The following is a 72089-nucleotide window of genomic DNA, read 5'->3' on the forward strand; positions in this document are numbered from 1 at the left end:
CGAGGTGGGTGGATCACCTGAGGTCAGGAGTTTGAGACCAGCCTGACCAACATGGTGAATCCCTGTCTCTACTAAAAATACAAAATTAGCTGGGTATGGTGGCGCATGTCTGTAATCCCAGCTACTCAGGAGGCTGAGGCAGGAGAATCGCTTGAACCTGGGAGGCAGAGGTTGTGGTGAGCCGAGATCACACCATTGCACTCCAGCCTGGGCAACAAAAGTGAAACTCTGTCTCAAAAAGTGAAAAAATAAAATGAATCCGTCTGGCACAGTGGCTCACCCCTGTAATCCTAGCGCTTTAGGAGGCCGAGGCGGGCAGATCACTTGAGGTCAGGAGTTTGAAACCAGCCTGGCCAACATGTTAAAATCCCATCTCTACTAAAAATACAAAAATATTAGCTGGGCGTGATGGCGGGTGCCTTAATCCCAGCTACTTGGGTGGCTGAGGCAGGAGAATTGCTTGAACCCAGGAGGCGGAGGTTGCAGTGAGCCAAGATTGCACCATTGCACTCCAGCCTGGGTGACAGAGTGAGACTCCATGTCCAAAAAAAAAAACAAATCTATCCATAACACCTCATTTTTACTATCCAGTACCAAGGCGTTTTGGTGGTTTTCCTATGTGAGCCTGCAAATTAATTATGGGTCAGCATGCACTAGAACACTATCCTGGTTCCTGCAATATGCGAAAGTGAAACCTCCCCTATGTGGGAATTTAAGTCGATCTTTGCTTGCTGAAAGGGTAGCAGTGACTTTAATAAACACCAACTCTTTTTTTTTTTTAAGAGATGGGGTCTCGCTCTGTTGTCCAGGCTGGAATGCTCATTGCCAGCCTCAAATTCGTGGGCTCAGGTGATCCCCCCACTCAGTACCTGTGACTACGGGCATGTGCCACCATGCCTGGCTAATTAAAAAAATTTTTTTTTGTAAACACAGGTCTGGCTTTGTTGCCCAGGCTGTCTTGAACTCCTGGTTTCACGTGATCCTCCTGCCTCGGCCTCCCAAAGTACTGGGATTGCAGGGGTGAGCCACCATGTCTGGCCCAAACTTTTTTAGACCAATGAATATCTTGCCAAAACGTGTAAATATTAAATAACATGAATTAATGAACGTGATCCTTTAATTTCCCAGTCTTACACAAAGCCTGGTGTCTTTAGCTATGACATTTAAGTAGCTGAAATCAAATATATAATTAAATTCTGCAAGAAAATAAAACGGAAACTCAGATACCTTGGAATAATTACACTGAAGATGTTAGCAATTCTCTGTCTCGTTATTATTGGAGTTGGCCCTTAGGAATGCTTTCCTCTGGCTGGGAATACCAGCTGCAAACATAAAATCTCACTTGGGACTACTCCTTCCCTTAAGGGTAATTTGTCCCAGCTGTAATGTGGGTAGCATTAGAGAAGTCAGGTTAAATTTTGCACAGAGGAGATTAAAGGCTCAGGATAGTGATATATAGGATATATATTTTGATGGAGGGTTGGAAGATGTGGTATAAGTGCACTTGGAGTTGCTGCAATACCATCCTGAGTGCCTGGGGAGAGTACCAAAATGGGGAGGTGATTGGACGCTGGTGGCAAGAATAACGCTTTGAAGACATTCTGTCTCATAAGCGCCACCTCTGCACCAAACACTAGCAGATGCTGCCCTGCGGGGCTCTTGGTTATAACAGGCAGAGCTAGTCTGGGGTTCAGTTCCTGGGGAACTGCAGGGATTGAGAATGCTATGAGAGGCTGGGTATAGTGGCTCACACCTGTAACCCCAGCACTTTGGGAGGCCGAGGTAGGCAGATCAGTTGAGGTCAGGAGTTTGAGACCAGCCTGGCCAACATGGCGAAAAGCTGTCTCTACTAAAAGTACAAAAATTAGCCAGGCATGGTGGTGTGCACCTGTAATCCCAGCTACTCAGGAGGCTGAGGCAGAAGAGTCACTTGAACCGGGAGGTGGAGGTTGCAGTGAGCCGAGATGGTGCTACTGCTCTTTAGCCTGGGCGAGAGAGTGAGTGAGAGTCTGTCTCAAAAAATACAAAAATAAAAAATAAAAAGAAGAATGCTATGAGATAGGGAAATGGAACCAGGGTCTTGGACTGAATGCAAAGCAGGAGTAAGCTTCCCCCATGTGAATAAAAAGGCTGGAAAAAGCTGTAGCAAGAGTTGATTAAGGTTCTGTTTTTTTTCATAGCTGCATGCCCAAAAAGGAAGGTAGGAGGACATTAACACATCCTTTCTCACAGGACCTTAGCTACGCTGCTACCTGATTCTGTGTCTGGCTTTGCAGTATCTCAAGGCTTTTATAAAAGCTGGTTCTGGACTGTTTACTATGGGGACGTGGAGAGTCGGTGGGGACAGCAGCAAAGCCACCAGAGAGAGAAGCCTCCTAGAAAAGATGAAACTACAACCCAAAATTTGGAACTTGAACGGGAAAATAAATACCAGGAAGATCAATTTAATTAACTGACTCCCTTGGAAATTAAAACATTAATTAAAGGTTTAAAGGATTTTAAGTCATTATGTTAAAGATTGTTAAAGGCAAATGAAGGAAAACCAACTATAAAAATCAACATTAAGTAGGCACAAATGGATGAAAAACAGGAGTGTATGAAAAACAAGGAATTTGAAATCTAGGAAATAAAAGTATGCTGATGATAATTAAAGACTCAAGGGATAGGATATACTAGACTATATACAGGTGAAGAGATAACTAATACATTCAAGGTAACACTATGTAATGCTCCTGAGTGCAGGCCAGAGAAACGAAGAGACACAGAAAGAAAAAACAAGAAATAGGTAGACACAGAAGCTAGAGTGAGAGACTACAACATGCACCAATAAAGAGTCAAGAAAGTACAAAAGAGGAAATTCCAGAGAAGCATTATTTGAAGATCTTATTCCAGAATACTCCAGAACTGAATAAAGTCATGAACCCTCGCCATAAAAATATTCTGTATGTACTGAGAAAAGTAAATAAAATTAAATCTTTACCTAGACATATCTGTGAAACTGAAGAACATCAATGATAGAAAAATCTTTGGAGTCATCAGGGAGAAATGACTTGTTACCTACAAAGTGGCATTTAGGTTAAAAGACGACTTCTTGGCCAGACACGGTGGCTCACGCCTGTAATCCCAGCACTTTGGGAGGCCGAGGCGGGTGGATTACGAGGTCGGGAGTTCGAGACCAGCATGGCCAACATGGTGAAACCCTATCTCTACCAAAAATACAAAAATTAGCTGGACATGGTGGCACGTGCCTGTAATTCCAGCTACTCAGGAGGCTGAGGCAGGAGAATCGCTTGAACCTGGGAGGCGGAGGTTGCTGTGAGCTGAGATCGTGCCACTGCACTCCAGCCTGAGCAAAAAGGGTGCAACTCCAACTAAAAAAAAAAAAAAGACTTATCCACAACAGTCTATTCTAGAAGTTTGTGAAGTGAAATTTTTAAGGGCTGGAAAAATATCTGTTAGGGCTAGGGCCAGACATGGTGGCTCACACCTGTAATCCCAGCACTTTGGGAGGCCAAGGTGGGTGGATCAAAAGGTCAGGAGTTCAAGACCAGCCTGGCCAATATGGTGAAACCCCCCCGTCTCTACTAAAAATACAAAAATTAGCTGGGCGTGGTGGCGTGCACCTGTAGTCCCAGCTACTGTGGAGGCTGAGGCAGGAGAATTGCTTGAACCCAGGAGGCGGAGGTTGCAGTGAGCTGAGATCGTGCCGTTGCATTCCAGCCTGGGTGACAGAGTGAGATTCCTCTCAAAAAAAGAAAAAAAATATATCTGTTAATACGGAATTCTACCTAGCTTTACTATCACACATGAGTAGGGACACACTGATGAGCTTTGTAGACAGAGGACGACTAAGGGCATTTTAATTAATTATTGAGTACTAAAAGATAAAAAATAATGAGCACAGTTTTGTGCATTTTATTTTCTTTAAAGATGAAGCTCTGGACAATAACAAGAAGAAACAGGCATGCATATGTCAGTTCCCCATTGAGTATAAGCTCCCTAAGAGACAGGAGTTTTGCTGTTCTCTGCTATCCCTTCACCTTCAATCCTTAGCACAGCCCCTATCACATAGGAGGTGTTTGGAAAGTATTTGTTGAATGAGTAAACGAATGAAGTAGGGTAGCAGCAGAGATTTAATGGGCAAGTATACCCAAGTATTTGTGTTGTTCTAGAAAGAACTAGAGATACTGATAAGCTTGACCCATTGTTAGAAATAAATAAGGTTAATGCTACAAGAATGAAATATCAATAAGAGCTTCTGAAACAGGAGAGGAAAACAAAGAGAACATTAAAAACTTTATTAGCCCAACAGAAAGCAGAGAAGAAAGAGAAGTAAAAAGTTGGTAAAGAGAAACCAGATGGTAGAAATAATTCAAATGCAACAGTAATCACAGTAGATATAAATTGAATCAGCCTACCTATTAAAGGACAGGGACCATCCAATTAGATAAACACAAGAGAGCAATGATGATAATTATAATGAACCAAGTCCAGAGAATTTCTAAAACAAAGTTACCAGTGAAAGATTAAAAAGAAAAGTTTTGGAAATGATATCCAAGGCACATATTTGTCAAAGGAAACTTTTACAATATTAGTATCAAATAAATAGAATTTAATTTAAAAAGGTTACTAAGGATAAAGAAAGACACTACATCATACTACAAAACAATGCATGCAGCCAACATAATCTTGTATGTATCTAACACACAACCCTGAAATATATCAAGTAAAAACTAAAAGAATTATGAGTAACAAAACCAGAGTGGAAAATTTTAACAGCCTTTATCAGAGATTGCTAGATGGGCCAGGCACAGTGGCTCATGGCTGTAATCCCAGCATTTTGGGAGGCCAAGGCGGGTGGATCACCTGAGTTCAGGAATTTGAGACCAGCCTGGTCAACACGGTGAAACCCCAACTCTACTAAAAATACAAAAAAAAAAAAAAAAAAAGAATTAGCCCGGTGTGGTGGTGCATGCCTGTGATCCCAACTACTACTACTACTTGGGAGGCTGAGGCAAGAGAATCGTTTGAACCCGGGAGGCAGAGGTTGCAGTGAGCTGAGATCATGCCACTGCACTCCAGCCTGCACCACAGAGTGAGACTCCATGTCAAAAAAAGAAAAAAAATTAAAACGTCTATGGAAGATCTGTTCAAAGTGATGCATAATTAGAGAGATCTGCATCCAAAAAAAACCAAAAAACAAAAAGAAAGAAAACATATACTCTTTTAAAGAACACCTGAAACATTAAGAAAAGGATTACATATCAGGACTCAATTTTCAAACAAGTTTCTATTATTACTATTGTTAAAGGAAATTAACTGGAAAATCAAGTAAAGATGTCCACATATTTAGAAACTGAAGCATGCACTCCTAAAGAACTCATGGCTTAAACATCATTCCATGATGGACAGGAAAAGATCATTAGAACTGATAGCAGTAGCAGACTCACATATGGTGAGCTACAATTGCAATATATACTGATGATACCTAGAGGAGAATTTATAGCCTTATACTTAATTTTTTAAAATTTTACTGTAAGTTCTGGGATACATGTGCTGAACGTGCAGGTTTAGTATATACGTATATATGTGCCATGGTGGTTTGCTGCACCTATAAACCTGCCATCTAGTTTTTAAGCTCCGCATGCATTAGGTATTTGTCCTAATAGCCTCATACTTACATTAAGAAAATAAAGATGAAAAACATATGAATTGTTAAATTTAAGAATCTAGGAAAAGGACAGAAGAGAAGACCCAAAGAACATTGAAGAAACATAATAATAAAATTAAGAGAGAAAATTAATAAAATAGAAAACAAACAGTAGAGAAGGTCAAACAAAATCCAAGTGGTTCTTTAAAAAGACACATAAAATAGAAAATATTTGGCAAGATTGAACAAAATTAACTGTATGACCAAAACAAAACTAGTAAGGGATGAAAACAGGTACAGCAGATTTTTGAAATCATTAGTAAATACCTGGATAATTTTAGGTAAAAAAGTGAATATACAGGGAAGAATGATAATTTCCTAGAAATATACAAATTATCAAAATTAACTTAAGAATAAATAGAAAGTCTAAGTAAATAACAACAAAAATCATTTTAAAAATTAAATAACCAGACAAATACCTCTGCCCCCATAGATGCAGATCGTTTTATAAGTGCATTTTACATCATAGTCAGGAACCGATAATTTTTATATTCTACAAACTTTTTCAGAAAATAGAAAAAGAGAATGAATTATTAGGTATAATAGTGAGAGAAGTCACTTCCACTCCTATCCCTTGATCCCTGGGCCCAAGAGTTCTGGATGTGGGAGAGACAGACCTAATATTAGTCTCTGATTCAAAGTTTATACATATCCTTTAAGATAGAACACCATACTTTCAGGTGCCATATTCCAATTGGTGCTGTAACTTAGTCTTCAAGAAAACATTCAGGCTTTCCATCAGACCAGTCATCTCTAAGTGGTAGGGTATATAGCAAGAGTAGTTGGTTCCACAGGCATGAGCCCATTGCTCTGAAATGGGTTCCTCCATCAGAAGCAATGCTGTTCCATAATAGTGAATAAGGCATCTGTGAGCATGGTGTGACAGAAACACAACAGGCCGAGAAGGCACATCCATATTCAGAACACTTGTTTGTTCAAGTTAGACAAATCCCTGCCCTCCCCATGATAGGAGAGGTCCAGTGTACCAATGAATGGCACGATATTGAGTCAATGTAGTCTCTGCTGTTGGAAGATGAAGCACTCATCAGGAGCATTAGCCAGATCAGCCTTGGCAGAGGGAAGTCCGTATCATGAGCCTATGCAGAGCCTCCATACCTATTACCACAGCCACTTTGTTCATGGTCCCACTGAGTAAGCACTGGGGCGGCTAGGGAAAGAGGCAGACTGATATCCTCAGAGCCCATCACTTTGCAGATTATTTTGCAGAGGCTCCTCTGCAGTAGATGCCTGTATTAGCCTGTTCTCACACTGCTAATAAAGACATACCTGAGACTGGGTAATTTATAAAGGAAAGAGGTTTAAATGACTCACAGTTTCACATGGCTGGGGAGTCCTCACAATCATGGATGAAGGCAAAGGAGGAGCAAAGTCATGTCTTGCATGGTGGCAGACGAGAGAGCGTGTGCAGGGGAACAGCCCTTTATTAAACCATCAGATCTCATGAGACTTATTCACTATTATGAGAACAGCACAGGAAAGACCTGACCCCATGATTCAATTACCTCCCACTGGGTCCCTCCCATGACACGTGGGAATTACGGGAGCTACAATTCAAGATAAGATTTGGGTGGGGACGCAGCCTAACCATATCAATGCCGTTTGGTCAACATTCACGTGGTACACAAATATCTTCAGAATTTGTATCCACATATCTATTCTCCCAATTTCCTTGTCACCAATCGTTCAATGTTATTTCCTAGTGATGCAGAACTTTTGCTCCTTAGTTCAGCTCAATCCAGGTTCTTATCTCACGACCAGGAAGAATTAGGCATGCGGACACATTGAAGGATGAGGAGGGCAGAATTTATTAAGTGAAAGGAAAGCTCCCAGCTAAGAGAGAGGTCCTGCAAGCAGGTTTCCACCTCACCAGGGCCACCACACACTAGCTGAAGAGGCCAGGCTCTGCCCCTGCATAAGGTGTGAATTCCTGGTGGCTCCACCCCATTACCCCAGTGCACATGTGGGCATGCCCAGGCAAGCCATAGATAGTATTGAAAAAGGCAACATTCAAGAGGCTAAAGGCATTATTCAGAAAGAATCAATCAGGAAAGGGCGGGCAAACAGGGGCAGAAGTCCTCCCTCTGGGTCATGGGTTTCATCTGGGACCAGCAGTCCAGTCTTTCAGCCTTCAGGCGGTTTTGGCTTGAAGGTGAGGTTTCATCGGGGACCCTTCCCTATCTGCCTAGGCATTTGTCTGCCTCTTGCCTCTATCACAAGTCCCTTACTATCCAGCCAGACTATTAGCAACTCCCCATGCATTAGTATATGTCTGGCCATCTCTTGTTCCAAATCTACTGGGCAACCAAATGTACTGCAAAATTGTTTTCCACTGGGAGGGTTTTCCTTACTGCTATCCTTCACAGTTGTCCCTGAGTGAGCCTGCAGTGCCTAAGCTGTCTGCTGTTGGGTGGTACCAGCCCACCATACAGACCCATCTGTAAATGGGCTTGAGGGTTTTTTTTTCTCTTTGCTTAATTCATTATATGTCACCTTCCAGGAGACAACAGATGTAGATTGATGGAGAGGAGGAAATACAACAAGAGTAAGTGTTGAAGGAATCACAGGTACCACCTCATGCCACTTACTTGTACTTTTCAGACCTGTTTGCACTTGGTCCCTCATATACCATTTCCACTACATGACTGATTGCTGTTGCACATGCTAACCGTTAAAGCTGATGAATCAGACAATATGTAGTTCATTACAGGAAGCTCAGGCCTAACCATGATTAAGTATTCAGTCTCTATCAAAGCAAAGCCAATAACAGGGCAAAACCTTGCTACTGAGAATGGTAGCTGCAGAAGAGGGCATAGATTTGCTTCTAAATCATTGAGGTCTGCACCGTAATTGTCCTATTGGAGCCTGCCAGGTACTTTATATTATATATCCATTTGCCATGGACACTTCTAGCATCATCAGATTTGCAGGATCATAAGACTCAAATGGTAGGGAAGATTGCACTGCAACCAGAACATGCTGCAATGACTTTATTTTTTCTGGTCTCCACTCAAAACAAGCATCTTTGTGGGAGACTCTGTAGATTGGTCAAAGCAGCACACTCAAATGTGGTATGTGTTGCTTCTGAAACCCGAAAAGGATAATCAAGCATTATGCCTCTTTTTTTCATGGTAGATGGTGCAAAGTGCAGCAACTTATCTTTCATCTTGAAGGGAATAGCTTGACATGGCTCAAACCATTGAGCCCCCAGAATCATCACTAAGGTGGTGGTCCCTTGAAATGTGTGGGGTTTATTTCCCACCCTCTAGGTTCTATATGACTTACTAGGGCATCTAAAGTAACTGTCTACTTCCTGCTCATCAGATTCAATCAGAATAATGTTGACATAGTGTATGGGTGTGATGTTTTGTGGACTGTAGAGATGACCACGCTGTCTATGGACTGTATTAGGGCAGAGGGCAGTAGAGTTGAAAAAGCCCTCAGGCAAGACTGTGAGGGTGAATTTTTGGCCCTGTCAGGTCAAAGCAAATTGCTTCTGGAGATTCTCATAATTTTGAATAGAGAAAAAGATTTCATCTAGGTCAATAGCTGCACACCACATGTGTTAATTTTCTCAAGTAAAATTATTAGGATGCATCTGGGATGGCAGGTGCAATTCGAGCTGCCACCTGATTAAGTTTATGGCAGTACCTAGTCATTCTCTAAGATCCATTCAGCTTCTACAGGCCAAACAGGTAACCTAACTGGGGATGTGATGGATATAATTACCTCTGCATCTTTCAAGTCTTTGATGGTGTAATTTTGTAGTTTTCTCAGGGATGTAATGTCGTTTCTGGTTTACTACCTGTGTCAGGAAGGGAAGTTCCAGGGCTTCCACTTAGCTTTTCCTGACATATTGGTTCTCATTCCATATGTCAGAGGGCCAATATGGGGATTCTCCCTGTTTCCAAGATGTCTTTTCTAATTTTACATTCAATAACTGGAGAAGTAACCACAGAATGGTCTGTAGACTAACTAGGCCACTGTAAGTTGAACTTAAGCTAAGGCTACAAATATCTCTTGATTTCTGAAGGCTCCCGCTCTTGTTTGTGGGACACAGTGGCATTTTCTGTCTCTAAGAATTAGAATTAATTCAGAGCCAGTTTCTAGCAATTCCCAAAAAAGTCCAGGTAGTTCCCTTTACCCAATGCACTGTTCGTCTAATAAATGGTCCCAAGTCTCTAGAGGGGGAAATTTGAGGAAGATTTATAATACATGCATCAAACATTTGTATATGTATTATATGTAATTTTATGTATGTTTGTACATATGTACTTCCTCAAAGAGCCCCAAGCTAGCTTCAATTAACGGATTGTGGGTCTGTTAATTGACTTATGTCTGGAAATTCAGTGAATAATCATGACTCTCCACTGTGGTGACTTAAGTCAGTTTTGGGGCTACCAGACTTAGAGTCTTCCTGTTACATACACCAAGAAGCACTCTAGTAGGCTGTTTTCTTCCCATGGACACTATGATCAATTAACCACCACTGAACATCTTTGAAAGTCTAGGAATTCTTATTACCAGTGCATCTCTGCATCCCTTTATAGTAGATGCACCCACCATGACTTTGGTGGTTAAATGTAGCCACTTTCTTATCCTGCTTCTCTTATCCCCTTTGAAATCATGGAGCCTATCTCAATGGTGGTCTCCACCACTGTCATAACTGCTCTACAAAGAAGAGCAACCATGAAGCTCTTCAAGGATTCAGGTTCTCGCTTCACTTATGGATTTCTCAATGCTTTAGTTGAGGGAGTGTCTTCTGGGCCTTTTTGTGCAAGGTAGATGGTGGTGATTAGGATGCAAATTGCCTATGATAAATCCAGTCCAACATTCCTAACTACAAAGTGACAGACACTCATCCCACCAAGAGCTCAGGTCTATGTTTCCTCCCTTGAATCTGAGTGAGCAGTTGGAACCACACTGACCAACAGGGTAGAGAGGAAGTAATGCTATGTCTCTCTCTCTTTCTCTCTCTGCCTGTCTCTCTCTCTCTCTCTCTCCTCTCTCTGTTGGACTGCCTGCTCTGGGAGAAGCCAGTTACCATGCCACGAGGACACTCAAACAGCCCTGTGGAGAGGTCCATGTGAAAAGAAACTAAAACTTACTGCCAACAGCTAATACCAGCTTTCCAGCCCTGTGAGTGAGCTGCCTGGGAAATGGCTCCTGTAGCCCATGTGAAGCCTTCAAATGGCTGCAGCCCCAGCCAGCATCTGATTACAACTTTACAGAGACCTCAAGCCACAGTGGCTCACTCAAGATGCTCTTGAATTCCCAACCCACAGAAATCAGGTGAAAAAACTATTATTATTATTAAACTACTATTTTAAGCCATTATGTTTTAGGGTGATCTTTTACACAGCAATAGATAACTAATACATATACCTTACTTATGAATACATACGCGTACAATAAAAATAGAGAAAAACATGCCTGGATGTTTTTATATCAGGATAGTTATTACTTGTAGACATAGAAAGGTGGGGTGGGATTGGGGAAGGGTCCAAAATAAGCTTCAGAGGCAACAGCAATATATTTTTTTAAAGACCTAAAGCAAATATGACACAAAGTAAGATTTGTTAAGTCTGTATAGTATGTGCATGATATATAATCATATACAATATTATTCTGTGCTTTTCTGTATGTTTAAAAAACTAAATTAAAACAGTAGTGGGGGTGGGGGGACTAAAAAGGACTTTTGTATAGATCACAATTTTGCCTAAGGTTAAGTCTGCCCCAAGTTCTCAATGGCCATTGACACCACACTTAATCTGTCTAGGCTTTAGCTTTTCAGTGGAAATCTCAGGAGACCTCAAGCTTTCTATTTTTGCTATAGAGAATGTGGCAGAAGAATGTCCCCAAATTGCTTGGCAATCCTCCTAGAAGCAGAGCTGTGGAGGTTATTTTCTAGAGCCATGTATACACTGAAGACACTGTTCATAGCCCTCTACAGGACTGCTTTTGTAGGTTTTATCTTTGTGAGTGAAAACATATATGAGGGACTTAAAGGAACATCATATTATGGATCATAGAGGGTTTTGTTGTTGTTGTTGTTTGTTTTTGAGACGGAGTCACTGTGTTGCCCAGGCTGGAGTGCAGTGGTGCGATCTTGGCTCACTGCAACCTCTACACCCTAGGTTCAAGCAATTCTCCTGACTCAGCCTCCCGAGTACCTGGGATTACAGGCATGTGCCACTATGCCCAGCTAATTTTTGCATTTTTAGTAGAGATGGGGTTTCGCCATGTTGGCCAGGCTGGTCTCGAACCGATGACCTCAGGTGATCCCCCACCCCCACCTCAGCCTCCCAAAGTGCTAGGATTACAGGTGTGAGCCACCGCGCCCAGCCACAGAGCTTTAAAGTGGAACTCCTGTTCATCCTTTCTCTCATGACAGGGATGTCTTTTACAATGTCCCTGACGGGTGGTGAATCAAGCCCCGCTTTAACACCTGATGGTGACCCGTGCTCATTCCATGGGGCAGTGTGTTCTGCAGATGGGCATGGAAGGTGCTCAGCTCCTGCTGAGAGAAGCCCTGGTGGCTCTCACTCACTGCTTTTAGCTTCTAAAGCAACACATTAGAAGTCTACTCACTTCTACATGACAGCCCTTCAAATCAATGTTTGGAAACAACAATCTGGTCCTTCTTCAGACATCCCTGCTCCTGGTAAAACATCCTCAGCTCTTTCAAAAAGAAAAGACTCTGGCAATTCTTGAATACCTGTTATACATGGCCTGGTGCTTACACAGGGTTTTATATAATCTTCAAATTTTCTGTGATTATCTACAGAACAGATAGAGAAACGGAGGCCCAGGGCATGTGAGTGACTTCACCTAAGGTTAGAAGGCTGGAAAAGCAGCAAAGCCACATAACGAAGACTGACTGAGCCCACGGACCTTCTGCTACTCTGTGGGGCTTTTGAAACATGGAGGCTCATGGGACACCGAAGCCCTCCCTGCCTTCTTCACCTCCTCCATGTTCTGCCACACACCTTCCTAAGATGTGATGCTGAGAAATGGACATGATATGACGCTTTTTAACATTACTTTAAAGGCAAAAACTGCAATTACTATTGCACCAATTTAATATTTTAGTTTATTTGTTCTTCTTTCCAACCCTTTGAGATATGCAGCAAAGGCATTAGAGGACTGGGCGCGGTGGTTCACGCCTGTAATCTCAGCACTTTGGGAGGCTGAGGCGGGTGGGTCACCCGGGGTCAGGAGTTCAAGACCAGGCTGGCCAACATGGTGAAACCCCATCTCTACTAAAAAAATACAAAAATTAGCTGGGTGTGGTGGTGCGTGCCTGTAATCCCAGCTACTTGGGAGGCTGAGGCAGGAGAATCACTCAAACCTGGGAGGCAGAAGTTGCAGTGAGCCGAGATCACGCCACTGCACTCCAGCTGGGAGACAGAGCGAGGCTCTGTCTCAAAAAAAAAAAAAAAAGAAGTCACATACAACAGACTAGGAAACTGAGGCTCGGTGTGATGGATTGCCTAAAGAAACCAACCGACCCTTCGGTAAAGGATTGGGATGTAAACCCACATCTTCACACTCCACATCAGTCTTTTCCATTGCACTAAGACCACAATAATCCGGAATCTCATCAGCATGAAGAACTGGTCCCATGTGAATCAATCTGGATTTAAGTATTAATTAACACAGCCTAAAATGACTTTAGCCTCTTTGGCAATCATATGACACTATTGCCTTATACAGTTAGAAAGTACTCTCCCTACCCCCAAATCTCTTTTTTTGTTTGTTTGTTTTACAAAAACTGCTGTGACATCATATCTTCTCCTTGTGCCACGGAGTTGCATTGATCCTTATCAAACTCCCTCTTCCTTCCCTCGCAATGTGCCCAATCCCACAGCTCCAGCTAGGTCAGGGGGTATTTTGAACTATCCCTGTGTCACCCAATATAGTATCAACTCCCATAGGAACTAGACCACTCATACTTTTTATTTTTATTTTTTTGAGACAGAGTTTTACTCCTGTCACCCAGGTTGGAGTACAGTGGTGTGATCTTGGCTCACTGCAACCTCTGCCTCCCAGGTTCAAGTGATAATCCTGCCTTGGCCTCCCATGTAGCTGGGACTACAGGCGCCCACCACCACACCTGGCTAATTTTTGTATATATATATTTTTTTTTGTAGAGATGGAGTTTTGCCATGTTGTCCAGGCTGTTCTCGAACTCCTGACCTCAAGTGATCTGCCTGCCTCAGCCTCCCAAAGTGCTGGGATTACAGGCACGAGCCACTTTTGCTATGCACGTGCTTGTTCTCATCATGGAGCTATTGATCACACTGCTGGAAAGCACAGCACTGAGGATGGAGCCCTAGGGCACAGATTCCAAGTACAGTTTCCTGAGGAAATATGATGGCAGAGTATATGTTCAGATGCCACCATTGCGTCTTGACTGTGACAACCATGGGTGTGTAGAGAGGGAGCAGCGTGAGTGTCACGGCCACTCCCCCACCCCACCCCGAGATATACCCCCTCCATCCAGCAGCGGGAGGCTGATGAATTTGGAAGGAGAGAGACACATGTGGAGACATCTCCCACATCCTCCTGACATAAAATCATTATTCTATTTCATTACAGACCATGCTCAAGGTCACCATGAAGGTCATTCAATGCCACTGCTTTTCCCCACCTCTGCCTCACCGGTAGACTTCAAGTTGCTTGGAAAAATCCTATCCCAGCTTCCTCATTTTGGAGCTTCCTCTTAACTGAAGTAGACACCCCCCCACCCAACACACACACACACACACACACACACACACACATACACACACACACACAGCTTGACTCTTTCTAATTACTTAGTACCCTCTCCTTTTCCTGTTACCATTTTCTCCCAAACAGATGGTGTTTATAGACGGAAAAGAAATGGGAGTTATTCAGCTGCAAGGCTGGTAATTGATACCCAGAAATCTACCCTCCAAAGACACCAGCAGAGGGAGGCTGTCATGGATGCAGCAACTAAAATGGCTTGGAGCAGAGACCGACTCGCCTGGCCTGGGCCGTGTCCAAGGGGCAGGACAACAACTTAGTGTGCTAGAAGCCAGCTAGTGAGGTGTGTGTTCCTGGCTGGCTTTTTCCTGCTTCCCTTTGAACTCCCAGGGCTGTATGTGTGAGCTTTATGTTCATGCAGCCAGCAGCAAACAGAGACCTGCTTTTCCCTGAGCTGGTTGGCAGCCACACTGCCAGCAGCTATTTGCTGAGTTTCTGCTTGATTCCTGTACTCTACTCTCCACTTGTTGCTGTGGGAGACCCAAGAGAAATGCAAAGGCTCTTAGGGTGATGAGCAGGCTGTGCTGTCAGGGCACTCTGCCCTTTTAGAAATGCCCTAGCCAAAGGGATTTGAAGATAGGACAGGAGGCAGAGAGGGAATGAAGGGGAGAGAGTGTGTTTGTATATTAGGAACTATAGGAATAATCGTTAAATGTGGAATATCACACACACACACACACACACACACACACACACATTTGGTACCCAGGAATCTTGGGGACAGATGGAAAGGAGGTTTGGGTTTAAGGTGGGAGAAGAGTTCAATTTCTGAACCAGCTGCCAGGGGAGTTCTAATGGTGGAGTCCGAAAGTGGGTAGAAAGTATGGGGTGGCTTAGGGGTCCCGGGCACTGAGAAGGGTCATGAAAAGAATCACAGGTTCCCCCGTTATCCCAGGAGGAGGGCTTTCCTAGTCATAGACAGCTTCTTTGTGGGTCAGGGGTCTGTCTGCAAGAGGATCTGGCAATGCATGGGATTTTGAGGCATCTCCCAAACCTTAGCCACTAACAGTTTCAGGGACCTCTTTATGCCACTAACAATTTCAGGGATTTCTTTCCTTTTCCCATAAAAAGATAATCTCTTTCTGGGCCAATGCCTAAAATGTCTGCAGCAAAGGGAAATATTTTTAAACCATAATTATACCCAAATCAAAAACTTTATGCATAATACACTCAAAAAACCATAATGAAATAAGGCCTAAAGTGCAACATGTTAAACTGAGGGGGAAGATACCAAGTGGAGGTTTGGAGTATAGGCTTTGAAATTAGGTGGGGCCTGAGATCTGTCCCAGCTCTTCTGTTGGCTTCTTAAGAGGTTTCCATCACTCTCAGACCCTCATCTTCTTAATCTGTAAATTGGGGACTGAGATCTACACCTTCCTTATAGGGGTCTTTTAAGGATTAAAAGAGTGATTGTCTTTTATGCAGTCATGTCAATAAACAGCAGCTATAATGAGTCCATCCATGCAAATATGTTTTACTTTAGGTGTGAAAGGTTCATTGATCAACATATAAATGATAGGATTTCTACTTATGTAAGAGAACAAGCAAAGAGAACATGAGGACAGTGAGAAGATCAAAGGGAGAGAAAGAAGAGGAAAGAAAAGACAGGAGCAAAAACAACGAAGGCTGGGCTGAAGACGAGGGACAGCACAGGTTTATGATCTTGGCCAGAACCAGCTTTTGGTTCCCAGGAGCAGGTGGAAGACTTTGATTACACTCAGCAAGGGATTATCATCCTGCCAGTTACTGAAGCAGATAGCTTGGCTTTAAACTGTTTCTGTGCTTATTTGGCTTGGGCAAAGAAATCTTCTTGCCAGGTCAATTGCTAATTAAATAGCCTCCAGATTGAGACTTGGTCTCTGCCCTTGAGCCATATACAGTCTGGATGAGGAGATTAAGTACCAGTGAACAGAAGATGATGACCACCTGAACTTCGAAGGGGCCAGAACAAGCATTGGAAGCAGGGCCCAGGGCTGGGCTGGCCAAGGGGACCACCTGGAGGCATGGTACTTTGGGCTGAGCCTTGAATAGTAGGTTGTGCACAACCAGAACCAGTGGAAAGGAAATTCCTGGCAGGCAGAATAGAAAAAGGATAGAAGAGGAAGACTAGCTTCCCTGGAATGAAGGACTTGTGGCCAAAGGTGGCAGGGGGCTGGTCAGTTCCAAATGAGGCCACAGGTAGGGAAGGTTCTATTGTGTGCAGCTCAAAGACTCAGGTTCCCAGGGAGGTATGTCAATTTCCTGACGATGGGGCAGAATCGATGGTAGGGAAGGGCAGGAAGGTCAAAGTAGGGTATCCAAGCAGAGGGAACCATCTCAGAAAATGCAAGGCAAGCAGAACATGCTGGGGGTGGGGGAATGTGGCAGGGGGCCAACCATGTGACAGCCGCACCTGAGTTAGGGAAGTTCCTCAATTTGGGGAAGTGGCGAGTTGGGTGGGAGGTTTCCTGCTTGCTCATTTCTTGTTTAAGGGACAACAAATTCTACTACAAATAAAAATACAACTTAATCTAATGTTCCATAGAAAGTACAAACTTTTGGGAAATCAGGCAACAAGTCTACACATGCAGAAGGAAAAAGATTTCAAGCCGGTATGTTTTTAACTCAATTTTCTAGATTTGCCTCAATTGCATCAAGCATGTGTAGACAGCCATGTCCTCTAGTGCCTGATTCAAGTTATTTTCAGACTTTATCAGCACTGTCCTTGGAAGTCACTGTAGCCACCATGTTATAAGCTGAATGATGATAAATATGTGGCATTTTCTTCTTTCATTCTTGTCATTCCCATACATACTACTTTAATGGCAAAGCAATGAGATTACTGGCATAAATGCCTTCCTGTCCCCAAGCTCATCCCTGGATCATTTTGCCTGAGGTTGAAAAGCAAAACAAACCAAATCAGTAAAGCATCTTCTTTCAAATAAGGGGATATTCCTTGGTATTCAAACTATATTTTTCAATTGTTCAAAATCGGTTTATTTGGTTTCTGTAGAATACAAGAAAGTTAAAAGGTGATTTTAGGGGCTCAAATGAAAGAACAACTTCATTGTTAATTCAACCTGTTTTGTTAGGATATTTATGCCTCAAATAAAGAATAAAGAATAAAAACTCAACACAATGGGAGAATTAGAATCTGAATTGTGATAAAATTCATGCCTGTATTTATCAATTATGAAAGTGATTGGGATACCCTGTAGCCTGAGCTGAAGTCAGGCTTATCAAACCCACTCTGTTCATAAGGATTAACTATTAACTTTAATTCAAAAATATCAGTACACACAGGTACTCCAGAGAGCCTTCCCAGCTGCAATAGACCCAACACACTAATTTACTAACAGTCATTAACCAGCCTGAGAAGTCAGTACGTGGTGACAGACCAAATATTTCATGCAAAAGTGAAACAAGTGAGATGCCACCAAGTGCAGTCACACAGCACTATTTTAAAGGTGACCTCTGGGAAATTTGGAAATGATCAGCAAAATTCTAAATGTGCACATATTTAGACAGAGCAATTTCATTTTTAGGACTATGGCATGCAGAGATACTCACTAACATGTACAAAGATCATGTATAAGAATGCTCATGGCCAGGCGCTATGGCTCATGCCTGTAATCCCAGCATTTTGAGAGGCCAAGGAGGGAAGATCACTTTAGATCACTTGAGCCCAGGAGTTCGAGACCAGCCTGGGCAACATAGTGAGACCTCATCTCTCCAGAAAATAAACAAAATTAGCTGGGCGTGGTGGTGTGCACCTGTGGTCCCATCTACTCAGGAGGCTGAGGAGGGAGGACCACTTGAGTCCTGGAGGTTGAGGCTGCAGTGAGCTGTGATTGCTCCACACCACTCCAGCCTGGGCAACAGAGCGAGACCCCATCTCTTAAAAGAAAAAAGAAGAAGAATGTTAATCACAATCAAAACATTGTAATACAAAGAAGTGGGCAATAATTTAGATAACCATCCACAGGGGACAGGTTAAATAAATGATAATACCTTCATACAAAGGAATACTATTCCTTCAAAAGAGTGAGGCAGGTTTATGTGTAGTGGTGGGAAAGCATCCTTAGCATATTGTTTAGTGAACAGAGCAAGCTTCAGAGTATAATGTGATCTCAGCTGGGTGTGGTGGCTCACATCTGTAATCCCAGCAATTTGGGAGACCGAGGTGGGCAGATCACCTGAGGCCAGGAGTTCAAGACCAGTCTGGCCAACATGGTGAAACCCCATCTCTACTAAAAATACAAAAATTAGCTGGGTGTTGTAGCCCATGCATGTAATCCCAGCTACTCGGGAGGCTGAGGTGAGAGAATTGCTTGAACCTGGAAGGCAGAGGTTGCAGTGAGCCAAGATTGTGCCACTGCACTCTAGTCTGGGCAACAGAGTAAGACTCTGTTTCAAAAAAAAAAAAAAAAAAAAGAATAGAATGTGATCTGACTTGAAAGAGGAAAAAATAAAAGCTTCCACACATGTCATTGTGGATAAGAGCAGGTCCTCTGTGGTCAGACTGTGGGGGTTTGAGTCCTGGCTCTGCTACTTACTAGCTGGTCACCATGGAAATGTGAAAGAGGCCTTGGTATCCACTTCTGTAAAATGGAAATAATAAGAGTATCTGCCTCATTGGCATGTGATAGGCTTTCAGAAAATACCAGACAAACTGTTAGTAATGATCAACTCTAGGGTGTCGGACATGAAGGAATGGGGAACTTTAATTTTTACCATATTCCCTTTCAGACTATATTTTTTATAGGAATGTTTAAACCATCTTTTGAAAATATGTTGTCTCAAAACTAGAAGCCATCTATGAACAGGTAACTACTCTTGGCACACCCTCAGTGTGATTGATGAGGATTAATGAAGGGTGAAGATATTTGTCAGTCCAACTGGGCCCATAAGACGCCTTGAGATTCTCCTCCCAGTAGAGGGAGGCCTTGGTCCACAAGGAAGTCATGTCCACTCACAACTGCAAACCTCTAGGCACGAATGACTCCATCCAACCTCCCCACACTAAGAAACCTGACCAAACTCTAGGATGGCTTCTATCAGCCCAAGACTGTGAGCCCAGTCCCTCTTAAAGTGCCTGCCTGAGAAGGCTCGAATACTGCCTAAAGAATTTGTTCCAGCTAAAACAACTATAGGCCCCTGCCCTCCTTTTGCTTAGAGCAGTTACTTTAGAAAACTTACAATTATAAATCCTTTCTCTGCCACTTTGAGATGTAAATCTCCTTCCACCCAGAATCTCCTTCCACCCAGAGGACCTGGGAACCATGGCTTTGAAATGCAAACATCTAGGGACATAGCTCCCTTGTCTCCCGGACTCTGTGGGAGGGTAACAGACCAAATTCAGTGGGTGCCTTGCTCCAATTTGCAAAACTACCTCCTGCCATAAAGATATGAGATATTTGTTTCTCCTCCAGATAAGCACTAATTAACAAACACAGATGGCTAATCACATTGACCACCCCGCCGCCCCACTTTTACATTCTTCGGTACTTTTCCTTTAGCACAATCCAACCTATGGTTTAAAAAGCCTAGGCTGGGTACAGTGGCTGATGCCTGTAATCCCATCACTTTGGGATCCCAGGGCAGGAGGATCACTTGAGGCCAGGAGTTCAAGACCAGCCTGGGCAACACAGTGAGATCCCATCTCTCCAAAAACTAAATAAATAGTCTCCCATCTGTTATTTCAGTGGAGTTGAGTTTGGTTCTATACTAAAGTCCCTCTCTCCCCTGCTGGAGTAGACTGAATAAAATCAGTCTTGCCACCTCTAACAGCTGTCCTGCTGTTTCTCTTTGACACCACTGATGAAGGAGGACTTGGTCCCTGGGAAGGCCAGGACCATGGAGGAGGATTTGGCATCTACCCAAGTGGTATTTACATTTACTAAACCTCTGCCTCCCTGTAAATACCAGGAGAAGAAGAGGGCAGAGGTGCTCATTATGCAAGAGACAACTGAAATGTGCAAGAGGGACTTTTCCTTCGTATGAATGATAGGAAATCTTATTTATTGAGTACTTTGTAATGTACTGAGAAATATGCTAAGCTCTTAATATACAGCATTTTATTGAATCCTTAGAACAACTTTCCAAGGTAGGTGTCATTATTTTCTTGGAATTCATACTTCAGAAAGATTAAGAAACTTGCTCCAGGTCACACATAAGCTCATAAGTAGCAAACCTAGGAGTCAAACTCCAGAGTCCCCGTTCTCCAGAAGCTTTTGTGTGGCCTGGATAAAAAGCCTTGTAGCTGTGCAAATGAAATACAGCTGAAATTTGTTGTTTATCTTAGAAAGTTTTCTTTCCATGGAAAGTAACTACATCTTAGTATATGGCACTAGTAATGGCATTACTAAAACAATAAGAATGACACACAGCTCTGTGGTGAAACACTCAGCTTTATTTTTCCCCAAGCTGGGTTTCAGGCCACTGAAATGGGTGACCATAGTACAGATCACAGAACCTTGCCTTCTTTTCTTCCTAGTGAGATGGCCAGGTGGGAGGGGGTCCCTGGCAAAACTCCAGCTGGCTTGCACAGTGGGGTGGAGCCTCCAGAAGCTCATGCCATTTGCAGTGGGTAAGAGCCTGGCCCCTCCTCTTCCTGCATAGAACCTGGGATTCAATCTGTAAGGTGGGAAGTGCAGCAGCAGAGAACTCTGGCCTTGCAGAGAGTCCCCGTTCCCACTTACTTTCCTTTTCACCAAATAAAACCCTGCTTTACTCATGCTTCAAATTGTCTGTGAGCCTACATTTTTGTGGCCATGGGACAAGAACCCCATCTTTAGCTGAGCTAAGGAAAAGTCCTGCAACATTTTTGGCACCCAAAGTGGGGCTCGAGAAGCGGTGAGTGAGATGCAAATCAAGAATTCTTTTCCCCTCTCTCTTTGGAGCCTTTTCATCCTAGGAGTTCTGAGCTTATGGGAAATCACATTCCCACCCCCTGTCGCTCCCGGGGGTTAGGAGCCTTTTCATGGCCTTACCTTCCTTTTTCAGGATGGACCTGGTGAGCAGCCAGCTTGCCACCGCTCCCTGCTCCTTGCTGGGGCTGGGACCCATGGCCCAAGGGTCCCACACAGCCAGCTGGCTGGTTCCCAGCCACGTGCCATGCAGCCTTCCTCTTCCCCAGCCAAGGGATTTTACTCCATTGGACAGTAATTAAACTTTTCTCCTTGTGAAAAACCAGTTACATAAGAATAAGAAGTTCTTCCCCAGGCATTTTTAAACTGTTTTTTTTCCTTCACCTTCTCCACCCCATCAGCAGTTACCATTTAGTGAGGTTTTTTCTTTCAGAAGAAGTTTTGCTAGGCTAGGAATGATAAGCACCCCTGTTTATATTCTCCGTAAAGTTTTGGTTGTGAAAAAGGATCTTGTGGGGACTGGGTTTTCTTCTGCCTGTCAGTGAGTGTATTGTGTGTGATGTCTGTAAAAAGAGCTCTATTAATTTGGCCTAAAGAAAAACGAGTGCTTGAATCAAGCATTTTTTTTTAAGGGAAGTTAAAAGCTGTGGTACCTTTCAGTTCACATGACTTTAATCTTTGAGAAATAAAAACAGCTCTAAAGACTATTGGTAAAACGCAGGTCAGATGCAAGGTTTGCTAAATGTTTTGAGGTTACAAACTGATTTTTGAGTTTGGGAAACTATTTGACTTGCCGGCTTCACAATTGGTAGGGCCTGGGGACACGGAGAACTAACCACACCCTTAATTAAGAAGGCAACTTTGGCTGCACTTAGCACACAATTAAAGCAACTTACCAGATTTTACCCCAAAGTTAAAAATTGCTAGGAGTTACCATTATAATGTATAATTGAAACTACTGAAAATAAATTTACATGCAAGGAGTGTAAGAACAGTAAAATGTGTTTTTTAGTAAAAGGTTACAAAAAGCCATGGAAATGTACATTTTCGCCTATGGTTAAAGGATTGTTTTGAGTTAGGAAAAGCTGAAGGTTCAAACAAGTTGTGGAAAGATTGTGGAAATTAATCTTGCAAAGGGGTTCTCTATGTGAACATATTGACTCAATTCAAAAAGGTTATAAAAGGTTTTTGCTTCTTTAAATTTCTGAGTCATCATTTTGGCACAATAAATAACTTATGGTAATCTGGAATTCTATTTCCTAATATCAAGGGCTTCAAATACATGTAACGGGCTTCCCAAAATCAAACTTCAGTTTCAAAATTGTCTTTCCTGACACCTGGCTTTTCAGATGAATCAGAGGGCCCCTGAGACATCCATAAAAGAGAGGTAAACAGGATTATTTGACATGTTTATGCCAAAATGATGTGGGATTGCCAAAATGATGTGCAGTCTTCTTTAGGTTATATCTTGGTAAACTATGCTAATATGCATTCCAAAATTGTATGGGATTTCTAAAATTATAATATCTAAGTATATGCTACCAATCATAATTAGGGTTGTTATGTTAAGTTATTGTAAACTACAGAGATAACCAAACTTCTTTGTCAATTGTGTTTCTAACTGTAACTACCCTGGACATTTTGCTATTCACAGACAATTGTTGTCCTGTTTTAATCCTTTTCAAAAGATGGTCTACAATATGCTGTAGGCCTTTAACATGTGCTCTCAAATATAGGCTTCTGATAACTTTGGGGATTGTAACATTGGAATAAAGGAAAATGTACAGGACTCATAAAGAGCTGAAGTGTTCATGAACATCAAGCACAACAAAAGTTAACTAAATGAACTGAACTCAGAAAGCTGAAGCAACCTTTTGACTTTCGCTTGGATTATTGCTGATCCTTGTTTTGTTTTTCAGAGTCAAGGAAACTTACTTTGAACTATTTATGATCTTTAATAATTGAGTAAGGTATATGCCTATGAACAAAATTTGGAGCATGTTTGTTTCTCTCTGCCTGGTTCCTCTAAAATTTGGAAACTATCTCTGATTATTCTTATGGCAATATATTTGTTCACATCAGTGCAATGAGAATCCATTTTCCTTTTGCAACAGAACAAAATTGGAGAAAGTGTTTATTCTACCAAGGCTTTGACTGGAAGGGTATGCTTCCCTTTAAGGAGTCAGTCTTGGCTTGCAGAGGCAATAAAAACCCAGTGGGGAAACTGGCCTCATACACTTGCCAACACAGTACCTATACAGGGTTTCTGACCTGTAGTCAGTAAACAATGTCACTTTCTAACAGGTCCAGAAGCTCCAAGTTTATCTTGGGACCTTAGGAGGAAAGGATCACTTAACTTGCAGGTTGGACTCTGCTTTAAAAGGTCTTTTTTTTTTTTTCTTTTCTTTTCTTTTTTATTGATCATTCTTGGGTGTTTCTCGCAGAGGGGGATTTGGCAGGGTCACAGGACAATAGTGGAGGGAAGGTCAGCAGATAAACAAGTGAACAAAGTTCTCTGGTTTTCCTAGGCAGAGGACCCTGCGGCCTTCCGCAGTGTTTGTGTCCCTGGGTACTTGAGATTAGGGAGTGGTGATGACTCTTAACGAACATGCTGCCTTCAAGCATCTGTTTAACAAAGCACATCTTGCACCGCCCTTAATCCATTCAACCCTGAGTGGATACAGCACATGTTTCAGAGAGCACAGGGTTGGGGGTAAGGTCACAGATCAACAGGATCCCAAGGCAGAAGAATTTTTCTTAGTACAGAACAAAATGAAAAGTCTCCCATGTCTACCTCTTTCTACACAGACACAGCAACCATCCGATTTCTCAATCTTTTCCCCACCTTTCCCCCCTTTCTATTCCACAAAACCGCCATTGTCTTCATGGCCCGTTCTCAATGAGCTGTTGAGTACACCTCCCAGATGGGGTGGTGGCCGGGCAGAGGGGCTCCTCACTTCCCAGTAGGAAAAGGTCTTATCTGAGATTCCTTGGGGAACAGAGTTCCATCAAAGCCAATCCTAAAGGCTTATATAGAAATAATTATTCTTGCTGCACTTTATGCAAACAATCAGGCCAAATATAAAAGTAAAGTCTATTTTTCAAACCGCTCAGTCCTATGATGATACGTTTTTTAAACAAAAATGAGGACTGGAGAGAGAGAAATTATATTTCAAAACTTATAATACATTTGTCATTAAATCCCAAACTCACTAGTTGTTTTTAATATTTTGCCTACATTTTACACTAACCCTGCTTGTTCCTGTGAACCTACCAGCAATCTCCAACTGCAGCTCAGAAAGAACAAGAGGGATGGGTAATGTAAAAATCTGGATCAATATTCTAGTTCTGGCCAGGCGTGGTGGCTCACGCCTGTAGTCCCAGCACTTTGGGAGGCCAAGGCAGGTAGATCACTTGAGGTCAGGAGTTGAGACCAGCCTGGCTAACATGGTGAAACCCCATCTCTACCAAAAATACAAAAAATTACCCAGGTTCGGTGGTATGTGCCTGTAGTCCCAGCTACTCAGGAGGCTGAGGCAGCAGAATCATTTGAACCTGGGAGGCAGAGGTTGCAGTGAGCCAAAATTATGCCACTGCACTCCAGCCTGGGCAACAGAGTGAGGCTCCATCTAAAATTAAAAAAAAAAAATTCTAGTTCTGAGCAATTATCCTGTACATCCTGCTAGGTGATGGGATTAAATAGGATGCCCACCATTTGGAGTTTTCCTATTTGAGAAAGTAAGACCAAGGGAGCTAACCAAAGCCAAGCACAATGCACCCAAATCCTAGCAGGCATAACCATAGCCACTAGTTATCTGGGTGTGTCACAAGACATCTTTTTCTCTCCCTTATTGGAGGAGGACTCAGTTCCACAGTTATACCTTAGCATTTGGCTTATGATAAGAAGTCCATGCAACGTGCAACCCCCCCGCTACCGAGACATATTTTTGTCCCAAACTCAATTCCAAGCTTCAGGTCAAAGCCATAGGAAAGAAAACTGGATTTAAGGGATCCAGAGGCAGATGATAACAGAGGTTAAAAGGCACAGGGCAGGTAAGCACGGCTGATTCCTGCCAATTAAGACAAGCCCAAGCTTCCTGTTTCATGGATAAAGGCCATGTTAGTACTATGGCATAAATGAGTTCTAGGGAATTCAAGGCTACTGAAAGCAGGGGAGATAAGGTGTATGTGGGTAAGAGTGGATGACTCCCACCCCCTAGGCCTCCCTGCTTCATGGGTGCAAGCCGCTTTGGCACACATGATGGTGCCTGCCAACGTCACCAGGACTCGGGAATGCAAGGACAGAAGAGGAAAGGGGATCGTCTTCCCTCTCTCCCTCACATACCCCGAGTATCTGCTAGGAAGAGAAGGGAACCAGGGATACCTGCTTCCCTCTTTCTCGATGGGTAGCCATTCATCTTCAGTCTGTACCCCATTTGAATGCATCCTGAATCCCTGGGACGCCTCTAAAAGGTGCCTTCTTTTTTCCTTTCTTCTCCTCTGACTTCTCTTTGCTGATAGGTAATTGTGTCTCTGTACTACAGGACACTCCCTTCAGATGCATCCTCCAAACTGGAAAGAGTTAATTTCCCAAACCTTAAACTGGCTGGCTTAAGATTGGACTCAGGGAGAGGGAACCCAGAATCCCAACGTGCCAGCAAAAGGGTCAAGTGTTTTTTAATCAGTCAGGCTTTTAACCCCTATCTTCCTGGGCAAACTGGTAAAAGGCCTTGGGATTTTTTAGCTGTCCTTACCTCCCCCTTGTTTTGTTTTGATACATAATTTCTAGTAACTCATTTTATCTATTCTTGCCTTCAGGTCATTAAACTCCAAATGTTCATGCAACTGGAGCCTCTGAGGATGGCCCCTTCTGCCAGGAACCTTTAAATAGGTCTCTGAGATCTGATTACCATTTCCCCAAAACAGCACCCCTGTCACCTTCCTGCCAGCAGGAAGCAGTTAAGATTGGTCTTCATCTTTGGGAGGCTGAGGTGGGTGGATTATGAGGTCAGGAGTTCGAGACCAGCCTGGCCAACATGTTGAAACCACATCTCTACTAAAAATACAAAAAAATTAGCCCAGGATGGTGGCGCACACCTGTAATCCCAGCTACTTGGGAAGCTGAGGCAAGAGAATCACTTGAACCCAGGAGGTGGAGGTTGCAGTGAGCTGAGATTACACCATTGCACTCCAGCCTGGGCAACAAAGCAAGACCCCATCTCAGGGGGAAAAAAAAAAGATTGGTTTTCGTCCTTATCCTTAGTTTAACAGCAGCTAGATGTATGTCTTTAGATGGGGTAAGGGGTCCATGGCAAAACTCCAGTGGGTCTGCGCACTGGGGTGGAGCCTCAGGAAGCTCACACAGTTTGCAGCCGGGAGGAGCCTGGCCCTTCCTCTTCCTGTATGGAAGATCTTCCTAGGATTCAAACTGTGAGGCAGGAAACACAGCAGCAGGGAACTCTGGCCTTGCAGAGAGTCCCTGTTCCCCCCACCTTTTTTTTCTTTTCAGCAAATAAAACCCTGCTTTACTCATGCTTCAAATTGTCTGCGAGCCTATATTTTCGTGGCCGTGGGATAAGGACCCTGACTTTAGCTGAGCTAAGGAAAAGTCCTGCAACACCAGCACCCATTGGTCTCTGAAATTCCTCCCCTTGTATATTATCTCACTGCCCAGCTAGAACATCAGCTCCCTATGGGTAGGGAATTTTCTGTTTTGTTAATTTCTGCATCTACAGTGTCTGTGGAAGTGCTTGGTCCATGGTTGAAGCCCAGTAAATATATGTTGGAGAAAGGAGGAAGGAGGGGGGAAAGTGGGGGAAAGAAGAAGGGAGGAAGGAGAAAAGATGGATGGAAGGAAGGAGGAAATGGAGGGAGGGAGGGAGGAAGGGAGGGAGGATGAGAGGGAGAGGGAGAAAACATAAATGGGATTTAGAAATTTGGTACCTCTAGTTCAATTCTCATCCCTATTCAGACTGAACAATGAGGGAGCTGTGGCCAGAGAAGTAAAGTCAACAGCCAGCTGGGGGCAGTTCTCCATGTCTCAATCAGGTTAATTATTTCCTCTTTCTTGGTGGTGATGATAGGGGAGGGAAGGGGGTGGCTTTGAGAAGAGCTGAAATTTGACAGTTTCTCAATCTCAGCACTGCTGATATTTTGGGCCAGAAAGTCCTTGGTTATGGGTGCTGTGCTGTGCGGTACATTGTAAGGTGATTAGCAACAACCCTGGCCTCTGCCCACTCCATGCCAGTAGCACTGTCCCCCTCCACTTGAGCTGTGACAACCACAAATGTCTCCAGGCATTGTTAAATGTCCTGGCGGGGGTGGAGGCCAGGTATGTGGACAAAATTAGCCAAGGTTGAGAACCACTGGAGTATTTAAAATTCAGTGCTTCAAGAGAAGTGGGGGACATTTCAGGCTCTGAGGTATGAAAGCCACGGCACAAACCGTGGAGGCAGCAGAAATCTTGGGATCTGGCATGATCCCAAACTCAGAGACAGAGGAATATTCATCAACATGATGACTCAGGAAATGAATGTTTTCATGGTCTGCCAGCCCTTCCAGGTAAGAAGTTAAGAAATTTAATAAGAAAATTGATCTCTACGCACACGAGGAAAGAGAATCTAATGAGCAACAAGCCAGGCAGATTCAAAAGCCTCCAGTTATTCTCCCTAACACAGACACAGCCATTTTTGAACACAATTATGAACTTGAAACCCCACAGGGGAATTCAGGGGAAATCATTGAAACATTTATTTGATGTGAAACCTCTGACCCAAGCAATTCATAATCAATTAAAGTGGTAGGGCCTGGAAGATTTGACGGTAGCATAGTTCTGGGTTTTATTGACAAATGGTCGGTACAAGTAATAATTGGTGGCATCTTAAATTAGATCTGAACGTCAATAAAAATCAAGAAGGATTCCACAGAGCTCAGTACCGGAAACTATATTATCCAATATGCAGTGCTCATTAACAACCTGGAGGAGAAAGTCAATTTGAGTTAGATTACATTTTCAGATAATGCAAAATGAGTGAGAAATGGCAAATACCAAAGATAAATTAAAGTTAAAATTACCAAAGGGCCTGAATATTTGAGAACCTTGGTCAGAACTCAGTAAGATGAAATTTAACATGAAAAAGGAAAATATTACACGGTCAGGCTTGGTTACACCTGAAGGTCCGAGGAATCAGATAGCACACAGGGGAGGCTGGGGTGGGGTGGATAAGCTAAAGGGAAACTTGGCGTTCCTCCCACACACCTTGGAAGGTCGGCTTAAGAATTTAGCAGATTGTGTCTTTAAGGAGATTTTGCAGCTGGAGAAGCAAGTCAGTGTTATAGACCTGCCATCCTAGTCAGAGTTATAGAGTTTTGCTGCAGGAAAATGGAAATTCAGGTGCAGTTTGTATCCTAATATGGCTACAAGGTGATTCAGTGCTTTGCATGTCATCGTTCTATCATCGTCATCATCATCACCACCACCACTTACCAAGTTCCTATTGATATGCTAGATTCTGTTCTAAGGACTTTATTTAGCTTTGAAAAATCCTCACAACAACCAGATATTATTAGTCACATTGTACAGATAAGAAAACTCACAGAGAGTTTAAGTATTTTGCCCAAGGTCACACAGTAAATGGCAGAGAAGGGGTAGGGATTATCAACCCATGTTCTTTGAGAAACAAACTGCAGTAGAGGGAATCTGAAAAAAAAAAAAAAAACCTAGCAGATTCCTAGCAGATTTGAGGAGTGGTGAACTTTGTAGGTGAGATCAGCCCTAGAGAAAGAAAGATAACATTTACTTTCAATATGCTCTTCCCATATATCATCTAGGAATTTGTTTGGCTATAACAAAAACCTTAAACAGTGGCTTATACAAATAGGGGCTTATCTGTCACATGTAACATGAACACAGTGGTGGACAGATACTAGCAATGATTTTCCGTTTCAACAATGCCAAGGCTGAAGTCTCCGTGTATTTCTTGGCCTTTCTCTCAAGATTGCAGGATGGCTGCTAGAGGTCGGTGGAATGTCTACAGTCAAGGCAGGAAGAAGGTAGAAGGGCTGTGCCATCTACATCTGTTCCCTTGATCACAAAAGCAAAAACTTTCCCAGAACCCACTGCAGGCTGACTTTCACCTAAGTCTCATTGGCCAAAACTAGGTCACATGGCCCCTGCTGTTCAGGGGGAGACTGAGAAAGCAGGACACAGGACTGCCATGATTGAATTGAACCATGGTCCATTGTCTGAACCTGGGCCTGGGGCTCTCTGCAAGGAAGAAAGGAAAAGTGGGTATTGGGTAAGCTACTAATGGTATCTACCACTACCTTTTTCTCTCTTCTCTTCACCAAGCGACCTGATTCCTGCAGTGTCTTGATTTGAGCAGCTGACATATTCTAGCCAAAGTGTGAGCCAGGAGGGGGATAAGATGTGCCTATTCCCATTGTTCATTTTCGGTAGAGTGTATGAAAAGGAACTGAAATCAAAAATTTGTCAGAGCAGGTTCTGGAAAGCTCCTTTGCCAGGGCAAGCACCCATGGAGGAGTTTGAGCGTTCACTAGAATAAGGGTCCACCAGGCATTTCTGTGCAGTACATAAAGTCAGAATTAGAGGCACCTCCAAATATGGAGAAATAACTTGATGGCTTCTCCAAACACAGAGCACTGGCTTTTGTATCAGGAAAAGATTCTAGCCTACAAACAAACAAAAAGCGAAAACAGAAAAACTGGAAACACCCACACATCCATCGACTGGTGAATGAGCAAACAAATTGAGGGATAGCTGCACAACAGAACACTCGCAGAACGGAACAGATATCTGATACATGCCACTGCTGGTCTGAATCTCAAAAGCATTGTGGTAAATAAAAGACACCAGATACAAAAGACTCATACACTAGAGGACCATCTATATGAAATTCTAAAAAAGACAAAACAGATCTAGAGTAACAGAAAGCTTATCAGTGATTTACTAAACTTGGGGGGAACTGCTGGAGATGGCAGGAATGTTCAATATCTGGATTGTGGTGTTTGTGTACATTTGTCAAAACTCGACAAAGTACACCCTTAAAATGGGTACATTTTAATATGTAAATTATACCTCAACAAAGTTTATTTATATTTTTTGTCTGTCTACATCTCCATTTTTATGTTTTTTCTGTTTGCTTCTTTTGTCCCTAGCCAAATTCCTTCTAGAAAATTCCAATTTTGTTTAAGCAGCACTCCAGGGAAAGTGGTGTTTTCCCAACACCTAGTGGAAATGCAGAATGCTATAGGGGCTATGGCAGCATTGACAGTAATTGCCCCAATTCAATAGTAGGAAGAGACAGTGTGATGGTGAATTTTATGTGTCAACATGGCTAGGCTGCAGCATGCAGATATTTGGTCAAACATTATTCTAGATGTTTCTTTGAAGGTGTTTTCTAGATGATCAACATTTACGTTAGTAAACTTTGAGTAAAGCAGATTACTCTCCATAATTTGGGTGGGCCTCATCCTATCAGTTGAAGGCTTTCAGAGAAAAAGACTGACCTGTCCAAGCAAGAAGGAATTCTGCCAGCAGACTGCCTTTGGACTTGAACTGTAACTCTTCCCTCGTCTCCTATGTGTGCCTAGCTTGCAAATTTTGGGCTTGTCAAGCTTCCATAATCACTTGAGCAAATTCCTTACAATAAATCAATCTCTCTCTCTCTCTCCCTCTCTGTCTATCTCTCTCTTTCTCTTTCTCTCTCCCCGCACCACCCCCCGACACTGATTTATATGTATGCACATGCACACACATCTGGTAGGTTCTGTTTCTCTGGGGATCCCTGACTAATGCAAACAGGTTACACCATGGAATTAGAGTAGTGAAGCTCTAGGGCCTCCATGTACAAGTTGCCACTCCAGGGTTAGCTATGAAGGGTGATACTTAGAAAGGAGAGTCTGCAACCTACTGCAGGGGTTCTAATGCCAGCCGGCTGCTTGGCCATGGACAAGTGGTTACACTTTCCAAGACTCTTCCATCCCAAGAAAGAGACAATAAAAATACCTACTTGTTCAAGAAAGAACAAGGATTTAATGAGATATTAATACAAAAAGTTTACCATTTTTGATATTTACTACTAGAGGGTGACTCACCCAAGGTCACACAAAATCTCCCAACTTTTGGGACAATACTCCTCTCACTGCCTCTGGATACCTATAAAGTGTCCCTCCTTTGTCTTCAATGACATCTGAAGTGGACCACACTACTCTGAACCTTGACGGCCAACACTAGTTTCAACTTGGGCCAGGTGCAGTGGCTCACATTTGTAATCGCACCTTCCCTTGGGAGGCGAAGGCAGGAAGATCACTTGAGCCCAGGGGTTACAGACCAGCCTGGGCAACATAGCAAGCCCGTCTCTACAAAAAAAGAAATTAAAAATTGAAAAATAAACTTGAATTAAAATACCAATTTCGGTGGGAAGGATTGTCATGGTATTATAATATTTGGTACCATGATAAGTAGTCTTAGGAGGCTTTCTGATAACTCATCTGAGTTGGCCTTAGTCTTTCTGTCACCATGGTAGGCAGGCTGTGAATAACCCTTCATATGCATGACACTGTTTCACCATCAATGCCCATCCCTTCCTGGGCCTTCCCAGGGGGCCGTGCAGGGAGGCTTTGCCTATTCTTGGCCCTCCCAGACACCCTTGTTTCTGCCATAATGTAATCTACGGGTCTGAAAACCTGGGGGCTGCAGTGCTGGGAGCCATCAAGAAAGAGAACAAGAGAGATGGATGGATGTATCTTGATTTGATAAGTCAAATCAGATTAAACTAATGGCATTTCAGAGATTTTTCTGAATAATTTTTTCCTTAGGAACTTGTTACTGAAGTTGGTTGCAACTTTTCTTGGCTGAAGTTGAGAGACTATGGCTGGGAGAAGCCAATTACCTGGGGGTGGGATAGGAGTGGGGGTGGGAGGGTGGGAGTCATGATTCAGGGATAATCACTTTACCTTTGTGAAGTCAGCTCTTTATGTAGAGATATGAAGTTGTTTAATATTTATAGTCTTTTTTTTTTTTTTTTTTTTGAGATGAAGTCTCAGTCACCCAGGCTGGAGAACAGTGGTGCGATCTTGGTTCACTGCAATCTCTGCCTCCCGGTTCAAGCGATTCTCTCGCCTCAGCCTCCCGAGTAGCTGGGATTACAGACGTGTGCCACTACACTTGGCTAATTTTTGTATTTTTAGTAGAGATGGGGTTTAGCCATGTTAGCTAGGCTGGTCTAGAATTTCTGACCTCGAGTGATCTGCCCGCCTCAGCCTCCCAATGTGCTGGGATTACAGGTGTGAGCCACTGTACCCGGCCAATATTTATAGTCTTTAAAAATTTTGTCCTGACAAAGATAGGAAGAAAGGTAGGATGAAGGGCATGGCCCCTGCAGATGGATCCTTAGAAGAACAAGAGCTGCTCAGCCCCAGAACGCTGCCAGCCCCACCCCTTGCGCCATCACCTACTCTCTCTGGTCCCTCTCCTGCCTTAGTCTCACCTCTGTGTTGTCTGAGGAGTGGGTATAACACTTGGAGCCTCCCAGCCTTCCAGGCCGGGTTGACCCAGAGTGCACAGTGGCTTTCATTGTCCCAGGCCTGGATCCCTTGGCCAAGAGGGCTAGGACTATACCTGTGGAAAGTTATGGAAAATAGTACCCCTTCCTCACCAGGTCCCTCGACTGATGCTCAGTTTCCTCTGGAGGTGATCCAAGGAAGTGACTCCTTTGTGGCCATGCTTAGCACCCCTGTCTCTCACCTTCTCAACTTTAAAGGGGAAATAATCACGCTGAAGGATGCTCCAATGGATTAGCCAGGGTGGGGAAGGGAGGAATGATTGTCCCAGGCAAGGAGCTGTTGATGGCACAGGAAAGTGTAGCACAGAGAAGACTTAGGGCGGGCATGATGGTGTCTCAAGGAGTCCTCAAGGACCAGAGGGCAGTGCAGAATAGGACCATGTGACAGGGGAAGAGCTAGGGAGACATATTTAGGTTCAATATAAGGAAGAGTTTGCTAAATTCAGTTTTCTCTGAAGACGAGAATAAGTGAGTTCTCCAGCACTGGAGATGTTCAAGAACACCAGGAGCACTTGGCAAGGATGCAATTAAGGAGAATGGGCAGTTAGATTAGACGAATGGGTCTTGGCTGGGGGCAACTCCACTCCTACCCCCAGAAAGGGACAATGGCAATGTCTGGAGATATTCTGGTTGTCACAACTGAGAGGTCCTACTGGCCTCTAATGGATGGGGACAAGGGACACTGCTCAACATCCTGCCATGCATGGGACGGCACCACCACAAATAATTATCTGGCCCAAAATATGAATAGCATTGAGGTTGAGAAATCCTAAATTAGATAAGCTATAAACCCTGAGTGGAGGGTAATCGCCCCCTCCCATCTGTCTGGCAACCCAGAAGACCGTGGAAGGGCATCAGCGACATGCTGGGAAGAGCTGGATTTCAAGCAGGACCATGCAGTAAGATTTTCAAGTAGATGAATCTCAGAAATATATTTTCAGTTTCAAACATTGTGGGTTATATTTTGGGATGCTGGCCATTTCTGCTGTAGCCAAAACTATGAGCCTGTTATTCTCCACACAGCAAATTTTCTGTTCCCACCATTTGTACCTACTTCTGTGTACAAGTTGGAAGGCAAAGATCTAGAGACAGGGTGGGCTAGGGGGTGGAGAAGAATAGGAAACAAGCAAACAGAGAAACTACAGTGAGGTTTCCCTCAAAGGCCTCTAAGAATGATCCCTGATATCTCTTCTAAAATTATCTTTTAATCCACCTTTTATGCCTGCTGGGTACTGCAATTTGTCGAACTCCAGAAAAGCCCTGGAATTACAATGAAATTCGTTGTTACCAGATGTGTGAATCAATCAGATGGCTATGAGGTCAACTCTTGGCTCTGTCAATTACCATCTGGGCCTAGGCAAGTTATTTACCTTTCTGAGCCTCAGTTTCCTCATTTATAAAATGGAGTAAATAACACCGACCTCATGGGATAGCTGTGAAGAGCACATGAACAAATGCACATAACAATCACACGCAGTCCCTGGCACATAAAAAGTACTCACTAAGCAGCAGCTATTACTTGTATGATCTTCTCAGGAGACTTAAATAGCACAACACTGGGTTAGGCATTGAACAAGAAAATGATGCTATCTTGAAAATCACAATCTAATACAGAAATTAGCCTGCCCTAATTACAGTTCCCCATTATTATTAATTTAAAGAATAAGTAGCTGCTGGACAATAGATACACATGATCTCATGTAACTGTCCTACCACCCTAGGGAGGGAAGCATTACCAACTCAATTTACAGATGATGAAACTGACATGCCCATGCTAAGTGAGGTGCCAATCATAGCTCCTAAATGGCAGAGGAGGAATTGGAACCAAGGCCAGCCTGACTCCTAAACTCCTCACCACTGCTTCCTTGTTCTCCATCATTCCCCATCTTGCTCTGCTTCCTTCACTCCAGCCTGGACCTGGGAATCTTGGAGCATCTCACTGCAGCAAGACCTGCCCTCAAAGCCTTCACTGGCTCCACATATAAATGGCCAGTCACAGCTTAAGGTATTTCCCCTCACAGAGCTATTTTCATTTGGCAAAAATAGCCACTAAACTTAAGCAGAGACTCTCAGCCTGGAATCCCCTAAGAGCAATGGTAGAGATGCATGAGCTGTTTTCCATATTTCAAAAAGCCATGAAGAAACTAAAATGCAATGTTTCATTGATTTATATTGGAATTACATCGACTCTCTGAGGTGATGCTTGTTATTTCAACCTGATTAGAAGCTCTGATTGATAGACAGTTCCTTATGTCTTTGATGAATAAAAAAATGGGAAATCTAAATATATATGGCCTGTTGCACAGTTAAAAGCTCATCAAAGCCTGAACTCAGCCATGCATAGTAGCTCATGCCTGTAACCCCAGCACTTTGCAGGGCCAAGGTGGGAGGATAGCTTGAGCCCAGGAGTTCAAGACCAGCCTGGGCAACATGGTGAAACCCCATTTCTACAAAAAATACAAAACCTAGCCAGCCATGGTGGCATGCACCTGTAGTGTCAGCTACTCAGAAGGCTGAGGTGGGAGAATCACTTGAGTCTGGGAAGTCAAGGCTGCAGTGAGCCATGATTGTACCACTGCACTCCAGTCTGGGCAACAGAGGGAGACCTTGTATCAAAACAAAAACAAACCCCAAAATCACAAAATACCCCTGAGCTCCATGGGATAAAATAATTTTACAAATGCACTCGGTGATGAACTATCCGTGGTCACTGAGCTAAAAGGTCACAGCATAAATCATGGAATATCAGGCACTAGGTTGGTTCTGGTAGAGTTTCTCAGCTATCCGTCAAACTCCATGGACTCTTTCTTCCACAGTGATGCAATCAGAGCCAGGCATAACTGATTATTAAGACTGTAACCCCCAATCTCTCTTGCAGTTAGCTATGACCATGTGGTTGACTTTTTACTAATGAAACACGAGCAGAAGAGATAAATGCTTCATTTTGGCTGGTGTATTAAGAGAGCGGGCGTGCCTCCTCCATCTTCCCCTTTTTGGCACCTGCAACCCAAGCTATGCAGACAGATAGGAAAGTGCTCATCACATGTGGTCCATAGACCAGCTGCTCATCCCAAACTGTTTGTTTCCCATCCACAATGAGATAAAGATCTTGTACTAGGACACAAATCAATAACATCTCTACACACATTGTTTAGTACAGCTGACTTTTTTTTTTTTCATAGCAAGATGCTCTCAATGAAGGAAGCCGTGCATTGACTTGCATTCTAATGCAAGCTCCTTCTCTCCCTGCAGGCCAGCCCTTTGAGTAGTGCTGCTGTAGGGAATGGTAGAGACCCCAGGTGGTGTGAACCCAGGTTTCTGATTATCAATGTGGAACAGAGCTGCCTGCCAACCTGGAACACCTGCCCTGGACAGAAAAGAGAAATAGACTTCTCTTTTGAATGGGTCATTGCATTGCAAGGTCTCTTTCTCATAGAGTTTAGCTTTCCCCTAACTATGTCAGTGGGGTTAATCATATTTACCCAGCTGTCTGTAGTGAGGATTTTAAGAGGTGTATGAGAGGACACCCAGCCAGGATCTACTGGGGCTTATTCATATCAACTGAATCAAACATGCAAAGGTTCCATTCTCTAACTGGAAACAGTCCACTGTCCTTTCTGGTTAGAAGTTTGGACTCAGCCTCCTTTTCCTGGAGGACAATGTATCGATTCAAATCTCTTGAGTCCCATCTTTGTGCCTAAGACTGGGCCAGGCACTGTGGAGGCAGTATCAAGCCAGATGACATGGGTGCTGTCCTTACAGGGTGCTACAGCAAGTCATGTGGCCCAGCCGTAGTCTGCAGGCAGGAAACCTGTAGGCTGGGGTGGCCTTGGAGCAAAAGCTAAGGTGAATGGAGGGGCCTAGGTATCTCCTGGCGTGTAATGGACACAAGAAACAGTGTTGCCTGAATTAGCAGAAGTGTTGTGCTTTCTAAACAATTATTTCTACACTTGAATGTCTTTACAGTGGCTTCCCCTTAGTTTCATGGGGATGGGAGGAGGTGGAGGATTTCATTTGAAAGATTCTAAAATAATCTTGGTTAAACTAAAGAGAAAGAGCATTTTTCTACAACTTAATTTGGAGAGATAAGGGTTTAATGCATCTCCAAAGATCCACGGTTGCAGAAGGCATTTCTTAGGTTTGTTGTTCATTTGCCAAATACTTATCAAGCACCACTATGATCCAGGTGCTCTGCAGACACACAGAGGAACAATACCAAGTCCCTGTGTTGAAGCAAGCTCACTGTGTGGGAGGCAGCAAGCCTAGGGATGATCAGTTGCCTGCCAGTGGAACACTTGCCTACTGACAGAGCCTGGGAACGGAATGCAGAGAGGCTGGGAACCCGGGAGGGATGGAGCCCAGGCCAGTCTGTGGACCTTTTTCTTTTGATTTTCACTTAGCTCACTCCCTGAGGATAGTATTATTGTATTTTGTTGGCTACCAAACTATTAATGATCTTAAAATTGACTTTTTTTCTCTTAGACCCAGACACATGCATGAAAATACTCTTCAGATCCAAGAGTACTCAGTCATGCAATGTGAGTGTGTAATCACTTAAGAATATATTGAACACCAAGCACAGTGGCTCACGCCTGTAATCCCAGCACTTTGGGAGGCCACGGCTCACTTGAGGTCAGAAGTTCAAGACCAGCCTGGCCAACATGGTGAAACCTCATCTCTACTAAAAATACAAAATTAGCCAGACGTGGTGGTGCATGCCTGTGATGTCAGCTACTCCACAGGCGGAGACAGGAGAATCACTTGAGCTGGGGAGGCAGAGGTTGCAGTGAGCCCAGATTACGCCATTGCACTCCAGTCTGGGTGACAGAGCAAGACTCTGTCTCAAAAAAAAAAAAAAAAGAAGAATGTATTGAATCAGCAGATACTGAGACACAAGTGTATGTTTTCAACTTTATCAATATCAATATATCAATATCAACACCATGTTGACATGGAACACTAAAGACCCAACAGGGAGGCAATTAACAAGCATTTGAGGAGGAATAGACCTCACCTATTCCAACCACACGGCCAACTCTGGCAGCCAAAACGTGGGCAACAGCATCCTACCAGCTTCTATTTATTGTTGCATTGCTATGGTGCTGATCCCCTTTGTATCCATGGTATTTAGAACCTCGGGGATTGGGCTGGTGACCATTCTTTAGATCTGAGAACAGAAGGAGCAGAGGAACGTTGAGCAACTCTAGAGGGGTGTGTATGTGGCAGTTTAGGGACAGTTTGAGCTTTCAGGTAGAGGCAGCCTAGGGAAACTGGCATAAAGCAGTTTCTTTCTCTATTCCATGGAAGTTGCATGCTTGTGAAAAGGGCCAGCTATCTTCTGTCTTGCCATACAAGTGGGCAGAGCTGCCTGGGAATACCAGGTGGGTTAAGGATACTGCCCTTAACCTTAAGGTGGAGGGCAGCAGAGGGGGAGAGAGAGACAGAGAGAGATTGGGGAGGAGGGGAGAGAGAGAGGGATGGGAAGGGGAGGAGAAGAGAGAAAGGGAGTGGAGGGGAGGGGAGGGGAGGGGAGAGGAGGGGAGAGGAGGGGAGAGGAGGGGAGGAGATCTGCAAGAAAGAGGCAAGGTCCAGAGAAAGAGAGAGAGATCTGCAAGGAGGCAAGGTTCCGAAATCTATGGGCTGGGACAGCAAAGATGTGGCCTACGAAGAGAAAGGTCTGGAGAATCAGAAGGCCTTCAAATGGTGGTTCCAAATCCCTCCAGCAAAGCCCATCCATCTTTAGAGCTCACCCGTCTCCAGCTACACCCCCCACCCCTCCCGGCCCAGATCAGGCAGCGGGGTCGCCCTCTCCAGGACTCTCAAGGCAGCTAAGGCTGGAGGCGCCGGCGAGCCTGGAGAGGGAGGAGTTCACTAAATTGTGTTGGATGGAAGGCGTCGAGGACCGGAGGAATTAATCCGATGTGGGGAAGGCGGACGGGGCTACGAGGAAAAAAGAGGGGGCAATGTACACTCAGCCTTTTCATCACTCGGCGGGGAGATGGATGGTTTTCCGGACCGGGCGTCCCAGCGCCCCGGTTAGCTATAGGGAGACGTCAGAGCGCTCTGGTCCGCGATAGAAGAGCCCCCCAGCCCCCCCGCCCGGGCTTCCATATAAAGTAGGGGCCCTAGTGGAGGCCGCAGCAGTAGCACCAGCGGCTGCGGCGGCGGAGCTCCTCCGAGGTCCGGGTCACCAGTCTCTGCTCTTCCCAGCCTCTCCGGCGCGCTCCAAGGGCTTCCCGTCGGGACCATGCGCGGCCGTGAGCTCCCGCTGGTCCTGCTGGCGCTGGTCCTCTGCCAGGCGCCCCGGGGGCGAGCGGTCCCGCTGCCTGCGGGCGGAGGGACCGTGCTGACCAAGATGTACCCGCGCGGCAACCACTGGGCGGTGGGTGAGTGTCCTGGCCGCGGGAGCCGCGCGCTTGTCCTCCTCTGGATCAGCCAGCCGGAGGGGACCTGTCTCCCCATTTCTTTGCGTTTCCCTGGCCCAGCTTTGGGAGCTGGGTTTGTTGTGACCTTTCTAGCGACAAAAACCTTCCCCGTTCTCCTAAAACTCCACCCCACCTTTCCCCATTCTAGGGAGCCCATGAGTCCCTCGTCAGCCGCAGGCTGGTCCGCTGATCCTTTCCCGCTCGCTTCCAGCCTGTCTCCCCGTCTTCCCCAGGGCACCCGAGCTCCCAACAGCCAACCCCGGTGCAGATCACCTTCCCTCTGCGCCCATCCTACATCTCCTTTTGTCCGCCTAGTCTCAACCTGTCTGGCACGGTACTCTCCTAGAATAATCTTGGGGAGCGTTGTCCCTTGAAAGCATCGCAGAACCCTGGTCCAGCTCGGTGGCCTCAACAGCGACTGGCATGGGCTGAAATCTAAGCTGCGCCTATGCGCCCCGCAAAGCCACAGGTGTGGGGACCTAGGGTGCAGCGCTCCCGCCCCGGGTTTCACATCTGTTCAGTGCGCAGTGCCCTGAATCCCGCCTGTCTGTGACTCTCTGGAGTTTCCTCAGTCCTTCTCTTCGCTTTGCAGCGATATTCTTTTCCCTGCCCTTTTGCCCTCCCTCTTTCCAGCCAGCAGGCTCTGAGCTTGGGGAATCTCGCCAGCTCTCCAAGCTCATCCCAATCTCTCTGCCCCTCTGAGCTCCGCTCTTTCTCCGCCCCTCTTGACCCACGACTTCGCCCTTTCCCCTCGCTCCTTTCCCATTCCCTCTGCAACAGGTCCTGCTCTCTAGGCACCGGCTTGGAGGCTCCCTCGCCACGGCGCCCAGAACCCGGGCGGAGAGGACGGCCGCGCTGCGGGTGGGGAGGGCGCCTGCGGGTGGGGTCAGGATTCCGCCCTGCGCGCACTCGCTGCTTTCGCTCAGCTGTGAGGCAGGAAGCGCCTGGCAGCCTCGGCTCACCCAGCATCACCCCAGGGCTCTCGGCGTCGCCAAGCATAGCTTCCAGCAAACGCAGAGCGTCCAACTTCCTCACTCCCCCACCTACCCGCCCCACAAAAGCCAACTACAACAACCCCAACCAGCTTCGTGGGAAGCTGGTTAATCCCTGAAGAGAGTTAAGAGTGTGTATGTGTGTGTGTCTGTGTGTGTGTGTGTGTATTTCCTTAGCCATCTACTTAGAAGGGGCGCTGGGGAACGGTGTGTTGAACAAGTACTTGCTAATTCATATATCGGCTGATTCACAAATCTTGATAGAAGATAAATAATTTGGGGAAAGGAGTGGGACTGGAACTGTTGCTTCCTCAGCTCGTCTGTGTCGTGTGTGCTTTTGTGAGGGAAGTCGAGATCTTTGGGTTACAATAGAGTGGTTTCCACTGTTGCTAAAATAATCATTTGCCAAGTCTTGACAGTTCCAGAGATGAGAGGATGTGTGATCGCTGAGGGACAGGAGGAACCCAGTAGTCTGGTGTGGAGAGGAGAGGTTGGAATGGGTGAAGCTGAAAAACCCTCCATTTCAAGAATGAAGGATGCTTAGCAGGTGTTGAAGAATCCAAACTTAGAATTGATGCTTCTTAAAGAGGGCTTCTGGGAGCTTAGATCAAGTGGCCATTATCTGGCCCAGCCACCAGCCAATGGGGCTGGAAAGATGGAATGAAAGTTCTGGATTCCCAATCTCTTTGTACTCATCTATATTATTGCACTAATAAAGCTTATTATTAGGTAACGCTTGCAGGCCCAAAGGAGGACAATAGAGTTAACTGGGGAGTGGCATCGTGTTATTTCTGGTGCAAGTCAAGCCAATCTTGATTTGCTGTAGTTCCGCAGAACATCTGTCTCCAGGTATTTAGGGTGTCTGCCGTTTAATTGCCCTTCATAGTGGTACTTGAGCATTCCTAACCCAAAAGAATACCAACCAGTGGTGACCCCAAATACCATTTTCATATTTATTCTCAAATGCACTTTTTTCTCTCCCTTTGATTACTGTGCAGAGTTGAGGAGGAGCAAGGGAAAGAGGGAGGTGAAGTAGAAACTCACATTTTAGCCTAAAATTACCTTGCGGTTGAGAAAACGTTTGCTTTGAGTAACATGCCCTCTGTTGGAATATGAGCATTGACAAGGATGAATGATGTTACACTTCAAATTTAGCTTTCAGTTATCTCAAGAAAATGCTTATCCTCTTCAATCACCAAAGACATGTAGTTTAGTTTTAATTATATAAAACCAAAGCTACATGCTGCTGTCCATGAGGATGCTGTCAGCACACATTTACAGGCTTGGTAAGTAAATTGCTTCTTCTAGCTGAGAGAAGCATGGTGCAGCAATGGAAAAAAGGTTAACAGCTTGAAAACTTAACAAATTTTTATCTGGCTTGATGTTTGTGGAAATGTTTTGTTTGTGTGATGAAAATATATGACAACACTTATACTGGCTACTATTCCCTGTGCACCCATGAAATGCTCCTAATTGTGGTTCTAACTTGGACGTGAGACATATCCCAGAAGGTTGAATTTGGAAATACCAGTATTCCACTGCAGAATGGCTTGTTATGGCCCCAGAAACTGTGGAATAGAATTTAAGTGTGGGTCCAAAAATACTACTTCTTAGTAGTACTCAACACTTTCATCTATGTCTTATTCATTTCTGTTTCAAACCTTCCCTTTAGTAGTATTTTTAAATGATTAATAAAAAGAACAAAAGCTCTTTTTTTCTCTGATCAAGGTTTTATTTTTTCAAGTGCCTGTCTTTTGTCTATGGTGAGATTTCCATTATTATGATATGGGCACTTGACAAATGATGTTGGGAGAAGAGGTGGAAGTGGGCGTATCATCCATGTTGCCATGGAGATGATGATTTGGTTGACAGTCACTAGCTCAAAAGCAAAATTGGACCCAGGGAATGTGTACTTCCCTGGGATGTTACAGATAGCGTGCTCTCCTTAGCAACCAGTCTATGGAACTAGAGATAAAGAACTGATCCCCACACATTCCCCATATATGCAAGTACTGAAAGTTAGTACAATCACAGAATGGAGAATAACTTTCTCCTCCCATTTTAGAAAAGTCCACAAAATTATTCAGGCATGACAAAAATGAGGTTCTTATGTGTGATATCTGCATCACTTCTCTGTTTTACTGGCAATAACTCTTTCTCATTTCCAGCATTCTAACTAGATGATAGTCAGTTAGAAGGGCAAGGTGATCTAGGTCATTACTGCGAGTATCAGGATTCTAATCCTGCCTTCCAACCATCATGATTTAATTTCCTCCATATAAATAAAGCCAAATGCATCACTACTTCCTGGGAAGTTGCACAACATAATCACCGTTATGGCTGAATGCAAAGTTATTGAGTGGCTATCTGAGCACCATGTGACCAAGCTGATACGTGAGGAGCCAATCATTCAGGATTCCAGGTCTTCACTTGGGACAGTATCCCCAGTTAGGATCCTGAAATTGTGTGAAGTCTCATGTCATAAGCAATTTGGCAAATGCTCACACTGCAATGCAGTAAACCTGATTTTAATGCTCCTTAATACTCATAGAATTAATTTTTCTCAATTACATAATGCATCATGATATATTGGCATATAATCCCTATTTTTATAACATTAGAAAGCCTTTTGTAGACCTTATCCTTATTTCCAGATCCCAGAATGATTTTAGCTACCTTATATTCTTAGCAAGTTAGAAGACATTGCCAAGCAGTGTAATAATGTAGTCTAGATTGTGAACTGATTTTAATCCTAAAATAGTTGCTTACATCTGTGTGACCTCTGGCAAGTCTCATTTTCACCAAACCAATTAGCATATGGATCAAATGAAATCCAGCACATTTAAACATCCCATAAACTGCAAATCGCAATACACATAAAAGCAATAAAGTTAAAGTGAGGGCTTCTCTGTTGGTGGATAGAACTTCTGGGAAGGGGCCTCTTTCCATTTTAAGACTGAAGATCTTTCAAATTTTATGTTTGCCTTAAATACTTCTAATGCCAGTCAGTGTTGGAACCACAAAGACCTTTTTCCTTGCACACTTTAGATCAAAAGCACCATAGTTTTGTTGACGTTAGAAATTTCAAAGTGCTACAAAGTCCAACTACAGAGAGAGGAAAAATCAACTGTAAGAAATAGAGAACATGAGAATATTCAAGCAAGGGTCTAAAGTATTAAGAATGTAGACCTTGAATTCTGTACCCACTTCTGACTCCAAGTTATCCTCTCTTGCATACATAAATTTTCATGTTTTTGATGGTTTGGCCTCCTTAACAGCAGTTTTTTAAAAAAATTATTTACAAGGCTAGTACACATTCCTGGAGCCACTGATAGACTTTCAGACACCCAAGAGAAAATTCTGCATTTATGCGGCTGTAAAGTGTTACTCAGGGCTTGTTTTCAACTTGTTTTTCACTACACTCTTAACAAACAGTAAATCTGGGTAGTTTTCTAAGTTCAGTCTCAACTAAAACTCTGAGAAAGTTTAAATGAAAAATTCCTTTGGTATTTTTTTTTACTACGATAAAAGGAAAGCAATATTTTTAAAAAACCACACAAAGAAAAGCATGGAGACTTTTATTTTCAGCAGCAATTCAAAATTGGCTGGGGAAGATGTTTAAACTCCATCTTTCAGTTGGAAATAGAATTTGGTGCACACAGAATTGATGATAGAATTTTAGATATGGAAGCCTCCTTAGATTTAATCTAGTCTACCCTGTTCATTTTATAGTTGAGAAAATTGAAGACTAGGGGTGCTAAACGACTTGGCAGTGGTCACCTAACTAGTTAGGAGAGGTGCTGGAACCAAACCCAGGGTTCCTGGGTTGCAGTTCTGAATGCTGTCTAGCTCATTGCACATTTTGAACAGAGAGCAAAATCTATCTGTCGTTTATGAACTAACTCTTAATAAAACATGATTTATTCTGCATTTAGGAGGAAGCAGCACAAACACAATTGGCTTTAAATTTCTTTTAAATTTCTCATTCATTCCCTTTGGTTAAATTTGTGGCATTCTGAGTGTTTTTGTTTTTGTTTTTACAGGGCACTTAATGGGGAAAAAGAGCACAGGGGAGTCTTCTTCTGTTTCTGAGAGAGGGAGCCTGAAGCAGCAGCTGAGAGAGTACATCAGGTGGGAAGAAGCTGCAAGGAATTTGCTGGGTCTCATAGAAGCAAAGGAGAACAGAAACCACCAGCCACCTCAACCCAAGGCCCTGGGCAATCAGCAGCCTTCGTGGGATTCAGAGGATAGCAGCAACTTCAAAGATGTAGGTTCAAAAGGCAAAGGTAAAAGAAACATACATGCAAGATGGGGTGGGAGGTATCTGGGGAGAGGTGGAAAGAGGGCAAGTTCAAAGGAGGAAGAACAGAATTGCTTATGATATAAACCTTCACAGTCGCTACATTAGGCTAACACCAATACATGCTAAGCACATTGACAGACAATTTCTACATTCTCTTCTTTTTGACATATAGTCAAAAGGATATTGATTCCAAACTCCAATTTAGTTTTTTTCAGCAATTTTGTCTATTTGCCATTACGCATTGATGGGATTTTTTTTTTTTTTTAACACACAGGCCCTACCAGAATGTTTTGATAGTGAGTCTGCAAACTATTTGAGTAAATCCTTGTGGATCTACAGATTTTATTTTATTTCTGGTGAACACTAGTGGAAGTTCCTGTTTTTAGAAGACAGCATTCTTGTTTGCTACCTTTGACACAAAGTAGCACTTCTTCATATTTGTTCCAGGAGTACCTAGTTCAGGTTTCATCCTAATATTTTAAAACTCAGTGAACATGTCTGAGATCAACAAATCCATCCTGTATATGATTTTATAGAGGATAGGGGAAAATAATTATACTAAACTGGCAATGCTTAAAGACAGTGAGCAAGATAAGAGAGAATAAAATTTACAGGAAGAAAGCAAGGCAACTGAAAATGAGGTGATTATCACTAACTTTTAAGTTTCCATGAAATGTATAATAAAATACAAAATAATAATTACAATAACAACGGTGGCTAGTTTTACTGAATATTTACGATAATCCAAGTATTGGGCTAAGCAGTTTACCTCCATTTTCTCGGCTTATGCTCACAGCAGTCTTAGACGGAAGATTCTATTATTCTCTCCATTTTAGAGGTAAGGAAACTAGTCCCATAGCTTTTCACTGATAAAATCAGGGTAAGGGCCTGTGCTCAGTCTGCCTCAGACAGTCTGTACCATGCCAGACATCTTCCAGAAATGGTCCTCATTGATCTTAATATAAAGGATCCAGGCTGAAGGCCTTGCTACTTGCTGCTTCTGACAATAAATAATATTGCTTTCCACTCACAGTACTGGAGAGCTTCCTTCTTCACTCTTTCATGGTGAAGACTGATGGCCCCTTTAGGGGCTCAGAGCTGCCTTTGCCAAGCCTCGGCTGGCTTTCTGGAGGGAAGCTTTCTATTTCACTGCCCTTTGGGTCTATTCTGGTCTTTCTCTTTCCTTTTTTTTCTTTTTTCTTTCTTCCTTCCTTTCTTACAAGTTCTGGCTATGTGGTTTCTTTTCTTTCTTTCTTTCTTTCTTTGTTTTTTGTTTTTGTTTTTTTGGTTTTTTTTTTTTTTTTGAGACGGAGTCTCGCTCTGTCGCCCAGGCTGGAGTGCAGTGGCGCGATCTCGGCTCACTGCAAGCTCCGCCTCCCGGGTTCACGCCATTCTCCTGCCTCAGCCTCCCGAGTAGCTGGGACTACAGGCGCCCGCCACCACACCCGGCTAATTTTTTGTATTTTTAGTAGAGACGGGGTTTCACAGTGTTAGCCAGGATGGTCTCGATCTCCTGACCTCGTGATCCGCCCGCCTCGGCCTCCCAAAGTGCTGGGATTACAGGCGTGAGCCACCGCGCCCGGCCTCTTTCTTTCTTTCTTTCTTTTCTTTTCTTTCCTTTCTCTCTTGCTCTCTCTCTCTTTTTTTTTTTTGACAAGGACTGGCTATGTTGCCCATGCTTGTCTCAAACTCCTGGGCTCAAGTGATTTCCCTCAGCCTTGGCCTCCCAAATGTGGGTTTCTATGCTAAATGGAAACTGAAGTTCACTTGTTGCACTAAGCACCTAGAGGGAAAGTCTTTGTAGCTTTTATTCAGAAAAAAAAACAAAAACAAAAAACAATCCCAGATTAAATAAACCAATACAGAAATAAATACCAACTTTGTACAAAACCCCAAGCGATTGTCTGGTCCATACCTGTGTCATAGGTGTTATGTCATCAGCCCCTTTCTTTACTGATTGATCCCATACTCTGAGGGTTCTGTGAACTTGCAGGTGGCTTCTCAGATTCTAGCTGCCATGCCTTTTTCATGGTCAGGTGCTTTGCCAGAGTTCCTGTAGGTGGATATCCAACAGCAGTACCCTTCTCATTTGTCTGAACAGTAACAAAAATTGCCACCACAAAACCCTTGAAAATAATTCTTGCAAACATTGAACTGGACTTGCCCTCATAGCTCGTTCATGAAATACTTCCCTCTACTAACACACAATCATGTTACTATAGTGCCTCATTTTTGAAACAAACAGCAGTGTCCAGTTTGTTATTTTATTTCCTCAACCTGGCTCTGCATATCTTTGGAATCTTTTGGCAAATTCAACTCCTTCCTTAAGGATCAAAAATTTTCCACCACATTCAGAAGAATATTCTGTAAGCTTCAAAGGCAACAGCAAAAAGAATAGCTCCACAAAGGTGTCTGAGTAGCAGTATAATAGGATGGGTTGAGTGGGCAGCTGCGGAGAGTGACTGCTTAAAGGGGGCAGTCCTTATCCCAAGTGAACTGAAAAAGGTCATCAAAAAGATTATTAAAAAAATCAGGCTTTGCTTTTCTATTATTTTTATGCATTGTTTTTCTTTTTACAGGTTTAGAAAGCCCATCTCATTTAATTCCACCTCCAGTTGAATAATTAGTTATCGCACACATTGGTACTATTCTTTTGGCTATATTTCCTAGTAACACAAAAACAAGTTCCACAGTTCGTGTTTGCAGAGACCAAAATATTTTATTGCTTCTCTTGCACTGGAAATTCCACCTCAATGAAAGTATGCTGTTATGAAAATTGAAAACACCTTACAATGATCTTATTCAAAAAGAAGGGGTGCCAAGAGAATAGTTCTATTAGAAACCCATATATCTCCCATATCTTAGAGTTATGGGAGTATTAGAGAGAAACTTAATAACTTAGATAAGCATTGCCAGAATTAGCAGCAGGAGTTTTCAGAGGCTGAAGGACTGTTCTTAAAATTAAAAACTATCTACATATGCTCTCCTCTCTCATTTTAGTAATAAAACATCAAGTACTGTTGCCAACTCTCTTGGAGCTGTGGTTAGAAACTCCAAGCATTTCCTATGTTTTGATGACAAAGATATTTACTTAATTCATAAAGGATGTGTGTAATGTGCACTGGAACTAGATTGCTCGACCATGGAAACAGCTCCAGAACTTTCAGAGCAATTATGCCCAGCAATGTTCAAGGTTAACCTTAATCCTTTTAACTGTGCCCTTCTCACAAATCTTTTAATTCTATTCTGCAATTAATGGAACTTTTCCCCCATGGTTTCTGCAACATGAAACTCTGTTCTGTTTCTGCAACATGAAACTCATCCCCATGGATGAAGCTCCAGGGCCTCATCCATGATCCTGGATGTGGTTGTTCATTGTCCTGGGTTTCAATGGAGGTTTTAGTTGGCCTTTGGTCTACCTTTATAATTTGGACTTAGTCCCTTATTCTTTGCAGCTTAGGTCTCTCCTTTTATTTAGTGGACATGAAGAGGGCAAGGAAGTGAGCTACAAAGGCTGTTATGGAAAGAAAGTAAATGTGTTCGTTCTTCACTTTGAAGGGACTGCTCTCACTGTCTCATCAAATCAGTACAGAGAATAGGAAGGTCTTTTTTCTGAATATTTGAAATGCTCCAAAGGAAGTGCCAAATATAGAAAAAGCAACATACAATCAAGAATCACTCATAACCTTCTGATTACCCTGGCACTTTCTATGAAGGAGTAGAGTAAAGTTGGCCCCCACCTGGAATATAGCTCCTCCCTACCCCCAACAATGGACTCTGCCCATTGCCTCCCAGTTCCTTGATCTTCCTAGGTTCCACAACTCTCCTTTTCCTTTTAGTTTTATTCCCTCCAGCCAAACCTCTCTTATTCAATATTTTGAGCCAATGGGGGAGTTATGTAGATTTTTTTCCCTACACATTAGCTGGCCCCTTTTATGACCAATGACTCATAAGGCAAGATGTGTGGTGGCATCTTCGGACAGGCGGCAGGCTTTAATAGGGCAGCCTGGGTTGGTGGAGGCAAGCAAAGCTAATTGGCATGCGTGGGAATCAAACCCCAGGCCCTGGGCTCATTAGCCCATGGTCAAAACAACTGAGCCAGAGGAGGTAATAATTTGCCCAAGAATATCAGTAGTTCCTTTATTAGAAGCAAATGGCTGATATGGAAGTTGGGGAATCTGAATTGCCAGAGAATCTTGGGAAGAGTAATAAGCTCTTAGTCTCAACAAAAAGTGTTTTTTCATCTCAGCGCGTAAAGGGTGCTATATGGGAACAAAGAAGTATTTTAAAATTATAACTACTCATTCTTTCTTTAGTCTTAGTTAATTTGAGCAGAAGCCACAACAAGCAAACCACAATAAATTTAGAATTGGCAGAAATCCAAATTAACTCCTCTTCCCAAGTTTCCACACTACTACCATTTACAGTTGTAGGTTTGTAATGTATAATTATGTAATGCAGAAACTAGCTTTGACTTGTATAACGACGCACTGTCAAAGTAAGCAAAGTAAGAATTCAAATTCCACATTCCCAGAATTTAACACTCAGCTGCTCCTCTAGTAATAAGTTCCTGGGGATAATACATTAACCAACATTGGTTAAAACATACCTGAGTAATCATATCAGGGTGCATGTTAAGCTGATAAAACAATAAGATCCCAAAATGCAGTAGCTCAAAAAAAAAGTAGAAGTTAATTTATCTCCTGGGGGACAGCTCTGGTTCTCAAATTTTACAGGCTCAGAATCACCTGCAGGGCTTGTGAAAGTACAGATTGCTGCGCTCCGCCCCCGGAGTTTCTGATTTAGTAGGTGTTAGGTTGAACCAAGAATTTGCCTTTCTAACAAGCTCCCAAGTGATGCTGATGACTTGTGGGAATGGATTTACTTCTAGGATTAGACTTCAGCTCACTCTGTTTGCTGAACTCTTTCTAATATTTCTTAAGTTGGTAGACTCTCTGCTCCAGGTTCTCAACGTGAAGGAAGGAACCCCCAGCTGAACCAGCAATGATAATGATGGCCTCTCTCAAAAGAGAAAAACAAAACCCCTAAGAGACTGCGTTCTGCAAGCATCAGTTCTACGGATCATCAACAAGATTTCCTTGTGCAAAATATTTGACTATTCTGTATCTTTCATCCTTGACTAAATTCGTGATTTTCAAGCAGCATCTTCTGGTTTAAACTTGTTTGCTGTGAACAATTGTCGAAAAGAGTCTTCCAATTAATGCTTTTTTATATCTAGGCTACCTGTTGGTTAGATTCAAGGCCCCGAGCTGTTACCATTCACAATAAAAGCTTAAACACATTGTCCAAAGGGCAGGCTGTTCTCTTATTTCAATCCCAAATGAGAGGATAGTGTGGCAGAGATGAACAAACAGCTTGAGGACGTACTCGTGTGCTCACTGATCAAGTCAGGCTGAAGCTCTCCCCTCTGAATCCTTGTAGTGACTTAGAGCCTTTCCAGAGGCTCCCTCACTTTCTCATTCCCATCAGGTGAGCCAGGTTGAAGATGGAGGCTAGCCCTATTCATCACTTAAGAATTCCCTAATCTTCAGCCCCTACCATGACCAGGTATTTTGCTGATATTACTGAGGGACGCCTCCTAATAGTCCTTTAAGCTGAGAATTATCATTTCCATTTAACAGATGAGGAAACAGAGGATTAAAGAGATCAAGTGCCTTGCCCAAGTCACATAGTAAATGGAACTGGGATCTAGACATCCACAGTTACCAGATTTCCTGCATTACTCATTTTAAATGTCCCTTTCAGTATATTTATGCCTAGCAAGTAGCACTGTTTTTTCAAAATTTCATCGCCAGTCTGGGAGGAGTCGTCCCCAGTGCCAGATTTAGTTAGTTCCACAGCTAAAGAATAAGATGAATTCAGTTCCTTCCATTTTCAGAGAATGTGGCCTGGCAGTTCGTTAACACTCACTAGTTCTATTTTTTTTTTAACCGATTCCTTTTTTATCATGACATTTGCACATTAACAGATTTTGAAGCTTCTTGCCATATGTTTAGAATTTCTTCATTTAGGAAAATCACATTAGCAACCTTAAAGAGATTTGCCTTGCTCTTGTTTTGATTACCTAGAACCACATAAGAGATGATGAGTTCTTCCTAATTTCTTTTAAAACCATGTTGATTCACAACATATACACAGCTAGACCTGGGGAAATGTGTGAACTGTGTTTTCAGTGTTACCACGTTCCTCTACAGGGCCCCTGTTCTCTATCATGAGACCATCTTCAGCCTCTTTCCCAAGGATTTGATCCTGAGTTATGTCAACTAAAGCCCCCATGCTGCTGATGATGAAGGTGTAAGCCCTCTCAAGGATTTGCCTTCCAATAGGACACTCATAGAGAGAAAAAAAAAAAAAACACCAAAAAAACCCCCCAAAAAAACAAAACCCCAAAAACAAACAAAAAAAACAAAAAACAAACAAACAAAAAACACCTTCCAGACCCAGGGGAAGCTTTCTCTAATGGTGGGATTTCAGGCAAAGAGAAAAGGTTTCCTGGACATAGGCCAGTGCTCCTAGAATAACCCCATCCAGACTATCACTTGTTTGGCTGTTTCACAAGAGTAAACCTACGTGATCCCATGTTTTGGCAGCCATCACTTTTTTCCATGAGTTCTGATCGCGATGTAAGAACAGCTCTCTCAAATCTCCTCTCCCTTGCAGTGCTCCTCTGTGCCAAACCCGGTCAAGGTTAGAATCTTTTTGAGAGGTATACTCTTCCCTGCAAAATTAAAAAAGAAATTATTTGCAAGGGGAGTTATATCACACCACACATGTGTGTGCCTATTGGGTCAGGTAATTTTTAGCTAAAGATAATAGCATCCACCTTGGGTAGTTTAAGTAGAAAAGGAGAAAATCGATGGGTAGATATTAGTCAGGGAAGACCAGAGAACCGGGCTCAAGCCTAAACTTGCAGGCTCAATGCCCAAAGCCATGTCTCTAATTGTATTGATGAGGTGGCTACCCCTAGAAGCATGCAGCAGAACTGCCTGAGTCTGCGCTCTCTTCCTCTGCCTCTGCTACCACCTGTGCCTGCAGTAGGATTTCCCCCGCCCCGCCCTCCCCAGAGACTCCCAAATCAGTCTTGAATAAGTGTCTGATTGGTGGAACCTACATTATATTCCTGTACCTAGCTGCAAGGGCTGCTGGGAAATGGAGTTTTTAGGATTCTACTTTGGGCTCTTGGGACTAAAATAATGGGACCCTGTCAAAATGGAGACAGGGTGTTCAGAGATGTGGTTGACTACAAACAATATATGCCCCTTCCCTTTTTCCCCAAAAAGAATTTTCCCTTTGATTCCTGCCCATTCCTACTCTAAAGAACAGTTAGTCCCTAGCCTGGGACTCAGGGAAAGCAGGAGCCTGGTGGCTGTTCTGCACAGCACACAGTCCAGGTGTGTCCATAGTACAGCAAGATGAAAAGATTGCTTCTAAGAGCAGATACCTTAGAAATCCTGGCAGCAAAGCAGAATAATCAGAAGGAACAATCCAAAAGGGAAGAAAGCAGTAATGGCCTTTGAATTAATCCTTTGAAAAGCAGTCTTTTTTTTTATTTTTTAATTTTTATTTTTTAGTGCCACAGGTTGGATTGCTCTGGGCGATTTGGCAGTTTTTGCATGTGATTAGAGGTTCAGTAACACACCAAGCAGGCATTTCCGGCAGAGCAGTACAATTTCTAGCCTCAAAATGCTCGCCTTTTACTCCCTACTTGGGGAATATTTTATCATTACCGAGCATCTTAACCCAGCTTGGTTGTGTGGGGAGTAATCTAAGTAGAATGTAGAGATTGCATTATTCACTTCCTTAGCCACTGGCTGTTTTATTCAGACAACATGAAATAACTCTTCAAGGGAGACCTGTAATTATGAACCATTGTCATCCTCACAGCAAAGAAACGATGTTCACCATGTGCATGGAAAAGGCTCCTAGCTCCACCTCCAAGGGCTTCGTTTCTTTTAATTAATCACCTTAAATCAGACCCAGATGTGATACAGAATCCTCTCCCTACCTTTCTTTCCACTCTACTTAGTTCACAAATGTTATATAACATATATAACATATAACATGTATAACATGTTATATATAACATATATAACATGTTATATAACATATATAATATATACAACATATATAATATATTATATATCATATTATATATAATATATTATATATCATATTATATCTAATATATTATATATCATATGATATATAATATATTATATAACATTATATATAATATATTATATAACATATGATATATAATATATTATATATCGTATGTTATATTATATATTATATAACATATGATATATAATATATATTATATAACATACGATATATAATATATATTATATAACATACGATATATAATATATATTATATAACATATGATATATAATATTATATATTATATAACATATGATATATAATATAATATATTATATAACATATGATATATAATATATAATATAACATACGATATATAATATTATATATTATATAACATATGATATATAATATATAATATAACATACGATATATAATATATATTATATAACATACGATATATAATATTATATATTATATAACATACGATATATAATATTATATATTATATAACATATGATATATTATATATTATATAACATTATATATAATATATTACATATTATATAACCTATTATATATAATATATTATATATTATATTATATATAATATGTTATATATAATATAATATATTATATATTATGTTACATATTATATATAATAGATTATATAACATATTATATATAATAGATTATATTATATAACATATTATATATCATAGATTATATATATTATATAACATATTATATATCATAGATTATATATATTATATAACATATTATATATCATAGATTATATATATTATATAACATATTATATATCATAGATTATATATATTATATAACATATTATATATCATAGATTATATATATTATATAACATATAATATGTTATATAACATATTATATGTTATATTATATATAACATATCATATATAATATATTATGTATTATATAACATATTATATATATTATACAACATATTACATATAATATGTTATATATTATATAACATATTATATATAATATATTATATATTATATAACTTATATATATTATATAACATATATATGTTGTATTGTATAACATATATATGATGGACAGACAAGGTAGATCATGATATGGGTGGATTGAGAGGAGCACCTGATTAATGCCAAGGATATATTATACTCCAAAGGAAACTCCAATAGCCTCAAGGAAGAAAATGTATTTTTCATCCTTCCACTCTCTGACACTAATTATATACTACTCTTTCCAAGAGTGTTGCTCAGATTCTTTACCCCTTGTTTAAATAAATATTTAAACATTAAAAATATACTTTGGTGGCCGAGCACAGTAGCTCACAACTGTAATCCCAACACTTTGGGAGGCCGAGGTGTGCAGATCACTTGAGTCCAGGAGTTTGAGACCAGCCTGGCCAACATGGCAAAATCCTGTCTCTACTAAAAATACAAAAATTAGCCAGGCATGGTGGTGCATGCCTGTAATCCCAGCTACTCGGGAGGCTGAGGCATGAGAATCACTTGAACCTGGGAGGCAGAGGTTGCAGTGAGCCAAGATCACACCACTCCACTCCAGCCTGGGCAACAGAGTGAGACTGTGTCAAAAAAAAAAAAAAATATACACACACACACACACACACACACACACACACTTTGGGCATGAAGAAAACATGATAATCATATTTTTTAAAATCCTCTTTTGCCTCCTAATTTAACTCTAAGAGTTTTTAATGTATATTTTTAAATGTAAAAATCCAATCTGTTAATTATTTTTGTTTAATATTCCAAATAAGAGATTTCTCCTATTGATTTATACTGATAATTGACAATCCAGCACCCTCTCCTTTAGAAACATGTGGTACTTTGGCTGTCAGTTGTATCTGTATTAATTAGAAGTAGTTTTTGGATACATGTGACAAAACCAAATCAAACCACATATCCATGGCTTAAAGAAGACAGAAGTTTAATTTTCTCTCACATCACAAGAAGTCTAGAGGCTAGAGGTGCAGGCCAGTGCAGTAATCCGAGGATTCAGAGCCAAGATCTTTGTGGTTCTCTTTAATTTCCCTTCATGATTAGCTATAAAATGGTGGCTGCAGCTCCAGCCAACGCACTCCAGTTTCATCTAGAAAAGAGAGAGGGAAACAGAAAAGGGTAGGATCTGCATATCATGAAAACAAAACTTTCTGAGAAATCTTCAGCCTTGGTGTTTTGGTCAGAACTGTGACACATGACTATCTCTAGCAGCAAAGGAAGCTGGAAAATATGATTTTTCAGTGAGGACCTTGCTACCACATCACCTCCCTGCTCCCCTGAAAACAAAACAAAACAAAACAAAAACAAAATTTCTCTTAATAAGGAAAAGAAAATGGATGTTTGATAGGCAACCAGAGGTGTTTGCCATGTCAGCTATGACAAGATCGAATCCGAGAAAGAACCAAGTTGGAGCCAGGAGGTCTTAAGCCTGACATGACTAGAAGTTGCTTAGACAATAGGCCCCCATGTTTAGTATGAAATTGCCCTGCCCTGTGTCTCGTTCTCAAGACTGAGTGCCAGGAAACCAGGTTTACAAACATGTGGTCTTCATGACTTCACCTACCCTCCATCTCTGAAAACAAAAGGCTGCAATGAAGATCGTGTTTTATAGATTGGGCGTCACTTTTAATCTCTACATGTATTATTAGTCAGTTTTCATCCTGCTGATGAAGACATACCCAAGACTGGGTAATTTATAAAGGAAAAGAGGTTTAATGGGCTCACAGTTCCATGTGGCTGGGGAGGCCTCACAATCATGGCAGAAGGTGAAAGCCACATCTTACATGGTGGCAGACAAGAGAGAAATGAGAGCCAAGTGAAAAGGGAAACCTCTTATAAAACCATGAGATCTCATGAAACTTATTCACTATCATGAGAACAGCATGGAGGAAACTGCCCCCATAATTCAATTGTCTCCCACTGGCTCCCTCCCACGACACGTGGGGATTATGGGAGCTGCAATTCAAGATGAGATTTGGGTGGGACACAGACAAACCGTATTACTAAACTTAAACCCAAGATATGACAATTTCCAAGTATCTATTTACATGGAAAAAAACCCACTTTGTGCTGTATCACTCCTATCTTTATGCATGCATTTCTGTACAAACACATGAGGGAGGTATATTTGCACTCTTCCATCTACATCATCTCAGAAACAAGGGGTCTTGGTAAATAAACTGGACTAAGGTAAGCAATCTGGACTCTGGCAGAAGGGAACACATGGCACTGTTTTTGTTTTCCCTGTGATTGGATTCACGAAACTAATTAAAAGATGGTGATGACTGAATGATTCCACAGGACTCTAGATAGAAAGACCATTTGTGCAGACCTTCAGGAATAAACATTGTAACAATGAGCATACCTGTGGCTGTTAGAAACCCCTCAGCTCAGGCCGGGCGTGGTGGCTCACGCCTGCAATCCCAGCACTTTGGGAGGCCGAGGCAGGCAGATCACGAGGTCAGGAGATCGAGACCATCCTGGCTAACACGGTGAAACCCCATCTCTACTAAAAAAAAATAACAAAAAATAGCCAGGCGCGGTGGCAGGTGCCTGTAGTCCCAGCTACTCAGGAGGCTGAGGCAGGAGAATGGCGTGAACCCGGGAGGCGGAGCTTGCAGTGAGCCAAGATCGCGCCACTGCACTCCAGCCTGGGCAACAGAGCAAGACTCCTTCCCCACCCCCCCCCCAAAAAAAAAAAAAAAAAAAGAAACCCCTCAGCTCAAATTGGCATGAAAGATAAAAGGATTTATTATTGATATACAAGAATTCCAGGCTGGGTGCAGTGGCTCACTCCTATAATCCTAGGAATTTGGGAGGTCGAGGTGGGTAGATCACTTGAGGTCAGGAGTTTGGGACCAGCTTGGCCAATATGGTGAAACCTTGTCTCTACAAAAAATATAAAAATTAGCTGGGCGTGTTGGTGGGGTGCCTGTAGTCCCAGCTACTCCGGAGGCTGAGGCAGGAGAATCGTTTGAAACCGGGAGGCAGAGGTTGCAGTGAGCCGAGATTGCACCACTACACTCCAGCTGGGGTGACAGAGCAAGACTCTGTCTCAAAAGAAGAAGAAGAAGAGGAAGAAGAAGGAGGAGGAGGAGGAGAAAGAGAAGGAGAAGGAAGATTATTCTGGAGGGAAGGAGGAACTCAGGCTTGTTTAGTTCAAGGTAATTCAGTGACTCAAATATATCTTCAGAGGTGGGGTCTTTCCGTCTTCCCACTCTGCCAGCAGTGTTTCCAATTTGTCCTTAAGCTGACTTCTCTCACAGTCACAAGATGGCTGCTGGAGCTCCGGGTGTCACATCCAGACCTGACAAAATTCAGAGGAAGAAGAAGGACTATCTCTTTTGAGGCTTCATCTAATTAATAGGGATAAATCCTTTCCCAGAGATCTCTAAATGCCTCACAACTTAGTAACCCCATGGGCTACATGGCTGCGCTAAAGCCAACACTAATGAAGGGAATCGAGGCATCATGATTGGACTCGCCCAATTAGGATTTACCAATGAGTCATGTTGCAGGAGGGGCAAGTCCCTAAACAAAATCAAGACTCTCTCGGTAAGGAAGGAGAGCGGCTTTGATTTGGAATTGACACCCAACAGCATCTGCCACAGGTGTGAAGTTCATTTCTTGTGATCTCACACTGCCCTGGTTCTATCAATATAGCAATCTCAAGAATTAGTCACTGCCATTAAGTGGAAATGTTTTAGGTTTTATTTCCTACTCAGAGGCTCATGTAAAGTCCTTTTGAATAGTTTTAAAGCCATGAATCTTTTAAGAGCAAGAAATAGTACCTCTCCTTCTCTCAAAGCACTCAGCCTGTGATTGCAGTTGACAGGCTGTTCCTCCCGTTTGTCTGGGCTTCTCTCATCCTTTACTCCTCTCTTTGCCTTGCAACACAAGTGGCTGTTGCTGTAACAACATAATTGCTGCTCTGATTCCACCACTGAAATAAACAGAAATGAAAAGGAAATAGAGAGCTTCAAATTGTGTTCTCCTCCACCTGGCAGTTTCCCAAAATGCCTCAGCTAGAGACAGCCCAAATGGACAGGCTAGGGGTTGAACCTGAATTAAGAAATGAAAATCAAAAAACAGGCCCAGAGCAGATTGTAGAGGAAGCTCCTTTCTTCCCGCTTAACTCCTGGGGATGGAAGGAGAGGAGAAAGGCGAATAATGTGAAAAAAATGTTGAATTTAGTAGAGAGGAATTGGTAGCATGCTGGTCTGATGCCCTTTGTAGATGTGCCATTTGCCTGGACAGTGTCTTGAAAATTAGAATTAGTCACATCTAAACATCCGAGGATTTCATATAAAAATCCAGGTTGCAAGCTTTTGCAAAATCAGAAAATCCGCTACTGGGCCTGCTTTCCCAGAAGACAATCAGTGCTGGTGCTGCCCCTATACATGGGGGACGCATTTGTGACTTCGCCACACTCCTCACCACACCCTAGTGCACACTTCTGCCTGCTCTGTTTGTTTACAATACCTGCCTGCTCCCTCTAGGCACTTGAATTTATGATCCCAGTTTACTGTTCTGTATGTCAGGGGGAAGGAGACTGTTCCATGATTTGTTCAATGATATTGTTTAAATTCCTGTTCATGCTTATGATTCTCTACAGTGTGTGCAACTTTTTTTTTCTTTTTGACAGAGTTTTACTCTTGTTGCCCAGGCTGGAGTGCAGTGGCATAATCTCAGCTTACTACAACCTCTGCCTACCGGGTTCAAGTGATTCTCTTGTCTCAGCCTGAGTAGCTGGGATTACAGGTGCCCGCCACCACGTCCAGCTAACTTTTTGTATTTTTAGTAGAAGCAGGGCTGGTCTCTGCTAAAAAATGTTTAGTAGAGCCCATGTTAGCCAGGCTGGTCTCGAACTCCTGACCTCAGGTGATCCACCCACCTCAGCTTCCCAAGTGCTGGGATTACAGGGGTGAGCCACCACACCCAGATGTGCAACATTGTAGAAAGAGTTTTGCCCATGTAATGTTTGCTCCCCCAAATGATTTTGAAGATTCACTCCTTCCCAGTCTGGTCACTGAGATAAGGATGGAAGCCTGTTAAAAAAGAGGTGAGACTGCTGGGCAATGCAACTCATTCTGAAATGTTACTGGTGAGCAGTTCTTGATAAGCGAGCAGAGCCTGGGTGGAACCTCGTGGAATGTTTGGGAGCAGACCATCTGCTTCTGAGATTCATTGGCCAAGAGTTCTCACTGTATCTTGAAACGAACCAAAAAGCAGTTCTTACATAGAATCATGCTGAGGTCCTGTAATCTGTGTGGCCCAAACCACATGTGATCTCCCTCTGCTCTGTTTCACCTAATTTTGTGGCACTTTTTGTGTTCGTGAGATAACTGAAGGCACAGTTCTCATAAAATGAACAATCATTATTTAGAGATTTTAACTTGGCAAATAGAAGTTTTCACTAGACTCCTGATAATTAGCTTGAGAGAGAGATTTCACTTGAAGGCTTCAAGTGATTTCATACGATTTTTTTAAGAGATGGGGTCTCACTATGTTGCCCAGGCTGGAGTACAGTGGCTATTCACAGGCACCCCATCATCGTTCACTAAGTCTCAAACTCCTGAGATCAAGCCATCATAGTCCCAAGTACACAGAAGACCAAGGAAGGATGATTTTTGATAGGTGAAATGTTAAAATAAAATGTAAGAAAGAGTTACATGGAGAACCTCTTTGTCAAGTTTGAAAACAGCAATAAATGTCTGTGTCCGGTCTTGGTCCTGGTGGGGTAGTGGGGCGGGGGCTTTCCTCTGTCTCTCCTAACTCTGCTCTCCTTGCTGAAGGGCTGAGTCCTGAGCTTCATGTTTGACTTATTCCTGCTCCTCCAGGCCCTGAGAGCTGACTTTCTTCATTTTAAGTTGGCCAAAAGCAAAAGATGCAATCCCAAACACTGCCACCTAAACAAGAAGCCAGGTATTCTTTAAACTGAAAGAACATTTGTTACAGGCAGAAGTGCAAGTCAGGTGACCATAGGATTCCAACTGTGGTCCTGGTGGGTCATGAGGGTAACCCAAGCTCCGCCCCATGGGTGTTGGTTTCCAGGGCATAACCCAAAAAAGGAAATCCGAAGCGGTTACCCAGTTGGTGAAGTGACCTCTGGATTGGTTTCTTGTAGACCTGAACCAGGATTTTTCAGCTGGTTTTCCAGTTTCTGCTGAGCCAGAAGGCTAACAGTCATAACAAGCCCTTTATTTATTAAATCCAGGGCTGAGATATAATATTCTTCCACTTGTGCCCTCTCAATGCGTTCAAAATGAACCTCATCACCTGAATGTTTTTCTTGAGGAGGCTGGAGTAGTCCTCCTACCATACGGTTTCATGGCTGAAAAGGCCTCTCCGTGTGCCACCTTCCAAGCCATTCCCCACACGCCCCAGGACCACAGGAGATCGTGTAACTCTCACGCTTGAAACCTTCCATGACCCCCCTTATTCACAGGCAGAAGGTCAGCCCTTACAACAGCCTATTGCCGGGCCAGACCTGGGCCACCGCCTCCAGCCTCACCTGACACCCTCTGTGCCTCACTAACAAGACTCCGCTCTCACTGGACTTCTTCTGTTTCCATGGATTCACCAAGTCATTTGCCGCCTTGGGCCTTTGCACATCCTGCTGCCCCTCTTTACCTTTCTATCTTGGCTTATGTCTCCCTCTTTCAGAGAAGGCTTCTCTTTCATCACCACCTCCCCAAAATAAGTTACTCTCCCTTTTTTCTTTGAAATTTCTTCCATTCAACCCAGCAACCCCACTACTGGGTGTATACCCAAAGGAATAGAAATCATTCTACCAAAAACACACATGCACTCACATGTTCATGGCAGCACTATTCACAATAGCAAAAACATGGAATTAACCTAAATGCCCATCCACAGGGGACTGGATAAAGAAAATGTGATACATATACACCATGGAATACTATGCTGCCATAAAAAATGAAATAATGTCTTTTACAGCAACATGGATGCAGCTGGAAGCCATTATCCTAAGTAAAGTAGCAGGGGAACAGAAAACCAAATACCTCATGTTCTCACTTATAAATGGGAGCTAAACACTGAGGGCACATGGATACAAAGAGGGGTACAACAAGCACCAGGGCCTACTTGAGGGGGGAGAATGGATGGAGGGTAAGGGTTGAAAGACTACCAATTAGGTACTGTGTATGCTCACTACCTGGGTGATGAAATCATTTATACGCCAAACCCCAATGACATGCAATTTATCCATTAATAAACCTATATATGTACCCCTGAACCTAAAATAAAAGTTGAGAAAAGAAAAGAAGAAATAATACAGAGAGATCCTTTTTATACTGTGCCCGATTTCTTCCAATGGTAAAATTTTGCAAAATTATACTACCACCATAGTCAGGTACTGAACAATTTCAACACTGCAGGATCCCTGGTGTGGCCCTATTAGAACTACACCCATTCTGGATTCCACCCCCCCCCTTTACTCTGTCCTCCATTTCTAAAATTTGTCATTCAAAAAATATTATATAACTGGAATCACATAGATTACACATCTTTTGTGATTGGCTTTTTTGTTGTTGTTGTTGTTGTTTTATTTATTATTATTATACTTTAAGTTTTAGGTACATGTACACACTGTGCAGGTTAGTTACATATGTATACATGTGCCATGCTGGTATGCTGCACCCACTAACTTGTCATCTAGCATTAGGTATATCTCCCAGTGCTATCCCTCCCCCCTCCCCCCACCCCACAACAGTCCCCAGAGTGTGATGTTCCCCTTCCTGTGTCCATGTGTTCTCATTGTTCAATTCCCACCTATGAGTGAGAATATGCGGTGCTTGGTTTTTTGTTCTTGCGATAGTTCACTGAGAATGATGATTTCCAATTTCATCCATGTCCCTACAAAGGACATGAACTCATCATTTTTTATGGCTGCATAGTATTCCATGGTGTATATGTGCCACATTTTCTTAATCCAGTCTATCATTGTTGGACATTTGGGTTGGTTCCAAGTCTTTGCTATTGTGAATAATGGTGATTGGCTTTTTTTTTTAACTCAGCATAATTCCCTGGTAATTCATTCAAATTGTTGCAGGTATCAATAGTTGTGTCTTCTTATTCTAAATAGCATTCCATGGTTTGCATGTTCTACAATTTGTTAAACCACTCACCTATTGAAGGATATCTGGGCCGATGCCAGTTTTTGGCTATTACAAACTAAGCTGCTATGAATATTCAAAATTTTTATGTGAACATAAATTTCCATTTCTCTGGGATAAATGCCACAGGGTGTGAGTGCGGGGTTGTATGGTAATTACATATTTAGTTTTATTTTTAAAAACCTGCCACTCTGTTTTCCAGAGTGGCTGTATTTTACATTCCCACCCATACTGTATGAGTAGTCCAGTTACTCATCCCTTGCCAGCATTTGATGTTGTCACTATTTTTTATTTTAGCCACTCTTGAAAAGATACAAGATAAAACACACATAATATTACTCATATTCCTGTATATTAACAAAAACATACAGAAACTGAAATTAAAAGCACAATATCATTTACAATATCATTTTCAACCACTCCAAAGAAAACGAAATACTTGGGAATTCACTACACAAAAATGCATATCTCATTACGATTTTCATTTGCATTTTCCTGATTGCAAATGGTGTTGAGCATCTTTTTGCCTGCTTATTTATCATCTGTATATTCTCACTGGTGAAATGTCTGTTCATGTCTTACCCATTTTCTAGTTAGATTTTTTAAAAAAAACTATTGAATTTCAAGAGTTCTGTGTGTGTATGTGTATATATATATATATATATATATATTTTTTTTTTTTTTTTTTGAGAAGGAGTTTTGCTCTTGTTGCCCAGGCTGGAGTGCAATGGTGTGATCTTGGCTCACCACAACCTCTGCTTCCTGGGTTCAAGCGATTCTCCTGCCTCAGCCTCCCAAGTAGCTCGTATTACAGGCATGCACCACCACACCCTGCTAATTTTGTATTTTTATTAGAGACGGCGTTTCTCCATGTTGGTCAGACTGGTCTTGAATTCCCAATCTCAGGTGCTCCACCTGCCTCAGCCTCCCAAAGTGCTGGGATTACAGGCGTGAGCCACCATGCCCGGCCTCTTTGTATATTTTTGATACCAGTCCTTTCTTGAGGATGTGATTTGCAAGTCTTTCCTCCTAGTCTGAACCTTGTCTCTTCAATGTCCTCACATAGGCTTTTTCAGAGCAAAAGTTTTTAATTTTGATGCAGTTCAGTTTATCAATCCTTTCACAGAGCACGCTTCTGGTGTCAAGTCTAAGAATTCTTTCTGTCTCTAGATTCCAAGGGTTAATGCTTATGGGTTTTTTCCTAAAAGTTTATAGTTTTATACCATTTTGAGTTAATTTTTGTGTAAGGAGTGAGACTTAGGTTGAGATTCATTTCATTGTTGTTCCAGCACTGTTTATTTAAAAGACTACCATTTATTCATTAATTTGCTTTTGTACTTTGTCAAAATTCAGTGAGTGTATCTGTAGGTCTATTTCTGAGTTCTCTGTTCGATTCCATTTATCTATGTGTCATTCCTCTGCCAACACCACACTGTCTTGATTACTGTAGCTGTGTATTGGGTAGAGTGACCCTCCCACTTTATTCTTATTTGTCAAGATAGTTTTAGTTATTCTAGGGTCTGTGCCTTTCCGCATAAACTTTAGAATAAGTTTATTTATGTCTACAAAAAGTGTTGTTAGAATTTTTATGAGAATTGCATTAAACCTACAGATTCATTTGAAGAAAATTGACACCCTTACTATGTTGAGTCTTCCAATTCCTGAACGTGGTATGTCTCTCCATTTATTTAGTTCTTTTCAATTTCTTTCATCAATATTTTGTAATTTCATCATACAGATCCTGTACATGTTTTGTTAAGTACATACCTAAGTATTTAATTGTATTTGGAGTGATCATAAATAATATTGTGTTATTAATTTCAGTTTCTATATGTTATTTGTTAGTACACACAAATGCAATTCATTTTTGTGTGTTTATCTTGTATTCTGCAATTTTGTTGAACTCATTCTCCATTTGATAAAGCACCGCTGTAAAAAAATCTACAGTTACTGCTAATCATTTAGCTTGTTGATATGGTGGATCACATTGATTGATTTTCAAATGTAGAATAAGTCTTGCATACTTATTACTTAAATCGCACCTGATCAAGTGCATATCTGGTTGCCTCCTTTGGAGAGGTTAATTAGACACTCCAAACTGGTGTTTATTCTAAGTTCTAAGAGATTTTTAATAGTTTCCTTGAGATTTTCTATGTAGACAATCGTGTTATCTGTAAATAAAGAAAGCCTTATTTTTTCTTTCTGATTTGTATGTCTTACATTTATTTTCTTGGTTGATTGCAGTGGCTAAAACTTCCAGTGCTGTGTTGAATAGTAATGGTAAAAGTAGACGTCCTCACCTTGTTCATGATCTTAGGGGGAAAATATTCAGTCTTTCACCATTAAGTATGATGGTAACCATGGATTTTTTTTTTACAGCTGTGCTTTATCAAATGGAGATAATTCCCCTCTGTTCCTAATTTGCTGGGGCTTTTTTTTTTTAACACCATAAATAGGTGTTAGATTTTGTCAAATGCTTTTTTTGCATCAATTAATATGATCATATGATTCTTCTAATTCAGCTTGTTGATATGGTGGATCACATTGATTGATTTTCAAATGTTGAATAAGTCTTGCATACCTGGAATAAACCCCACTTGATCATAGTACATAATTCTTTTTATACATTGTTGGATTCAGCTTTCTAATATTGTATTGAGGATCTTTGCATCTACACTTATGAGAGATATTGGTTTGCAGTTTCCTTCCTTCCTTCCTTCCTTCCTTCCTTCTTTCTTTCTTTCTTTCTTTCTTTCTTTCTTTCTTTCTTTCTTTCTCTCTTTCTTTCCTTCTTTCCTTCCTTCCTTCCTTCTTGTTTGGTTTTGTTATCAGGATAATATTGACCTCATAAAAGGAGTTAAAAGTACTCTGTTCTCTTTTATTTTCTGTTAGATATTATGTAACAATGGTGTATATTCTTTTTTAAATGTTTGATAGAATTCTCCTATAAAACCATCTGGGTCTGGGGATCTCTTTTTTGTTGGGAGCTTTTGAATTTTGAATTCAATTTCTTTAATGGTTACAGGACTATTTCAATTGGTTTGAGTTTCAGTAGTTTGTGGATTTTAAGGAATTGGTCCATTTCTTATAAGTTGACAAATTTGTGAACTAAAGTTGTTTGTAGTATTCTCTTATTACTTTAGTGTCTGCAGAATCTGTAGTGAGATCCCTTACTTGATATCCCTTATCTATTAGTGGTATTCCTATATCCCTTATCTATAGTGATATTCCTACAAATTTGAAGAACCAGTGTCTTAGGCACTTCAGGCTGCTAAAACAAAATGCCTTAGACTGGGTAATTTATTGCTTACAGTTCTCGAGTGTGGAAAGTCCAAGATCAAGATCAAGGTGATGGCAAATGTGGTGTCTGGTAAGGGCCTGTTTCTCCTAGAATGCGCCTTCCTGCTGCATCCTCACATGGTGGAAGGGCCAAACACATCCCCTTCTGCTTCTTTTATAAAAGCACAGTCCCATCCATGAGGGTGGGGCCTCATTATTTCCCAAAGGCCCAACCTCTTGATATCATTACATTGAGGATTACATTCATTGAGGATTACATTTCAATATATGGATTGGAGGAGTGGGTGACACATGTAGACCATAGCAACCAACATTTTGTTTCACTGGTTTTCTCCATTTTCCTATTTCTAATCTCACTGATGACTGCTCTTATGTTGATCATTTCCTTCTGTCTCCCTTCTGCATTTTACAGAAAGCCCCTTACCTTCAGAGGTGCACTTTTGCCCAAGTTTCCTGAGATCTGCTGCTGCCTAATATCTTCTACGTTTCCTTGTGGAACTTTCCCTCGATGTGGCTTCCAAGTAATCTCCGCCTCACTCTCTCTAAATCTCACAGCACTTGCACTCAAAATATAAACGTTTATCACATTAGGGGGATCCCTTCACATTCAGAGGTGTATTTTTGCTGGCAGTTTCTGAGATCTGCTACCACTGGGCCATCTTTCTATCTTCTTTCTACGTGGAAGGAAAATATCTTGGGCTGTCAAAATTACGAAACTAAAGGGAAAAGTCAAGCTGGGAACTGCTGAGGGCCAACCTGCCTCCCATTCTGTTCAGTCACCCTCTGCTCACTGAGATAAGTGCAGATCTGATTGCCTCCCTTGGAGAGGCTCATCAGAAACTCAAAAGAATGCAACCCTGTCTCTCACCTGCCTACAACCTGGAAACCTCCTACCCGCTTCCAGCTGTCCTGCCTTTCCAGACCAAACCAATGTTCATCTTACGTAAGTTGATTGATGTCTCATGTCTCCCTAATACGTATAAAACAAAACTGTGTTCTGACCACCTTGGGCACGTGTCATCAGGACCTCCTGAGGCTGTGTCACAGGCATGCGTCCTCAACCTTGGCAAAATATGCTTCCTAAATTAACTGAGAGCTGTCTCAGATTTTTGGGGTTCACATCTACATACCTTCCATGACAATCTTGGTTATTTGGGGCTGCACTATATGTTTTCTATGAATGTTCAAGTCATAACTATCTTCTAGTTTCACTGAGATTGGTGTTTGAAGGTTTTGTTTCTCTTGCATAATATCTCGGAAGGGAAAAGAAGAGAAGGAAAGATGCAGTCTCAAAAATTATGTTTTTACTGGAAGCCTTTCTTATGAGATCCTTTAAAAAAGAGGAGAAGAAAGATGTGCCTTTGGCTTTTCCAGTAACAAAGGGAGTGGACACCATTTTAGTATAAACGGAAATCTTACCCGGAATCTCCGACTGGATGATCTGGTTTAGTATTTCAGGACAGCTCTTAAGGTAGATAATATCATGCAAATTATACGATTAGTAACTTGAGGTATATAATTAAAGAACTAGCTCAAGGGCACCTGTCTTATAAATTGGAAAAACAGAAAATCAATTCTTTCAACTCCAAGGCAAATTCTACTTTACTGTACAACAGCTGTTTCCTACAAATACTCCAGAGTCAAAAAGATAATTCCCTTCCTGAGACCATTAATGTCTGTTCTAGGAAGCAAGTGAATGAAAAAAGCAAATTTTAAAATATCTTTTCCAACCTAGGATCCTTAAGTGTCACTAGCATCTCAGCCACCTATGTGTTATTGGAGAGTGGCCATAAAAATTACAGAATTGCAAAGAATTTTCCCACCAGATGTCTTACACACCTAAAATTCTACTATTAAAGAATGATTCCTTTGGGTTGGTCACCATGACCCCAGAAATTTAAAATGTAACTATTTCTAGATGGGTGATATATTAGGATACTTATTAATGCCTTGGTATTCAATACCAGGTTTTAGAGACTAACCTAAGTGGAAATCCCACAGCGTATAATGTCTAATGGAAGGCCTAAACTTATTATCTATTTGCTGTGTTTTGAAGCCTCCAGGAAGGGGATAGTATGAATCAAATAGTTTTGACTGTGCAGGCACTTAAAATCCTACTCTTAGCTGGGCGTGGTGGCTCACAACTGTAATCCCAGCACTTTGAGAGGCCAAGGTGGGCAAATTGCCTGAGCTCAGGAGTTCAAAACCAGCCTGGGCGACATGGTGAGACCACATCTCTACTAAAAATACAGCAAGTTAGCCTGTCACGGCGGTGCACGCTTGTAATCCCAGTTACTCGGGAGGCTGAGGCATAAGAATCGCTTGAACGCAGCAGGTGCAGGTTGCAGTGAGCTGAGATCAGGCACTCCAGCCTGGGTGACAGAGCTAGACTCTGTCTCTGAGAGGAAAGAAAGAAAGAAAGAAAGAAAGAAAGAAAGAAAGAAAGAAAGAAAGAAAGAAAGAAAGAAAGAAAGAAAGAAAGAAAGAAAGAAAGAAAGAAAGAGAAAGAAGGAAGGAAGGAAGGAAGGAAGGAAGGAAAGAAAGAAAGAAAGAAAGAAAGAAAGAAGGAAAGAAAGAAAGAGAAAGAAAGAGAAGGAAAGAAAGAGAAAGAAAAAGGGAGAAAAGAAAGAGAGAGAAAGAGAGAAAGGAAGGTAGGAAGAAAAAGAGAGAAAGAGAGAAAGAAAGAAAGAGAAGGAAGGAAGAAGGAAGATTCTACTCTTAGTTGAATTTTTAAAAAAATGATTAGATTTGAATTAAGAACTGCCCTACTGTAGAGCTCATTTTATTGAAGAAAAAAAAGTAAATATTTGTTCATGAGAGTCTCAAAGGTGCAGTCAATCACACTTTGAATAAATTAACTTAAAACCAATTTCTTCCTGATGAGAATTATGGAGCAGCATGAAAACATGGAAGCATAAGCTTTCTTAGCCTCCTGATTTTTCTTAAGGTGGCTTTACTGATATAAAAAGCCCCATGGTTGAGTTGACTTCGCCTGAGTGGGAATGTGAGTGGAAAAGGAGGAGCTTTTCATTTAATGGGGAGCGTAAAGTTCAAGACTGGGGGTACTCAGAAGGGAAGGTCATTTTCTGGCTGAAACCCTTATTGCTGATGATTGCAAGAGGGAGCGAGACATTCTACTAGAAGCGTCTACTGCACACTCAGCAGATGAAGTTCTCAAGATAGCCATCAGATGGCAGCCTCAGCCAAATTTCTGAAGTAAATTTGCTCTCCGGATCAGAATTTTGCAGCTGGGAGATATTACAGATCCTATAGTCCAGCCCCTTTATTTCCCAGCCAAGGAACTCTAGCCAGAGTGAAGTCAAGTCTTGCTTAAAGCCACATATCAAGTCAGTAGCAGAACTAGGGTTCTTACTATCTCCCAACAAGGAATCCAATAATCTCCCTATGATCGTGATCTGAAAGAAGCGTCGTTCCCTCACCCCAAAAAGAAACAAAGTAAGGTATAGAAAAAATAAAAAGAGCCTTTTGAGTGCTCAGACAGCTGTTTGAGGTTGAGTGCAAAGTCTTACAGGCTAAAACTTGAGCCTTGAGCAGATTTTTGGTCAACTATCAGGCAGTCAAGTTAACTGAGGACCCATTTGCTCTACAAAAAAAAAAAAAAAAAAAAAAAAAATGGGTGTGTAGGAGGAGATGGGAGAGGTAGGAAGGGGTGGGTCAGGGATAGAAGAAAACCAAGGAGAGGTCGGCCGCAGTCACGCACGCCTGTAATCCCAGCACTATGGGAGGCCGAGGCGGGCGGATCAATTAAGGTCAGGAGTTCGAGACCAGCCTGGCCAACATGGTGAAAGCCCAACTCTACTAAAACACAAAAAAAATTACCAGGCGTGATGGCGGGCGCCTGTAATCCCAGCTACTCAGGAGGCTGCAGTGAGCGAAGATCGCGCTACTGCACTACAGCCTGGACGACAGAGCGAGATTTCCTCTCTCAAAAACAAACAAACAAAACAACAACAACAATAACAAAAGCAAAGAGAGACCCCTGGAGGAGATGAGCTTTGATTGAAGAATAGAAAGCTGCAATGAGGCCGGACGCGGTGGCTCACGACCGTAATCCCAGTACTTTGGGAGGCCGAGGCGGGCAGATCACGAGGTCAGGAGATCGAGACCATCCTGGCTAACACAGTGAAACCCCGTCTCTACTAAAAATACAAAAAACTAGCTGGGCATGGTGGCGGGCGCCTGTAGTCCCAGCTACTCGGGAGGTTGAGGCAGGAGAATGGCGTGAACCTGGGAGGCGGAACTTGCAGTGAGCCAAGATTGCGCCACTGCACTCCAGCCTGGGCGACAGAGCGAGACTCTGTCTCAAAAAAAAAAAAAAAAAGAAAAAGAAAAGAAAGATGCAATGAAAAAAAAAAAAGAAAGATGCAATGAAAAGAGAAAAAGCATCCTTCAGAGGAAACATAGTGTGTGCCCAGATAAAGAAGGAAAAACAAACCCGGCATTTCAGCAGAGCTGACCTCTGCAAGTGAAAAGTAAGCCAAGCCTCCCTTGAGGCCAAGCTTGTCTCTTCTCACACTTGCTCCTCACAGGAGCTCCAGCCTCAGCCCCACCATTCACTGAACTATCAGTGACCAAAAAGCGTCTCTAGCCAGTCTTTGACATTAGAGTTCTTTTAAGTAATTATTCTCTTTCCCAACAGAGCTGGCATTTTAGGCTTGTTTCTAATTTTGGATAAAAAGGCATTGTCCACATCAAGCAATAGTATAGAGGTCAATAGTATGAACTTCAACGCTGTGAAGGTCAGCTGTTTAGAGCAGAGGATCTCTGTTACTAAGAAGACAAATGGAAAACAAGATGGATGAGTGAGTCTTGTGGATGAGCCTTGAAGGTAGAAAAGGCAATGAGGTTTGAAATTGCAGAATTTTGTGGATGTATTTGTCACTGCACTTAGGCCAGTGGACACGCAATATCTGTTAGCTAATCGATGCATCTTTATTGATTCTAAATAGGCTGAACTGGTAAGGGAGCAACATGATGAAAATGGTATTTAGGAAAAGTTTTCCAATGTGAGTACCTGCCTGCAATGTGTGTAAACAGCAAGAGCCTGGTGGGAAGACTAGTTTTGTCTCGTTTTTAACAGCTTTATTGAGATATAATTTACATACCCACGATTCACCCAAAGTGCACCATCCAATGGCTTTCAGTGTGTTCACAGATATGTGCAACCATCACCGCAGTCCATTTTAGAACACTTTAATCACTTCAAGAAGAAACTTCATACTTTGTACTTCCTATCCCCTCTGTGTCCCCATGTCCCTGTATCCCATCATGAAGCAACCACAAATCTACTTTCTGTTTCTATAGATTTCCCTATTCTGGACTTTCATATGAATTTCCATTCATATAGTATATGGTTTTTGGTGACTGGCTCCTTTCATTTAACAAAATGTTTTCAAAGTCTACACATGTTGTAGCATGTATCAGTACTCATTCCTTTTCATGGCAGAATAATATTCCGTCATATGGATACACCACATTTTATCAGGTCATGTGCTGATGAACATTGAGTTGTTCCCATCTTTTGGCTATTGTGAATAATGCTATTATAAACATTCATGTGCAAGTTCCTGTATGGTCATACAGTTTTCATTTCTCTTGGGTGTATCTTACCTGGGAGTGGAGTTGCTGGGTCATGTGGTAATTCTGTGTTACTCATTGGAAGAACTGCCAGAATGTTTTCCAAGGTGGCTGGCCCATTTTATATTACCATCAACAGTATATGAGGGTTCCAATTTTCCACATTCTCACCAACACTTCTTGCTACCTGACTTTTTAATTGTAGCCATCCTAATGCATGTGACATGGTATCTCACTGTTGTTTTGTTTTGCATTTCTCTGGTGACTAATTATGTCAAGTATTTTTTTCATGTGCTTATTTGTCATTTATAGATCTTCTTTGAGAAATATCTCTACAGGTCCTTTGCCCATTATAAAATCGGGTTACTGATCTTTTTATTATTGAGTTGCAAGTGTTATTTGTATGTGCTAGAAATGAGTTCCTTATCTGATATATGATTTGCAAATACTTTCATCCATTCTGTGGGTTGTCTTTTCACTTTGTTTATGGTGTCCTCTGAAGCACACATGTGTGAAATTTCAATGAAATGATTTTATCAATTTTTTCTTTTGTTGCTTTTTTTGTATCATATTTAAGACTTTTTTGCCATAATCCATGATCATGAAAAAATTTACCCCTATGTCTTCTTCTAAGAGTTTTATAGTTTTTACTCTTACATTTAGGTAGTTGATCTATTTTGAGTTAATTTTTGTATGTGATGTGAGGTAAGGGTCCAGCTTCATTCTTTTCATGTGTATATCCAGTTGTTCCAATTGAAAAGACCATTGTTTCCTCACTGAATGGCACTGGCACCCTTTTTGAAAATCAATTGGCCACAGATGTTTGGGCTTACGTATGGATTCTATTCTTTCAATTGATCTATATGACAGTTCTTACACCAGTATCACACTATCTTGATTACTATTGCTTTGTAGTAAGTTTTGAAATCAGGCACTGTGAATCCCCTTGATTCTTTTTCAGAATTATTTTTAGCTATGCTGGGTTCCTTAAAATTCCACATAGAATTTGGAATCAGCTCATCAATTTGTACAGGGAAGTCAGCTGGGATTCTAATAGGGATCATGTTGAACCTGCAGATCAGTTTAGGACTATCAATCTCCTAACCATGTTGTCTTCTGATCCTTGCACATGGGATGTTTGTCTATTTATTTAGATCTTTTACTTCTTTCAACAAAGTTTTGTAGTTCACAGTGTTAAGTTTTGAACTTTTGGTTAAA

General features: G+C 42.2%; 1 protein-coding gene across 7 annotated transcripts; it reads left to right on the forward strand.

Moving 5' to 3' along the window:
- Window positions 1-36136: 36136 nt before the first annotated feature.
- Window positions 36137-49979, forward strand: GRP (gastrin releasing peptide). 7 transcript variants are annotated; one of them, XM_008952634.4, is made up of 3 exons: window positions 36137-38335; window positions 44415-44657; window positions 49618-49979. In XM_008952634.4, exons 1-3 carry the CDS (start codon window positions 38266-38268, stop codon window positions 49680-49682), a joined length of 378 nt encoding a protein of 125 aa, XP_008950882.1. In that variant the 5' UTR covers window positions 36137-38265; the 3' UTR covers window positions 49683-49979. The 7 variants fall into 7 exon arrangements, with proteins under 7 accessions (XP_008950882.1, XP_008950881.1, XP_034799770.1 ...); XM_008952633.4 differs by lacking the exon at window positions 36137-38335 and adding an exon at window positions 38541-39340 and having other exon boundaries at window positions 49625-49979; XM_034943879.3 differs by lacking the exon at window positions 36137-38335 and adding an exon at window positions 38541-39340 and having other exon boundaries at window positions 44415-44638; window positions 49625-49979.
- The last annotated feature ends 22110 nt before the right edge of the window (window positions 49980-72089 follow it).

The sequence above is a fragment of the Pan paniscus genome, chromosome 17, assembly GCF_029289425.2.
Source record: "Pan paniscus chromosome 17, NHGRI_mPanPan1-v2.0_pri, whole genome shotgun sequence".
In the NCBI taxonomy this organism is placed as follows: domain Eukaryota; kingdom Metazoa; phylum Chordata; class Mammalia; order Primates; family Hominidae; genus Pan; species Pan paniscus.

What these genes read in the sequence shown, in the direction of transcription:
- GRP (XM_003827255.4), top strand. Translation starts at nt 39,202, where the DNA reads ATGCGCGGCCGTGAGCTCCCGCTGGTCCTGCTGGCGCTGGTCCTCTGC. An exon ending in CGGCAACCACTGGGCGGTGG is followed by an intron (nt 39,341 to 44,414) that starts GTGAGTGTCCTG and finishes TTGTTTTTACAG; the next exon opens with GGCACTTAATGGGGAAAAAG. An exon ending in TGTAGGTTCAAAAGGCAAAG is followed by an intron (nt 44,658 to 49,617) that starts GTAAAAGAAACA and finishes ATATTTCTTAAG; the next exon opens with TTGGTAGACTCTCTGCTCCA.